This window comes from Oryzias latipes, chromosome 11, assembly GCF_002234675.1.
Source record: "Oryzias latipes chromosome 11, ASM223467v1".
Taxonomy (NCBI): domain Eukaryota; kingdom Metazoa; phylum Chordata; class Actinopteri; order Beloniformes; family Adrianichthyidae; genus Oryzias; species Oryzias latipes.
The window spans coordinates 25,201,286-25,269,050 of NC_019869.2; the positions used below are offsets into that span (position 1 = coordinate 25,201,286).

General features: G+C 41.0%; 2 protein-coding genes and 1 long non-coding RNA gene across 7 annotated transcripts; 2 read left to right on the plus strand and 1 right to left on the minus strand.

Moving 5' to 3' along the window:
* Nucleotides 1-5,060: 5,060 nt before the first annotated feature.
* pqlc1 (PQ loop repeat containing 1) lies at nt 5,061-40,802 on the minus strand. Of its 4 annotated transcripts, XM_020707368.2 has the most exons (6): nt 40,242-40,802; nt 39,515-39,648; nt 35,438-35,488; nt 20,865-21,081; nt 13,325-13,530; nt 6,931-7,029 (listed from the first exon to the last, which is right to left on the minus strand). In XM_020707368.2, exons 1-6 carry the CDS (start codon nt 40,442-40,444, stop codon nt 7,025-7,027), a joined length of 816 nt encoding a protein of 271 aa, XP_020563027.1. In that variant the 5' UTR covers nt 40,445-40,802; the 3' UTR covers nt 6,931-7,024. The 4 variants fall into 4 exon arrangements, with proteins under 4 accessions (XP_020563028.1, XP_004074441.1, XP_011479617.1 ...); XM_020707369.2 differs by lacking the exon at nt 13,325-13,530 and having other exon boundaries at nt 5,061-7,029; nt 35,438-35,482; nt 40,242-40,787; XM_004074393.4 differs by lacking the exon at nt 13,325-13,530 and having other exon boundaries at nt 5,061-7,029; nt 40,242-40,786.
* A 172-nt stretch (nt 40,803-40,974) lies between these two features.
* On the plus strand, nt 40,975-43,130 carry LOC105355151. Of its 2 annotated transcripts, XR_909636.3 has the most exons (4): nt 40,975-41,572; nt 41,722-41,795; nt 41,891-42,042; nt 42,236-43,130. It is a non-coding gene; the product is annotated as an uncharacterized LOC105355151 (long non-coding RNA). The 2 variants fall into 2 exon arrangements; XR_002291249.2 differs by having other exon boundaries at nt 41,891-43,130.
* An 865-nt stretch (nt 43,131-43,995) lies between these two features.
* LOC101172422 (heat shock factor-binding protein 1) lies at nt 43,996-45,288 on the plus strand. Its single transcript, XM_004074253.4, has 3 exons — nt 43,996-44,245; nt 44,400-44,466; nt 44,972-45,288. Exons 1-3 carry the CDS (start codon nt 44,177-44,179, stop codon nt 45,073-45,075), a joined length of 240 nt encoding a protein of 79 aa, XP_004074301.1. The 5' UTR covers nt 43,996-44,176; the 3' UTR covers nt 45,076-45,288.
* Nucleotides 45,289-67,765: the final 22,477 nt, after the last annotated feature.

Here is a 67,765-nt window from a genome sequence, read left to right on the forward strand (position 1 = left end):
TTTCACGCATGTACCATCAATATATAGGTTTTATATTGCGTGTATGGTGCACGTATTTTGTTAAAATTACGTAAATGACCCACAAATCACTAATGCATTACATATAAACAGTGGAATAACCATGCAGGGTTCATGTTCTACGTTGATGTACGTGTTCTTTGCGTGTTTATTTGTGCTCCGTCTGTGATTTATTATGTAGTTCATTTGTTATACATCTGAGAAAATTTCAATGAATGACCACAACTTTTTTCACTTTTTCTATGTATATTCACGTATGACCAATATTCATCCAGCAATATGCGCAAAATGTAAATATTGGCTGTTTGACACGGCCATAAGATGAGTTTTTTCCTTAAACTGTCCTTCAGCCACTTTCAGCAACTTCAGCAACTTTGACTCCCAAAAGATTTTGGGAGAAATTGTCATTTGGAAAGATAAATAGGTTTGAACAAGCTCCATCTATAAAAAAAACAGCAGAGATGTGGGACTGACAAACTTCTGCTTGTTTTGTTTAGTGGTTCATTTAAAAAAAATGATGTTTGAATGTGAGTTTAAAACATTCCTATAAACACTCAATACTAGATCTGCTTGGATTCCAGTCACCACAAAGTTTGGTTCTTCGGTCTGGTAGATGCAGTCTGATGCTAAATTCACACTAGGTTTGGAAACACGTGTTCAAGCAACCACTTCCATTAATAAATCAAAGTAAACGCAGTTTTACATTGATTCTTTTTTAGGAAGTTGTCATGTAAATGCGCATCTAGGGATTTCACTATCAAAACTCTCATATTCGGGCATTGCTACGCAAGTTAGGTTGTCACTTTAAGGGCTCTGATTGATAAACGGCGACCATTGACCGCCTGTTAAAAGTTAAACCAGTTGAACTTTGACCAATCAGGAACTCGGATTTGGTATTGATGTTTGGGTAGCACCCTTTTCAAAACACGGAGGTGCCAACCATTTAAAAACAGTGATCATGAAGGAGAACTTAATATTTGTGGTTTGAGCCTATATGACACCAAGTCTGTCATATCAGAATAGAGCTGTGAAAGAAAAATGCTGGAGCAAGATTTACCAGTTTTGCATCGCTTTGAAATTCCACACCAGGCCTCTTCCAACTGTGAGTACATGCGCTAGTATTGAGTAGCGACAGTCCAGTGTAAAAAACCGTGTGCTAAAAGCGCATTCAAGAACCTGTGTTCTGTGTGTCACATGCCTGGTGTGTAGGTAGCATAAGTCACCCTTTTAAAGCATCAGTAGAAGATTCAGCAGTGAATGTGCCAAAAATGATGAAAATCCCAGCAGAGACATAAAATTCACAACAAATATCATGGGGGTGGGAGGGCAGACGGCTTGCTGCGGTCTTTAGGTTGGCCCCCACTCAACAATTTGTATTGAGTTATGTCTACAATGTGAGGAAGCCTCAGCGTTCCAGCGAAGCATGACCTCTTTGTATACACCAGGGGTACCTAATCCTGGTCCTCCAGATCTGCCACCCCTTCTATTTTCTATTTACTCTGCACTGCTCTCTGCTGATTGGCTGACTCACACACACCTGATCCAGGTGTTCTGCTGCAAAAAATGCAGTCATGCATTAATCAGCAAGCAAAAATCCCAATATGAGCTATGCCACCCTAACCGACATGCAGAGTGATCAAGAGCTAAAGGACAAGAAAAAAAATAGTTAAAAAAAGCAAAATCTATACAAAAGTGAAGGTTTAGAAAAAAATGCCCAAAGAAGAGACGACAGGACCTGCAGGCTCCTCCTCCAGGTTGGACTAATGACCAAGAAAAAGGAAACGGAAGAGGAAAGTTAGAAGTTAAACTCAGTCAACAGAGCAACACGGTTTTCTCTCATATGCTTAACGGCCAAACTTTTGTACTTCTAGTTTCTAGTAGTTTTTAGTTTCTAGTAGTTTCTTCAGCTGAGTGCCCCTCCCATCACCATCCTTTTCTACTCCAGCTTTCAGTGGTGTCGGCCTTTTCCTGAGCACCTGCTTTAGGCTCCTCCCTTTAATATCCCTTTAATATCCAACTACCTTAGCAGAAAGAAAACTGATTAAAGCACAAAACTGCTGGATTCAGCCTCTCCAGCTCTCCATCCACACTCCTCTGCTTGCACACAGTTACTACTGAGGGATACAGACAGAAGACTCAGACCACCACTGCAGATCTGGCCTTAACCCTTGTGTCACTTTACCATTGGGAGTTGGGTCATCTAGACCCACTAGACAGAGCTCTGAACCTTTGTTCTTCAATGATTTGTGATCTTCACTGGTGTCCATGGATTACATGAAACCTTTCCACCTTTATCCACCTTTGTCATGGTAGGGAGAACACGTCAATGGTCATCTTGGCCCCATAGTAAATCAAAGTAAACGCATTACCTGATTACCACTCTGATCCATGACTGTCATTTCCATGCAGGACTGAAACCTTTCTTTGTCTGATCAGATTCTTAGCACATTACTCTTGTTTACGGTTGTTAGCATTGACTATTGAAGCAGAAAAGTGAAAGCCTCAAGTGTTAAACTCAAACCATACTTGAAGACTGATTCATTGACTGCATATTAGAACTGGACTGAGAGGTCCCTCCCCCATGGCGCTCCAAACAGGAAGTGCCCTTTGTCCCAAAAAAACCCCCTCCAAATCCCATAGACTTCTATAGAGGAACAAACAGCTGTTACTCAGTCATTCTATTGGTCAGAATAGCCATTCTTGCTCTGACACTGTTTACTTTTCTTTCTTTTTTTTGTTGTGCAAGTTATTCAAGTTATAAACTGACCAACCAGATGCCCCAGTTAAAACTAGGCGGTGTCTGCTGTGATGCAGTGTGTCGAAAGTTCAAAGTGGTTGACAAATTTTGTATAGCTTGCTTTAATGGTAGAGTTTTGGACTTCCAGCAAGCTCCCTCCTGATTGGTGAGAGTAGTTGTCATACAAAAACGTTGACTCAACCAACTCTGACCAATCACTGCCTACTGATCATTACTGGCTCCAACACAGCGACATCCGTACCACAAAAAATTGGCGACTGAATTGACTTCATTTGGTTCCAGCGGGTAGTAAACCATTTGCTTTGGATGATGTCACACTGACTGTCCAATTCTCAGAGGCAGTAAATTGAATGAATTGAATTAGAAATACTTTAATATCAACCTAGAAAAAGAAGCACTTGACATAAAATGCTGTTTTATTTATCAAAAAAGCTTCAGCCTTTGAACCAAGGGTGCTTAAAGGTGAAAAAAGGGCATAAAACTATGTTTTTTTTTTTAAAAAAAAGCTCCTTTTAACTTACCTGGTTTGGTTTAGAAGCAGAGCCGCCAAGTCCTGGTCCTCCAAATCCACCTCCAGCTTGCTGTCCACATTTTCCTGCCTTATTTGGGTCAGGTGTTTTCCTTCAACTTACCTTCTTGGTGTTAGAATGAGTCCTCAATTGATCTTTTTTGTTTTGTTTTTGCAGTTATGATTATATCAACATAAAAAGTGAGCCTGTATACCAGACAAGCGTTCCTTTAGCCAGCAGAGGATTTTTTTTAAATCAAGAATTCAAAACTCCCTTGGCACTGAAAGAGGCCTCAGAGAGCTGACGCGGACCGAGAGGTCTGGCTAAACAAACCCAACAGCTGTTTCCGTAACCCTAGTGCTATCCTAGGCTTTAACGTTGTGAGTTGGGTCATCTAGACCCACTAGACAGTGCTCTGAACCTTTTTTCTTCAATGATTTGTGATCTTTACTGGTGTCCATGGATTACATGAAATCTTTCCACCTTTGTCATGTTAGGGAGAACATGTCAAAGTAACGGTGGGGTCATGTGGACCCCATAGGATAGCACAAGGGGTTACAGCAGCCGGTGTGCATGCAGACATGGCTGTTTTTGTGCGCATGCATGTAGACGTGTGGTCACAGGAAGCAGGAGCAGACTCATGTTTGGTTCTTCTGTGGATCTGTAGATCTCCTGCTCAGACCGAAGAAACAATCCCAAATCAGATCCTGAGAAAAGTTCACACCTCGTCTCCGTCTTCATGTGATTCTGCCAACTTAGTGTGTCGTCACCACAGTGCAGCCCATTTTAAAGTGAACTATACTGGTTCTTGAGGTTTAATTGCAGTGTCTCCCTCCTCAGAAGGCAGACAGCCGCTGCCTTCAGGCCTGGAGAGCAGCATAGCGTCAAAGTTTGGGAGTCTTGCAGGAGTATTGCAGATCCTGTCTATGGTCTTGAGTGATTCTGACGCCTAATTCCAAATGCAGAGCTTCATTTTCTCCGACATGAGTGCCTTCTGCTTCAAAGTGTCACTTTCGGAAAAATGTTTCCCCTGGATAACGGCAGAGTTGGAGTCAGCCAGGTGTGTTGATGCAGCAAATCGGGCATTTTAATAAATCGTGCCGGTTGTAATTTCAGGACACAGAATTAACTGAATCAACAAAAAAAGGCACCTTAAAAAAATGATGTTTTGACGATGGAGCAAATTCCTTTTGTGTTCTGGGAAATAAAGGCTATATTGAACACTGATCTGTGTGGACTGGCTTTGATTTCAAACCGCTGCAGTCTGCCTAATCATGTGCTACAGGGAATGCATGTGACATTTGGTTTCTGTTTGTTGCTTTTCCTCAGGAAGGATAAGGGTGGAGCTGACCTACATGCTGAGGGAAGTGTGTGATATTAGTGATCATTATTGTGATGACGATATAACTTGCGATATTTGAACAAATAGCAAAACAACTAACAACATTTCCATTACACTTCAACATGTTAATTTAACCCTTGTGCTGTCCTAGGCACTTTAACACTGGGAGTTGGGTCATCTAGACCCACTAGACAGAGCTCTGAACCTTTTTTCTTCAATGATTTGTGATCTTCACTGGTGTCCATGGATTACATGAAATCTTTCCACCTTTATCCACCTTTGTCATGGTAGGGAGAACACGTCAATGGAAGGGGGGGTCATCTAAGATAGCACAAGGGTTAAACATCTCTGTTTCTACCAGCTTTTCTGCCAAATTTAAAAAATTCTCGCCTGCAGCATTGATGGAAAACACAAGTCCAGCCTGAACTACAAATCCCAGGAAAAATTCTTTAATAAGCCACAATGTTTGCAAAAATCAGAGAAACAGGCCATTTCTCACAAACCTGCTAAAGTTTAAACATCAAGAAAAAGAAACCTCAATTTGAAGAAATAATACAAAAAAGCCAAAGAGAAGAAATGATTCAAACAGAGTTAAAGGGGAACATATTACAAAAATAAGGAAAAAAATATGGATGTAAACAGTCACAAAATTGTAATTGTGTAACGTTCGTTTCAGTCCTTTTCTGCTGAATAAGCTGGTTTTAAGGAAGGAAACAAGTCTGCTCAGCTTTCTGGTTCCTCCTGACAGCAGAGAGGCTTCTGATCTGCTGCTGCATTTCTGCAGGAAACTCTCTTCTTGAAAGAAAACAGCGGAACCTGCTCTGAGCGACAGCTGCTCAGAAAATATATAAATAAACATTAAAAAAAATCTAACTGGCCAGTTGAACAGCTGATATGACCCAGGTAAAAGATCTCCATCTGTTTGATGGAACATAACATGAGCTTTGGCCATCGGTTCTTCATATGGACTCTCACCAATGAATGTAGAATATTATTATTGTTTCACCAGAGTTCATTGAAATACTCTTGCCATTTTTTTAAAACGTCTTATGTGAAAAGATGTGGGACATGATCTCCTAGTAGGAGTCGCAGGTAGATGATGAACCGGTATTGTTGTGATGGTCATAAAGTGTTTGTTTGTGGGCTGGACGAGGTTCAAATGTCCTCGCCGTCACTCCTTCTACTGTCACTGAGTCTTTTTAAGAGAACAGTCTTTCACTGAAACATCCTTTACCATAACGAGGAAGGATGCAGTTACTTTAGAATATTCTTTATAAACACGATTCTGCAAAAATGCAGCTTGTCTTAAAATAATTAAAGTTTATTATGACACAGTTTTTTTTTAATCTGTAGGGTCTTAACCACAGCTCTAAGGGAGATATTTTTATTTCTATAAGTTTGCAAATGTTAAGTGATGCTTCCAAACTCTGACCTCACTCAGCTGAGGCTTTTAAAACCCATCTGAAGTTTTTTCTACTGCAGTGTTTTCAGCTAAAAATGGGATTTTATCATTTAATGTTTCTTTTAATATCCTGCTTTTATGTGGCTCTGATCTGCATTATTAAACACTTTTGTGATTTTCTTTATTCAATGAAAAATGCCATTTAACAAACTTTACGCAGTGCAGACTTTGACTTGATTTGCCTGAGTGAAGTTCCTCCGTTAGGACAGAAGACACTGCAGGTGCATGAAGAACCAGAAACCCAGATCCACGTGAGACAAACACTAATGTGGTTCTTCCATTTACAGTTTTTGGTTTTATTAAGCTCTGGGAATGGGTCCATCACAAGGACTTTAAGATCTCCAGCTGCTGTCTGAGCCAACTGTGTTAAAGCAGAAGCTGCAGTTTCACAATGATGAAGAGGATGACTTCATCCAAAGCAATTGAGGGTTATTACCAAGTGCCTTTTCATGATGCTCATCAGCACACTTTCATGAGGTGTAAACATTTACAGTTAGACATTTACTGGACATTCAGGCACACGTGTGCATAATATTTGATTCCATAACCTTGATCTTCAGGCATCTCTTTGCATGGAAAAAGTCTGTAGGATCATGCAAGAAAAACGAGTATTTTAAATGTCCCTCCAGTTCACTGGCGCTTTGATGCTTTTCCTGGTGTAAAGAAGACTGAGGACCTCCCTGTGTCGTGTGATTGAAAAGGAGCTTCGTACATTCTTAAAGTGCATCCCTAGAGGGCTTTGGCGCTGGTGGTGTGGGACACCGTGTGGGGGGCTGGCTTCTGAGGGTACCGGCTGTAGTAGTATACCTGGAACAGGATGGCAAAGTCCACAAGAACCTGCAGCAAACCACAAGTCCAGAACTGGACCGGAGCCTGTGTAAGCAGGAAGTAGACGGTCTTAAAGGTGTCCCCGCTGGTCCACATCAGCACCATTTTCACACTGGAAGAGAAAAAGCCAAAGAACAGAGAGACGGGTTACGCTCAGCTCAAAATCTATCCAACTCATAGAAAATGTTTTGTGAGGAGAAAGTTTGTGAAACTGTTTTTTGGACAGAAAAACATAATAATCAACAGTGCACACTTTCGTGTGCATCTAACCCAAAGGTGGGACGTCCTGCTGATGCAGTGATCACATCACTATGGTCATGTGATCCACTAGTTTGTCTTGAACCAGTTTAAGGTGGTTTTTCTGGCTCGATGGTTGGTTCACAGCAGAATTTGTTGTATAGGACCCTGGCTTTTCCATGGTGGAACAGAAACCACCCGGATATCACAATCTAGAACTGGAGATTCATTTGTTACGTCTTTCAAAAGACGAAACCTCCATATGTGTTTAAATAAAAAATGTGGAAAATTGACATGATAAAAAAAGAGTAGGAAGCCGTCATACTAAACCCATTTCTGAAACAAAGTAAATGTGATAAACAGCACAAAATTACATGTGAAAGATCCAAAGATAAAACAAAAAAATATACAGTTTAGAATAATACTGAAAGGAGGTACATCTGTTATGTTTAAGGGTAATATCAACAACTAATAAAAAAATACCAGGAACACATCAAAGACTTTGATCAGGATATAGCAAACTCTCTATGTCATGGCAAAAACATCAGTTGAGTCATACCAAATATTCCAACTGGGTCACACTAAGTACTTCAATCGGGTCATAGCAAATACTAATTGGATCATAACAACGACTCCAATTTGGTCACACCGAAGACACTAATAAAGTCATACCAAAGACTGAAGACCTAAAGACTGGACCAGTGCAAAGGTACAGTGAATAACCTCTGATTGGAAGAATGCAGGTTCAGTTCCCACATTGCCCCTCATTGCGTCTGATGCTTGAGGTTGTGCCAGAGTTAGGCAGCAGAGCTGCCATCAGTGTGTGAATGTGTGCATGGGTGAGACTGTGACTGTAAAGCATTTTGGGCCTCAAAGCAATACAAATGAGTGCTATAGGCGCATATGCAATGTAAACATTTACTTATAGTCTCTATCAGCAACTAAATAGGGTAAAGCACAGATAATCAGGGAAAACACAAACCCTTTTGGGGACATATTAAAGACTTTATTCAGGTCATGTCAAAAACTAGTAAAGACTTTCACTGCACTAAAAGTTCTTAAGTGGAAACTTGGCGTTGGGTCACTGAAACAGAAACAATGATCCTCCGGGCTTCACATCCTGTGGGACATTTTTGTGGATGAACTCATCAGAGTGCTTCTACTTTGCACGGTTTCCAACTCAAGGCATGCATCTTTGATTCACAGATAAGTGGTATTGTTTCACATCCCACTGAACAGAAGCACGCATGGGAAATCAGAGAAAGAGAGTTCTTTGGAAAAAGTTCTTCATGTCAACACCAGGAAAACATGAAATACATTTTTGGAAATCCTTTTTATGGCAGACTTAACTTGAATTCTGCTGAGCTCAGAGGTGCTTGTCTTTTCTGTGGTATTTTTTGCTGGAAGCAGGGATGCATGAAGGCTTTGCTGACAAAGCTAGGCCTGAGCCAGCCGTGTGTCTGCACCCGCACACGCCGAAGCCCTATGATCTGCTTCATATGCTGACATCTTTCACTCATGTTTGCTGGTTCGGTCGGTCAGCATACGAGTAACAGACTTTTTCTGCTGAAATGAATTTACTGGGATATCTTAGCTTATTCAGACTATTTCAGCCATGAGACGCTGCGGCAGGTACGACTATTTCTGTTGCTCAAATGACTCCATCTTGACCTGAATGAGGCCTCTGATTAGGCTGTTTATCCTGACTTTCAACAGACTTGCCTGACTGCAGCAAATACAAGTGATTACTATTGAGCTAGTGCACAGTGTGACTCCTCCGTCAGTTTCACCTGCTGAGCTGAATCAGAGGCTGACATCTCGTTAACTGTGTTCCTACTGCACCAAGGTCTGAAAAAAAATACCGAGCTTAATCTAAAGGAAAATGGAAAAAGCAAAATGACCCCCAGATAGTTTCTTCTTATCCCCAACTATGCAATCATTTCCTGGTCGGTTCTGAAAACCCTGCAACAACATTACAGTGAAAAAAAGGCTTTGTGCCATAAGACCAGGGCAGCAGAATCTGATGACCCACTCCATCACGCTGGCTAGAACCACACTGCCAGGTCATCGCATCTGCTTATGAAGCTGCTGGGGTTAACTAAAGACGCTTCAAACTGAAAAGTTGAATAGTATGAGAAGAATAGTTTTATTTACAAAAAAAATAAAAGAAGAAAATAAAAAAAAACAATCCAGAAGAAAACTTCAAGTTATTGTAGATGATTTACAATGGGGCAAACGGAGGATTACAACTGACCACCTTTATATGTCGCAAAAGTAAAGTAAATGCACCCGCTGTTCAAACTCAAGTGAGCAATGATCAAAGGAAAGAAAATGCTGTGAGGCCCTCAAACTGGTCAGGAAAAAAGAAAAGCTGTTTCTGACCATGAGAACCTCCACTGAGGCTGCAAGGAGGAAAATACTCCAAAATACGCAAAGAGAGCAGGTGAGGAACTCATCTTTCAGATAAACAACTGCTAAAGAAATACATTTATTTAAAAGTGCTCGGCTAAAAGACAACCTGAAGACATCTTGTGGTGTGAAGATGGTTTAACACCAGCAGGAACTGCAGTGTTTGTCCTAAAATTAAAGTGGAGGTGACTCCACTTGTGTGTTTTTTCTCGATAGAGCAAATCAATTTGCTTCTATAAAGCTCCTCTTGTGTATATTTGTGGTAAACGCTGTCAAGCATCTGCATGCATCATTGTTGTGATGTAAACATGGCTGCGACTTCCTGTTAGCCACATACCTTCTTCCTGGCTGCACACAGAGGCTGTTATTTGTAAAATTCATAATAAGAAGTCCCTTTGTTGGTAAGGTGGAGTCGTGTGTCTGGACACAAGTCCTCAGTGTCTTTAGTAAAGTGGATGTTCTTTTTTACTAAGTGACCATGAAACGCTTGGGGCCACAGCCAGAGTCGGGTCCTTTACCAAGACACACACACACACACACACACACACGGATGGATATTATGGTCTGTCTTGTGCGTCAACAGTGTCTAAACAACAAAACTGTTAGAATCCAGAGCGGCATTAGGAAGTGCAGCTAAGTCTAATGTTTCTACAAAAAAAAAAGCCATCAGTGATGAACAATAAGACTTTTACCAAAGAAGGATCCTTTCAAAGTTGAAATGTGTGACAAAGTGAGGAATTTCATTTTCAACACAACAGTAAGAAAGAATTTTATCAGTAAAAAGTTCATCACATTGTAGATTTCAGATTCTTGTTGGCCTGATTGACTCTAATGGGGCCAAAATCCACCAGTCATCACCTGAAGAGTCGAAGTTTCTGGCACTTGAACCAGGAAGATTCGAGATCCGGCTGAGCTGAAGTTCTTGTGTTTTTCCATGTTTGTCTCTAACTGTTGTTGATAGATGGTCACCCATCTGTCACTGACTGGCACTGAAATACAGTTAAGACAATCTGGACGCGTTGTGATCTAGACTGAACTATAAACATTGTAATGTAGTCAGCTCTGTTTGAAGTTTTCTTGCCTTTTGTGCTGCATCTTGGGACATACTTGCTTGTAAACTTGCACTTTCTGAATACCTTGAATCTTATTTATTGACAAAAGCTATGCCTCCTAGGTAATAAAAGGACTGACGCAGTGGGCCAGAGTGAAGCTTTTATGAATTAATAGAAAGGCTGTGCATTAAAGGTGACGTGTGTTGTTTATTTGTGTGCCGTCTGGTCCCAAGAGGTCTGATGTGGTTTGTAATGACAGCAGTAGAGTGTCTCTAACCCCCTCTGAGGCTGTTTAACATGTCATTTACAGAAAAATCACTTTTAAAATCAACCTTTGATAGAACAACCCTTCTGTACACCTCTCTATCCCCTATCTAAACATCTCAGTCCAAAACTCTCCAGAACCACACACTTCCTGCACCCTGAACACAAAAATCCCTTCGCATGAACTTGCCTTTGTCCCGCCCCTCTGAGGCGTAACAGAGCAAATACTCCATATGGTCAGAAAGCAGCACAGAAGGGGACTGACAATAACCTTAATAAGAGCAAAAACCGGCAGACAAATTTTTGGCTTCATTCAGAGTGAATTTCGGACGCTCAAATCTTTTAGCATCTAAAGTTGTGTTATGAAAATTTGGGCATGTTTCTTATAATCCCCTCACAAATTCTGCCTTTGGTTTTGTCAAAAATGTTTGCCTTTTTAGCCTCATCCACAGCTACCGCTCCCCACCATCTCCTCGCCTCAAAACCGGCTTGTTTTCACCTCGTCCTGCCTCTCAGGGAGATGCTTGTTAACTCTGAGGACAGAGACCCTCCATCCTCAGGTATAACGGTGTTCACCTGCAGGATTTGTGTTTGATCAGCTCCTCTGCAGGTTCCTTAATAAGAGCAAGCCCAGAGGAGAACGGCTGAACAAGGTGCAAACATGTCTGCATACCTGTCACCTTCTCAGAGACAGGCAGGAGGGGCAGAAGTGATGCTGAGCCCCGAGGCACATTACTGTAAAACAACACTGGCTGTGTCTTCTGTTAGGACAAAAAAACAACCAGCCTCCAGCTGAAAAGCTCTTCAACTCTAAAAAAACAGCCAGAAATGCCTTGTTTTTGAAACCAATCGGTGCGCTTTTTGCATCATCAGTGAGGTCAGATAGGTGGTGTTATTAACAAATCCTGCCTTCAAATCTCTTTTGAGTTGAGAGATTTGAAAATAGACTTTCAGACATCTGTTTTTTCCTGAGCGGCAGCCTCTAGCGCTGAAATCGCACCAGCAAGTTCCTGATCCCTAAAGGTCAACTAGCACATATCAGCCTAAAGGATTTCAGGAGGCTTCATAGAGACCCACTCTGATGAAAACGGTGTCTCTGGTGTTTTTCACAAGTAGCATTTTTCACATGATGGAGGACATGCAGAAAGAAAAAGAAGTAATTCTTCTGTCAATCAGGAGCAGACGAAAAAGGCAGTTTGAAAAAGATCATATTAGTGATGTAGAAAAGACGCTGGGGGGGTCACAGTCGTCCTGCTCTGCTCCGTTCTGATGATCCACCGTCAGACAAATAAATCCATGAACGTCTTTGTTTTCCTGGTCTGAGCTGGAATCTGGATCAGAACTGGACGGATGGATTGCTCCAACATTGCCTAACATTTTTGTTGCACCACTAATGTTAAGTTGGGGGATGTGAGGGGCTAGCTGAAGAGCCTTTTAAACAGAGAGCTCACAGCAACTAGAAGAGTAGGGGTGAGTTGCTTCATATCAACAGTCCCGCCCACAACTCAGAGGTGAATTTTTGATGAACTCCTGCTGCTCTGCAGAAACTATGTCCTAAAAAATTGACAGTTTTTTTTTTTTTTTATCTTGGCTAAAAACGTTATAAACAAAATCACCACTGGAAACACTGAAAACAGATTCAAAGATGATCGGAGTGGGACCTAAATTAAAACACATGATCTGTTGTAAGATTGGGTTGTGATTTTACCTCTGTAGCGGATCTGAGACAGACTTTGCCAAACAATTATTTTGAAAAACAATTTCTGTATCGGCTTGCTCTTTTTTTTGTATGGAAACACATACTTTGTGTCATCAGAAAATAACACGCCTAGCTGCACGTGATTTGATCTTACTGGGAAGGAGATAAATGAGTGCAGATAGAAATTGCAGGGTGGAGACGGCTTGGACAGATGTTCGGCTGCTGCTCGGGTCCACAGCCCAGAGCTGGACCTGCTCTGCAGATCTGCTGCTCCTCAGCGTGAGAGGCGGAGCGTGTGCACGGCGGCAGACGGCGGGTCACCAGCCTTAAAAGGCTGGGCCAGGCTTCTCGGTTTGGTTTGCTGCTCATTGTGCTCCTCTGGCTCAGAAAACACCTCCCTCTGACATTTCCTCCAACACAGCAGAGATGGCTTTCATCGGTTTCTGGTTGGTGTCCCACGGGGGAGGAAGGGTTCCAGTGATCATCACGACACGGATGCTGCAGAAGGCAGAGCTGACAGAGGGCAGGACCTTCATCACAGTGCAGAAGCCTCTGGGATTATTAAAAACAAAAGCAACTGATGTCAAACTGCACCACTGAGAGAAAAAAAAAAACCCTGGGGGTGAATTAACACGAGCTTCAGCCCCGCTTCATGAATAAAAGCTGCTGTTCTGGTGCCTGTTTGACAGCAGGACTGTAGTGTTTGAACACGGCTGACACCCCAAATGTTTCATTCTAACTTTTACCTCCACCAAAGTCCTTCTTTTGCCTACTGGGGAGGGTGGACAGCTTCCTGCCGCGAGCTGGAAAACTGTCAAAGCCTTGAAGCCTTCCTGCAGCACAGAAGGATGCCGAGTGGGAGAGTCTTTCTGCAAACACGCAATCAGAAACTTTCCTCCTTTCTTCTCCTCCAGGCTGATTCAGAAAGCCGCTCTCTGCCGTCTCCTCACATCTGAAAAAATGCATCAAACATTCAACCTGATCTCAGCTTCTGCTGACCGACCAATCAAACTGTAAACAAAAAGTCCTCAAGATTGTTAAATTGCAAAGCGAACGCACGGTACACCCCCTCTGAGAGTTTCATGCTGCAGCCGTGCCGACTCACGTGCACGAGCGTGCACGCACAGACACCTTGAAGGAAGAGCGGAGGTAAAGTAACCTAGCAACAGCCTGTCAGACTCAACAGTTTGTGCACATCCGGAGGAGAGACGACAAACAGAAATGTCCTCCGTGTTCCTGTGAGGCTTGGCGTGTCAAACAGGATGACTTCAGATTTGGATCATTATCGTGAACAGTTCGATTCTACATAAATAATGAAGGAAGAAACAATCGCTGTCAAACTTCTTTAGAGCCTAATTTAGGGTGGAGGGAAGCTTTAATACAGCAGAGATTGGATCCAGGGGGAAAAGGCTGCGTCCTGAGTGTCGTGACACGGTCAGGTTGGTTTTCATCAACGACTTTAGATGCCAAACTCGGAGGAGAGAAAGAGAAAAAGCTGAAGCTTCCATCAAAACAGAATGACACCCAAAACTCCACAGGCCTTACTTGGCATGTGACCGGGAGGGGGGGCTTCACTCCGACGGGGATTTGACCTGTCCTCTGTTATTTGACCTCAAATCCAACCAATCTGATGTTGGGGGCCAACCAGGAGACCCACAGGCTCATTTTAGACTCATTCATATAGTAATTTGTTTGGGATTAATAATTAACAAAATAAATTAAAAACAAACAAACAGCATTTTAAGAAACAAAATCACAAAAAACAGCTCAATGTTCTAAAGCAAACTCATTTTGGTTCAGGGGCCACATTCAACCCGTCTGATCTCAGCTTTGTTTTGGTTTTTTTACTCAGTTGGAAAAAATGCCTCAACCAACATGGTACCTAGTCACTTATTATCACACATTCATTCACAGAGGCCAATAGATCTAAAATAAAATGAATTTCACTTGAAAAAAATAAATTAGTTTGTTCAATTTTATACAGACTTAATATTTTACATCTGACACTGAAGCAATCCTGATGGGCTGATGGGCTACAGAAAAAAGTAAACACCTGGCTAAAATGTAAATTTGCAGATTAATGAAAAATTAAACTAAGTTAAACTTGCAAAAATTTGTGAACATAAGAATTTGGAGTTAACCTCCCTTTCTCTACTGAATCCTCACCCGGCCATCAATATCAGGATTCAGATCCTGTGCAGAAACACATTTAGTGTCATTCAAGTGTGCAAAACGCAATTAAATGTCCAAGAGTCTTTTCCTGGTTGCTGCCTGAATTTTGTGGCAACACCTGCCTTCTTCCTGACCTTTAATGGGCGCCATCAGTGGCCAGACTGACATCAGTGACCAGTTCACTCCAACATCGTCCAGCACAGTGACTAGAGAGCTGACTATGTCATCAGCTGTTGTTGTGTCCATCAACTACAGAAACTCTGCTGTGACGGTCTCCTCAACGTCTCTGACAAATATGCACAGTTGTGCAATATCTGTGTCTGTGCTTTCATAAACAGTGACTGAAAATACAATAAATGACTGGATTCCTTCATATGGCTGCCCATGTTTCCTCAGAGATGTTGGATCTGATCGTAATTCTTGACAGACTCATGTTTAAGGTCGACTGCTTTTTGGGGCACAAGACTTCTGCAGCCTTCAGCATTTTTCAATAAGTTCACCATCAGAAAATGGATTGGATGTTTGCTCCAACTTGTTTGCAGCTAGCTGTCACTGCTCCATCACTGACCTCACGGCTGCAGAAAATGCAGACAGTTGTTCTTCAAGTTAGTAAATCTTCTCTTTTCCTAACTGCAAATGGTGAAACTTTTTTTTATGGCTAGTCTCATAGCATTGCTGAATGTTATATTCTTTGAGCACTGCGACCTGTTGATGTCATACCAAGCATGCAGGTTTTGCATTCAGCTCTGTGAACAAATAAAACTCTGCCCATTTCTCCTGGAAAGCTCAGGACTTCACTTGAACATGTTTTCTTTCTGACAACATGTTAGGGTGTCACTACTGATCATTCTTATAGCAACGTAACAGCAGTGAGGCTCACGGGGAACCAAACTACATCTTACTTAGAGGCAGAGCTGTTAGTTTTGCTTTTGACACGCGCAGAGTTATGCTGTTTCAACTGTTTTGCTTTTCCTTTGCTCCCCCTAGTGGCGGAATTGCGCATTTCGGTTATTTCTTTAAAAAATCATAACTCGCCACAGGAATGGACTAGAAACTTGCTTTGTTTTAAACATCCTTATAAGTTTTACTCTTCATGTGTGGGCCAGATTAAACCATCTGGCGTTGCGGGTGCAACACCCCTGTTCTATAGGGAAAACAAGTAAAAAAAATATTTTTCTTTCTTTCTTCCCCAATCATCTTTAGATCCACTGTCAAAGCATCCAAGTGCTCTATTAATTAAAATTTTACCATTTTTAACCAAAATCAAAACACCTGTATATTTTCCCTTCTGATCCCCCATAACTGAGAGCTCTCAGTTTACACTATTTCCTGCTGGCTTACAGCCTCTCAGACGAGGAAAACAAAGACGTTCATGGATTTATGTCAAACTGCATTTTTTTGTCTGCTCTCGATTCACATCGATTTGTTTAAACAAACTCAATCTCTTTTGCACTATAAACTGCACCAGAGTTTGTCACAGATGCAAAAAAAAAGCATAATAAAGGAGAAAAATGATATTTAAGGTGTACTTTTGGGATAAATTCATTTAACATAAAACGGAACCAAGAACAGACATTTCATCTTGAAAGGCAAATCCCAATAACGTATTGAATAGATAACAATAAAATGAATTGAATGAATCTTAAACCATCACCAAAAAAAATGTGAACAAAAATGGTTCCGAAAAGTCTTTATAAAATAATAAAACCTATAATAGGAATGCATCTTAAATCCAGATTACTTTCATTAATAATTCTCAACAATTTCTAATTTAGATGCTCTTTGCTTCTATGATTATTTGAGTCCACAAAAAGAATGTATTTAGACCTCTGAATAGAAACCATGAGCTCAATGCTGCAGATGTTCTGGCAAACATCTGCTTTGAATGCCTGATTCAGACCTGTCCTCCTTCTGGAACCTGAACACAGGAAGTGACTTTGGGCGCTGTGGCTCTGACCCCTGTGGTCGGGCTGGGATCCCCATAATACTGGTTATTTTTGCACAGCAGAACCAAGCCAGACTGTTTCCTTAGAACTGCAGTTCTTAAGTCTATTGGGGAGCTGGGTGGGTGGAGGGAGGAACCGGGAGAAGGAGGGGTGCTGGTTTGATCTAAATGTTTTTAATTCATTGATTTATTTTTAAAGCCCTTTGTGTTTTGAAGTACTAAAAGGGGCTAAACAAATAAAAAAGGTTTGAATAGATGGTTGTTAATGAAGTGAGGAGCTGAAATCCCTGGAGGATAACATCTGATGAACTAAAAGACCATCTTTGGTCAATGTTGGTTTGCCACAGAAATTTCATCATATTTCTTGATTCTTTTGCTGTAGGGTTTAGTGGAGGCTGGTGTGCCGCCTGTGGTTTCATATATACTCCCCCCCACAAAATTCTCTAAAATGATAACCGAGATTGAAAGGAGGGAAAAATGTTCCTCTGCTGCAGCAGAAGCATCCGTGACCAAACGCTGCCTTTAACCGTGCCAGCTTTACATGAGCCCCCCAGCCTCCTGCAGGTTTGCTGACATACTTTCTAAAGTCGTGTTTATTACTGCAGAGAGCCGACATGACGGAAAGTGGGACTCAATGAAAAGGAGCCACTGTTAGGAACGTGGGAGGCCGAGTCAAAGACTGAAAGTGGACAGACAGGACACAAAGAGCGGGGGAGGAAAGGAGGTCCAGAGGAAACCAGCAGTGGGCAGAGAGTCGGCAGAAAGGCTCAGCTTGGGGGCCGTCATGGCCGGGGAAGTGGACAGGCAGCCCTGCCGGAGCTCTGATTTCTGTCTGCTGCAGAAAGACCTGCAGCAGAGCGACTGTGAACGACCTGCGTGGTTTCAACACATTATTACTTCAATCATCTCGGGTATTTTCCCCACCTCCAGTATTTAATTAGCAGCCTGGAAGTGTTTTTTTATTCCATTGATGTCTGATTGACTGTTTCAAAGCAGCATTAGGTTACATGGACTCAGGGAAAGTTGCTTTCATTGTTCCCAAATCCCACCACTCAAAATAAACGTTGCATTCCAGCTTCTAATTGCAGCATGAAACGAGCTCAGACGAAAAGCTCATTAACATATTGACTTGTCAGGTGGTGTACGCTCATGTTCACCTAATAAACAGCTGTCAGGAGGCTCGACAGGTATCCCCATGCTAAACGGGCACATGTCAGGGTTAATGAGCAAATGTGAGAGGACAGGGTCATTACTGAGGCATTTTCAGTGTGACTGACGCAGCATCACCCTCAGAGCTGCCAGTGATGAAGAGCACATTGCTCATCGGGACCATGACTTTGCCATTAATCCAGGACAAAATGCACTAATTAGATTTCCATTAGGCTGTCTTGAAAAGGCTGAAAAGCTGAGAAACGAGAAAGATGGTCAATAATTATCTGCAAAGTGTATTTACGTCCCATCTGACAGCGACACGACAAGTGCTGCACTTTTACATTTTATCCTCACTGAGGAAAAACTAACTTGCAGTTATTCTCAGTGAAAACATCAGGAAATCCTTTTTTTCTTCTGACCATTTGTCTTGATACAAACCAAAAACAAGCAGTAAACGAAGTGTGTTTTAATGGATATCCACAAACAGCCTCTAGGTTTATATATGTGAACAGAGCTTTTTATCCGATATTCTGGTTTTGGATGAAACTGAACGCTGACTGAACGTTTGCGCTCAGTTGCATGTGTCCAGCTTTTTCTGCCGGTGTCTTGTCAGGGACACACCAGGCGTGCTTCAGTGATTGGTTTTTATCCAGGTTGAATAAACCGGCTCCAAAGGAGTCCGGACCAAACGGTTGGTCCCTCACACTTATGGAGAGCATAATTGCAGAAGTAGAGCGGTCAACCTCTGATCAGAGGTTTGAGGAGAGCTAAATGTATCAAAGTGTCCTTGGGTAAGTGAACTCCACGTTTCTCCTGGTGGCTATTGGTTGGCGCCAGTGTTAGGCACATCATTGTGTGAATGTGTGTGTGAATGGGACTGTGACTGTAAAGCGCTTAGGGCCTTAAATGTAGATAAGAGCTATATAGCTATACGCAGTATATCATTTTACCAACAAGCCCCTTGTTGTTGAGATCAGATGTGGGCCATTTTCAGTTTCCTCATATTTGGGGGGGGTTGTCTTTGCACAGGCCTCCTGATGTTTCCCAGCAGCATTTCAAACATGTAGGGGTGGGAGGTCTTTCTGATGAAAAACAGCAGGATTTTCTTTTTTTATACGATGCAGAGTTTCAGCAGAGGTTTTAAGCTACTGTTACAACACATGATAGAGAAACAAATCAGACAAATTGATCCACCAGAGAAAGCAAATGTTTAAATCGTTAGGGGCAACCATAGCAGGAGTTTGGAGGTTTGTTTAAAAGGGTGTATGAGCTGATACTGTTGAACGCTTTGGCTCCTGCTGCTGTGAGCCGGACGGATAAGGAGGATCTGGAAGAACCGGCAGGTACAGTGAAGGATGTAAAGCAGGGATGGCCACCTCCAGGCCTCAGTGGCTGCATTCATGCAAATTTTCCAACATACCCTCCTCTGGCATGTTCTAATTGGCTGGACACACCTGAACCAGGTAATCAGAGTAGGGCTTGGATATCTGGATTGACTAAATGCTTGTTTTCTGCTCTATTATAAGAATAAATGATGTAAAAACCAAAAAATGTGACTTCCTGGATTCTTTTTGTTTTTTTACAGTCTGTCTCTCACACCAGAAGTGTTTCTATCATGAACCAAACTCAGCTTTTTAAAGAAGGACAACTTGCAGAACTGGTGATGAAAATTACTTTTATGCCCCCACTGTATGCTAGACTGCAGTTATCAAAGTGGGATGATACATTTTAATCAACAGAAGACTTTCTGCTTCATCAACACAATTCTAAAAAAAAGGCATAAAAATCTTGTTTGTTGCAAAAAACGAATGAACACAAAATCCTGTGAGCCAATCAGATGTGACTGAAATGTGTCCTCATCAGAGTAGGGCTTGGATTTCTGGATATCATGCAGACACAGAGTTGCCCACCCCTGATAATAGCTCCCTCATGTGATTGGGAGCCAGTGGAGCTGCTTAAGAACAGGTGTAACGCGACAGGAGGATGGAGTTCATATTGTGATTAACATTGAAGTTGGGGGGGCAAACAGTGAAGAGTTGCTGAGGTGAAGTTGAGAGGTGGCTGAGAAGACTGAGAACCAGACTGGCAAAAGTGTGGGGAGGGGGTGAGAGAAGGATGCAGATGGTTGATGTTGCAGGGATGAAAGGAGGCTGACTGAGTGATGCTATTTATAAGTGAAGTGAAAGAAAGTGAGCTGTCAAGAACATTTAATGTCAGGCTGCTGTCAACAGCCCCACTGCTGTTGGAACCAAGGATCTGCATTGCATTGCACCTTACATTTAACCGGACATTAAGACAACCAAATTCCATGTTGACCCAGAACAAGCCTCAAACCTTTACCTTTCACACTGATGCTCTTTCAAAAACCAAATGGAGCAAGCTGCAGTTGGTCAACCAACCACTAGGGGGCATGCTACACCTAAACTGAAGATGAAAATGATGAAACTATACAATGAAAACATACATCCTGTTTTAAAAACCTGCATTGCATCTAAGTTTTTGGTTGACCTGATTTTTTTCTGTCCCGTCAAAGATGTATCGTGGATTTGGGGTTTGCCCGCCTGCTTCCTATTTGTTTTGTTTTTTTCTGTGTTGGAATATAGTCTAAATGAATCTATCTGGTTTTGCCTTTAGTCTTGAGACAACTCTGCTGTAAACTGGCACTTGATTAATAAAACAAACAGAATCTTATTTTGAACAGGAAGTCAAGTAAGCAAGAATGTTTTGCCAGCAGTTGATTCTCACCATCCTCCACAGCCTAACTAAAGCAACAGCAGATGCTGATGAGGCAGAATGCAGCACAATTCTTTTTTTTTAAGATAGCGACCTTTTATGCTCCAAAAGGACAAAGGCGGTGGGTATCACAGAGACCACAGCTTGGTGACATCAACTGCCAAGATGGCAGCAACCAAAGAGCTCAAAGACAGGCACAGAAACCGACAACATGACCAGAAACCTTAAAAAATTCCACTGTGGCCCCTGGAATGCGATTGCGATGTGACATGTGCTGTGCGTACCTCATGCCCTCTGTGGACTTGTTCTGATAGTTGCAGTAGAGTTGCGGCGTGCCGAGCATTGCCTCTGTGAAAACAGCCAGGAAGCCCAGGGTCTCCACAAAGAGCGTGGAGTCCAGGAGAAGGTAGGTCATGTAGGCCGCCACCAGGGTGAAGGCCAGCACGCACTGCATGTAGTCCATGAAACGACTCCACAGCCAGAAATAGTTCCACTCAAAGTCTAAAAATGAACAAAATTAGAAAATTCATCAATGAGACAAAAGAAAATAATTGGAACACTTAGAAAGACTTGACAAAGTGTTTCTAAAAACTATCAGTGCAGTTGAGTTCTGCATTATTGACAACACAATTCCCAAAGTTAGAGGATTCAAACAACTCAACTTCAAAACATGTGGAAAACACAACAGCTACAATTATGAACAAAAAAACGGGCTAAATACGTGTAGCTTTCCTAAGAAAGTGGAGTCAGTTGAATGAAACTCAGCTGGACTCCATTGAAGAAGCCGAATCATCTCAAGCAGGATCAGAAGAAATACACAGCATGTGAGTTCAATATGGGCGCCATAGCAAAGGCTCTGAATAGCATGGGATTTCTCTGTTTTCCCTGTTTGTAAATCTGCAGACATTTCTACACCTGCTTTTTCTGTCAAGATGGTTCACTCAGTGTACAAGCTAGAGGACGGAAATGAACTGTCCTGATTTTGGCAGATGGCTGCAATGGTACAAAGAGTGGACATTTTAAAGTGGTCTGAATACTTTCTGTACCCGCTGTAGATAATTGGATCATAGCATTAAAGTGTATGGCTGCTTCTGTGTAAATGCAGATGAAGTATTATGATAAATTTACATTCTGTTCGGGGAACAGAAGAGTTGTGTTAACTTCACAGGAATCTGAGCATTCAGATGCAGATGTTTCTTCCAAACTATCATTGAAGCCACATTACTGCTGCATCATCCTGCGACATCTTCAGAAACTGTAGCTATGCAGAAACAGCAGATAATATATGAAGTAGTTTATCACCTGTAAAGACACAATGGCAGAAGCTTAGCTAACTGAGTGATACCACTCATCAAAACTAATTCATCTCTTTCATTTCTTTCTCCACAATAACTCTTCTTTAATGTTGTTTTGCTCTACAAGCATCTGGATGCTTTGAGCAGCTCCATGAAGCTGCTTCCTCTCTGGTGGATTTGGTTGGAATGGGTAGCAAGGCTGCGACAGACTGGCGACCTGTCCAGGACGTCCCCTGCCTTTGCCCACGAGTGGCCGGGATAAGCTGTGGCAGCCACGTGACCCGGAAACGGACCAAACGGGTTTAGAAGATGAAAGGATGTAAGGGTAGCAATGCTGATGAAACTAGAAGGAGCTGTATCTCCAGAAGAACCTGCAGGGTTGAATGCTGAATTGCTGAATGAAAATGAAACTTACAGGGCAATGATTGGCAAAAATAAATAAATAAATGAATGAAAAAGTAAACAATCAAACTTTACCATAAATAAAGTGAAAACACCCCAGTTACAAAAAAGATATTTTTGTGAAAAATGCCAGCACCGGGAATCGAACCAGCGAGATTTGCACCAAGGACTCCCCATGTTTTTCAATGGAGGCAAAAATCCTGTAATTTCTTGAAAAGTTCAGGGATTTGAAATACCAAAAGTCATAGAAGGAAAAGGCTGAAAGAGCTGAACATTTGAATAGTTGAATGGTTAAAATAGAAAAATTGTAGGAGTTAAGGAGTTAGCGGCAAAAAATGGCAGAAGATACTATAAGAAAGAAGGAAATAAGGAGAAACAGGAAATCAATGGGTTGAATGATTTGTAACATTCAACCCATTATGCAGTTTAACACAGTGTTTTTCAACCTTTTCTGAGCCACGGCACACTTTAACCTTAAAAAAAATCCCGCGGCACACCAAGATCCAAAAATTAAAAAAAAACAAAAAAAAACGGAGAAACTCACTCTGTATTGATCTACAGCCCCTCCCTCCACAATATCACATGCATTTTTGAGATAATTGTGTCAGAAAAAGCTGGAAACTGCAGCTGTTTTTTTTCTAAAAGATGCAATAAAAGTTAAGTTAGAAGATGTAAAAACAGTTTGATGTGTGTTTGTTGATTTCAAGACGTTTAACAACAGATCTCCTTAAGCGCTGTCACTCTCACAACCCAATGCATCATGGGAGATGTAGTGCATTAAACGGCCGGCGGAGATCGCGTCTCTGAGCTTCCTTGTTTTGTTCACTTGTTCCACGTCTGACATCGGATTCTGTGGAAAGCTGCACCGATAAAGACGAGCTTTAGCTGGTATTTTTGTTAGAACTGAGCGACTTTACGAGCTAAATCGGGACAAGGAAGTGAAGACTTTAACCACTTCTGATTGGTCAGACCGATGACATGTGATTAAGCACCCCAAGAATGATTGGTGGAGACAGTTAAAAGGACGGGACTTTTCCAAAATACAGCGGGAGTTGCAGGTGAATCGCGGTACGTCATTCTTATCAAAATGTCTTTAATAAAATAAAATAAACGCAAAGAAAAAGTATTTTACAATCTTTTATATTCCTAACTCCTCAGTGTTTTATCAGGGCCTGTTTGGATGAACAGAGAGCTGAAATCCTGGAGATGGGAAATGTTTAATTTTTCAGTTAATGAGGGCAATTTACCACGGCACACTTGACCATCTCCCACGGCACACTAGTGTGCCGCGGCACACTGGTTGAAAAACACTGGTTTAACAGATGCTATTTTGGAGGCACTGGGGCTCAAAATGAACCCTGACAAGGATGAGCAAAAAAAGCAGGAAGTAGAATAGTGACTAGTTCCACTAGTCCTCTGACTATCATACATGAAATAAGTACCTACAGGGCTTCACTCCACCACGTTTACCCAGCAAATATTTCCACATTTCATGGTTCCTGCTTCTTCAGATTCTCCTCTAAAAACTTGCAGCATTTGCCCCGTTTGATTGTTTTTCTTCCTTTGGTCGGTGGAAAGTTGATTTCCATTCACAATAAACTGAACCACACCAGAGTTCATTTGCAATGGACATAGACTAGATAGCCTGAGAAACGGAGTTCAAACCAGTTTTAAAATAAGCTTTTAAACCTGCAGACCCAAGAGGATGATCAGGGAAACCAACACAAACTGCAACTGCCCAAAGCAGACATCAGCAATGTAATTAACTACAATATGTCAAATTGCAAAAGGCTTGAGGAGTAAATAAACGTTAATAGGTCTCCTTGTTGAGAAAACCAGGGTCTAATCCTTTGGCAGACAAACAGAGATGGAAATTTAATTGGAGCTTAGAGACACATTTGGCTTTTTCTTTCCCCGAGTACCAGAACCAGTGGAGAGACCCTTTTTCTCTCCACTGTCACCTTTTGCTTGCTCTGTAAGAGGAATAAGCTCAAAGATTTTCTATGTAATCTGTTGGTCACTTTCATAGGCTGTTCTTAAAACACGGTTCAGATAATCTGGTCTCATTGAAATGATCTGGCCCAGAATGGATTAAAACATTCACTTGATGTTTCCTGTTGCTCTTTGCGTAGCGTCATGAGATGCTAGTCAGACATGACTTGACATTTATCGAATCATTAGACAAGACTTGAAGTAAAGCTGTCAGTTAGATCTATGTAAGGTAATTAGTGTCAAATTTTCTGAAGTTGGTGAAAAAGCCCTCAGAGCCATCTAACAGTTCTCGTTCTTTCTAACTCATCAAAACCAAATTCCAAAGTAATAAAATAAATGTTAAAAGGTCCCACATGCAGCAGGAGGCTGAAATATTACTGAACAAGCTTTAGGGGATTGTTCATGCATCAGCAGTTCATGCATGATGGGAACTGAGCCACGGTGATGCTGAATTTTGCTAGGATGAGGACACGGTGTAGAAAGTGGTTAATACAAAAATCGGTTCTTTGCTGCATGCAAAAGTCTTGGACTTTTTACTCTGAAAACCATGGCAGGCTCAGGTACGATAGCCTGTAGCTCCTACATTCAAAGCACAGTTCTGAAAGTCATTTGAGCTTTTATACTTCACTCAGTCATTTTCTTAGGCATGTAAGAATGATGTGGAACGTAACGTGCTTCCGGTTGTTGTTGTTTTTGTAAAAAAAAAAAAAAAAAAACTATTAGGAATACTGAACAATTGTTAGTGGTCTTACAGAGTTATCTTGAACACAAAAATGCAAAAAAAAACACATCAAAATTGAAACAATGATGACAAAAGGACTAAGAGTACTATTATCTTTAAAGACAAAAGCCAACAATCTCATCTTAATTTCAGTGTGAAAGGGGCTCTGATTGTACGATTTAAAAAGCAATCATATTCAAGCATATTGTATTTTTTGGTCTTTGATTGATTTATTGAAGCAACAAACAAGTGTTAACCAGCTTCACACTTAAGCTGAGAGTTTTCACACCAATCCAACAATTTTTGAAAAAAAATCATCAGTGTGTGGTTTCTACATAAGAATTTCCATTAAGACTCTTCTGAAGCTGAAAGATTTGGCGTTAGACATGGTCACCTCTCAGAAGAATGAGGTGTAAGAAAGCCCTGAGGAAGAGCGACAGTCAGGTGAGGCTGTAGCCTTTCTAGGAAAGTGGGACTGACCAACAATGTTACCTTCTTATCTGTTATCCACTCACTCAAGGGATGACTCATTACAAATTCTGAGCTCAGACTTTGGGTTTTAAACCAAAAAGCAAATATAATTTGTTTGTGTCCCTTTGATAAGCATGTGAAGCAGCTGAAATAAGTTTGATTTTTTTCCCACCTTTTGGATTTGTGAATTTCACAGATGTGCTATTCTTTTCAATGACTTACTTTATATTCTACTTTTTTTCATATTTATAAACAAATGAATGAGAAACTTCATATCTGCTGGACGAAATGTCTTGATGACTTCAGGCTTCAGTTGAAGAAAGAAAAAAAAAGGAAAGTGCAACCCTGAGCAGGACAGCGTGTTTACCTGGATTAGCTGTGATTTTAAACACGGGTAACAAAGACCTCCGGTGCAAGCGGTGAAAACAAGGACATTGCTGCAGGCTTCATCAGATCTGCAGAGATGAGTCAACCATGTCTATATAATCCTGGCTGAAAGCAAATGAACAAAAATGTGTCGATGGTTTTAAAAGAGGATTTAAGACACAAATGCAACCAAGGATGGCATCTGAATCAGGTTTACCGTGTCTAGTACTGAGCAGGCTCAGTTTCTATCAGCATGGACCTCAGGAGAAGACAGTGAAAAGTAGGTTAAAGACAAAAACACTGCTGTTGCATGTGTTAATGTCTAATCCTGAGCAAACTGGTATTGTATGACTTCATGCCATCAGACATAGGAAGACAGCAGATGTTTATGACATTTAGGGACCGAAATGAATTTAATGTGTTTTCCTTCGAGAGATTACATTTCCTGATTCTGACATTTAGATGGCATTTAAACATGAATCTGCATGTAAACGCATGGTACCACTCCAATTGTTTCGTTGTAAAAGACAAAGTGAATAAATCTCAAACCAGGTCCCAGACTTCTGTCAGCGGGCCATAAGTCATTCCAGAGGAAGACCAGTCGTGATAAGACGACGAAACACAAAAAGCAGGCATTTCCAAAGGTCCAGTTGCGTTACTGTTCACATCACGGTGAAACCAAAGCTGTGATCTGTGTTTTAAAGGCGTGTTTATCCTGTCGCTGCAGATGAGAGACTGTGCAGTCATAATTGCAGAAGGCAGAAGATTGTGTGGGCCAGTGTAGCAGCATGCTGGTGCTGCCTGATAACAGTCCGACGCAGCAGGAAGCCATGAAGAGCTACAGTGCTGCATTTACTGCCAACGATACTGCTGAAAACGCTCAAAATGTTTCACTAAATCATTCAAGACAATACAGGACACACAATACACAACATTTACAGCTCTGGGCCATAAGATTACTATTGCATTATGTAATACAGACCTATTTGAAAAGTTAGCAATTCATTAAGTTATTTGGGTTTCTCAGAACCACAGCTTTTGCACTTTACTCCATCTTTTATTTTATTTCATACTTTATCCATTTAAAGACCTGAAAACAAAAATCATTGGCTTTACCAATTGGTAAGTCGCCTCTTGACTGCCATAGTTGTTCTAGTGAGTTAAAGGTGTTGATCTTAAAAGCAGTCAAAGCCCCTGTGGTCTCTTAATACTAAAACCTGTCTTTCCATTTTATCAATTTACTAAGAAACATGGTCTTAAATCTTTTTAATCTAGAAGATATTTACAAATATTTGTGTATCACTATGCATAACTGTCCTGTGTGGTCATAACACATGCACGGATTTTATAGCAAATCTCAAGTAGCAGATCACATGCATAAAGCATTTAGAAAGTGCACAGTAATTCTAAAAAAGTATTTAGCAGTCATCAAGTTGTAACATTCAAAAAGCTGAGCCTGCTCTGTAATGCTCATCATAGAAACGCCTCAACTGTGAGAAACAGCATGTAAAAAAGAAAATCTAGGAAAACTCAGATCTGTTTGATTTAAAATAATTTATAGGGATAATGGTATAGACCACAAGTATTTGGTTCCCTCAAAAACCAAGAATTATGTCCCACAGACCTGTTACCTGGTATTTAAAAGGCTCTTCCTCTACTTGTGACCTACTTGTTTGAACTGCTTATTTGAATAAAAGTCACAATAAACAGTCAGACTGCGACCTCTTCATCATGACCAAGACCAACGAGCTGTCAAAGTACACTAGAGAAGAGATTGTAGACCTGAACAAGACTGGGATTAACCAGTCTACTATAACAAAAAAACATCTTGGAGAGAACAGATCAATTGTTGGTGCAAATATTAAAAACCAGAAGAAATACAAGATCACTGACAAACTCCTTCCGCCTGGAGGTCCATGAAAGATCTCAGCTGGTGGAAAAAATCCTCCAGAGAACGGTGAGGAAACAGGCCAGAACTGTACGGAGGAACTAGTCAATGACCTGAAGAGAGCTGAGACCACATAACAAAGGTTACTATGGTAACACACGACGTGTTCATGGATTCAAAAACTGCAGAGCTCTAAAGATTCTCCAGCTTAAACCAGAACATGTCCAAACTAGGGCAGCAGGATATGAGAAAAACTCGCCATTTGCGATATTAGTGGTCAATATCGCAATGTAACTTGCGATATCTGAATAAATAGCAAAACAAACAAAAAAAAAAACAATATTTCCATTTCACTGCAACAGTTTAATTTAATTCAAACAAGAGTCCACATGACTTAAAATTATACTCCAAATGACCCTCGTCTTCATAGTAGGCGAACATCCAACATAAAAGGGATGGATCCACTTAGTCAACAACATGAAGGGGTCCATCCGATTGGTCGAATGCATACATTTATTTGATTCGTTAAATACGTCAAGCTGCCATAAGATTGTTTTGGCACATTTAAGGTAACCATTTATCTGAATTTTTGCTGTCTTTTGCGATAAGCATATCACACAGCTTGATATCACGACAACGATAAGTTTGGGATTTATTGTGCAGGCCTATTCCAGCCCCGGCTAAAGTTCTCCATTGAATGATCCGGAGGAGGACTGGATGTGATAGGATGACTGGTATGTATGAAGAAAAGGATGAAGGGACCCATGTACGGTGAGATTTTGGATAAAAACCGTCTTCCGTCAGTAAGACCATTAAAGATGAAACATGGCTGGATCTTCCAGCATGACAATGATCCAAACCCATCCCCATGGCAACCAAGGAGAGGCTAAGAGTTTCAAGGTTCTGAAGCTAGTCACTCTCTGGACCTCAAGCCAATAGAGAATATGCAGAGGCAGTTGAAAGTCTGTTTTCCACTAAGAGCCCTAGAACATTACAGCTTACAGGAACCAAAACTGGAGCTACAGTGTGTGAAAACCAGCTGAAGATCTACAAGAAAACATTTGACCTCTGTCATTGAACTTTTGTTATTGACTAAATGTTTGTTTTTTCTGCTCCATTTTAAGAATAAACTATGTAAAAAACAAACAATGTGATTTGGATCCTGGATCCTTTATTTTATTTTTTTGTTTCTGTCATGAACCAAACTCAGCTTTTTAAAGAAGAACAACTTGCAGAGTTAGTGATAAAAATTACTTTTATGCTCCACTGTGTGCTTTACTGCAGTTATCAAAATAGGTTGATACATTTTAATCAACGGAAGACTTTCTGCTTCATCAACACAATTCTAAAAAAAGGCATAAAACAAATGAACACAAAAATCTTGTGAGCCAATCCGCTGAAACTAAAAATGTTCCTGAGCACAGAGACGCTGATGGCAGCGATGGACTTCACACACTTTGTGGCAGCAGTGGTGGCAGTGTGTGGGAACACACTGAACTCTCCTTTTGATCGCCCAACTTCTCTGCTCAAACACTCACAGCAATGCAGTACATGTGTGGGAAGACAAGGGTCACAGTTGGAGATTTCAATTACTAGTTTTTCAACTCTTCTCTGACAACTTCAGCAAAGCCCTGGACAGATTCACTGGAAGTACTCCAGAAAATCTTTACCACCTCACAAAAAACATCCACCAGAAAAGCAACAACATTTTTATAAAAGACTGACAAAACAGAGCAGGAGGAAAGATCTTTATGCAGCTTTTCTGAAATGTTAGAGCTTCCCTCTTCTGGAAGGTAACTAATATTTGAACTGTCAAATCCAATGACAGTAGAAGAGGAAACCACTGCAGGACAGAAGTAAGGACTGACCAGAGAAACAGCACCTTCTCTTCTTTGCTTTCCACCATTATACTGATCCTCCAATCATTGCTTTAGTTATATAACTCAAGGTGATATTCATTATTTCATTGCATGAAGAAGCTGCCTGCAACACAATTAGTGTTTTATTTACTGATAAATTCAACCAACACATTGAACCAGCTTTAACTTACAGAGACGTGTGCTGTGAAACAGTTACCAAAAAGATTGTGATACGGGAATCCAGCCAACACTGAAACAGAATTCAACCATGACAAATGTTGGAAACCACCCATCACAGGGTTTCTTTACATAGCAGTTGTTCAAAACATCTTATTCCAGTCCTTAATCCATTTGTCCTTGGCTCTGGTATGTTTATTCTCATGTTGCACACAAAGTGACAGTAGTGTTGTCATATTTGTTTCCACCACCACTTCAGCCAATTTACTGCGTTTTTCTATTTTGAGTTGAATTTCAGGACAGAAGACAAGAACTGATTCGGTTGCATCATGAAGGTTACCCAAAGCCTTCACAAAAGCCTTAATGAGTTGTCTTTGTTGGTATTGCAACATGTATGACAACAATGAAGGAGAAAAATACACGAGGAGAACAGTGATGGCAAACAGACTTTTAGCTGCACTCTGCTCTTATTGGTGCAGAGTATGGCTGAAGAAAACAAGACCCCACTTATACAGAAAATCACAGTACAAAACAGATGCATGTGACATGGGGGGGCATGGTATTGGGGCCCCAGCATCATGCCGCAAGGTGCTACCAGCTCCAGCATTGGGGTGTTAGAAAACTGAAAGCAAGAGGAGCTGAGCATGTTCCTGCCTTCACATACAAAGTAAACATCACTCTCTAGAGCAGATAGTATTGAAAACCCAAGGGCAAAACACACTCCGCCAAGAAAAGTCAGATTAAATAGGAGTTCCTTGGTAGCAGCAGACTTATCTTTCTATCGGCCAGCTGTGCCCTTGACTGGTCTGACAGAGTCTTTGAGAAACTTCTTGGACAAAAAACTTGATTTGGTGAATTCAGTTTTCTTATGATCATTTTGCCTCTGATCAGTGGAGAAATTGTTTCCAAGATGTCATCCATTTTCCACACCCGCTCAGAGGCCGCGAGCACATGGCCCTGTTGAAGATTTTGGTCGGGTTGTGACTGTCTTAACCAAGATCTTAACTGCCCAATGTTTCTCTTGTTGCTTCAAAACTACTAGATAAATCAAAAGTCTTTCAGTGCCAGAAATCTTATTATCAAACATTCAAATAAGTTTTCATCTTCCAAGAACAACCGGGATGGACACGCTAACCTCCACTTGTCCCATCGATTGTTGGTGTGTCCAGTTCCACAAATTCCATGAGGGGAGGAAGTGGCCGCTTTCACGTCTCTTTGTGTAGAAAAAATGTTGTCGATCAAACTCAAAGACAAGCTTTTTAGCTCTATTTTTAGAGTGAGAATGAAAGAAGAATGTCAAAGAACGCAAAAGATTAAGGCTCAGAGGGAAAGACGGGGCAGACGACTTCGAAAGACCCAGGAGGAGGGAAAAAAGGGGGCCTGAATCTGGCAGAGCAGGAAGAGTAAAGGTACCTGAACGCTTTGAGATGGTAAACTCTTTATCAATAAACAATAGATAAACATTACTTGTTTGTACGTATCAAACAGTATAGTACGTTTTTAACCATTTTTAAACTTCATTGTCATTGAAGTTTCCTTGCAATGGACTGGCCAATTGTCAAGTAGGTACCACGCCTTTACCCTACAGTGACTGGGTAGGCTCCTGCATTCACGTCACCCCAAATGGGAATTCAGCAGATTTGGAAAATGAATGGATGTGATTGAAAGTTGACTAAATTGAACTGTAGAACCCCAAAAACTAACATCCCTAGCAAGCAAAGAAGAAAGAGGATATAGAAAGTTTTTAAAAATGGATATCTTTGCCAAAAGAGCATATATGTATAATATATATAATAATAATAATATATGCACGAATGTTTCCAGTCTGAACGGCTCCCTGTAGCATTTCCTTTTTAGATGCTGTGACTGGAACAGATGCTTCAAAAAAGTCTGTTCACTTGCTGGGATTTCCAGCTGCAGCAGAAGAACCTGAATAAAGCTGAAGAGGAAAAAAGTGGCTGTAAAGGCTGGAGCGGCTGCCTGCTGAGTGAGAACACAAAGGCTGTAACATTTCCATCCAGCTTTCCCATCATCCACTCGTGCTTTATGGTTTGCTGACACTAATTCGTTTTATACGGCCGGAGCTCCTGCAAAAATCCAATCACTTTTTACCTTTCGGTCCTGAAAATAAATATTTGACTCTAATAGACATTAAACATTGGAGAAACTTTCCTCTCAGCTGCTGTCAAAACTTTCCCCACAGATAAGTCATTTTTTTTCATTAATACTTTTATCTCCATCTGAGCGATTGCCAGAAGTCCGGATGGTGACACAACTGAATGATCTAATGTCCTTCTAAGGCTGCAGTAGGCTTTACAAGCTGCTGAACCATTCATCCTGTCCAAAAACTACGAGACACAAGGCCGTTCACAAGACAGAAACTAAGTTACAGCCCGCAATTGAACATTGACTCTGCAGAAAATGTTCATAGTCAACTATCAAGACTCATTATTAGGCTTTCCCAGGAAGTTTTCTTTAAAGTTTTTCATCTGGGCACAAACATCCAGCTGCTAGATGGAGCTGCCTGCAGGGATAATGTGGCTGCAATTATGAGAGCTTCTGAGAGCACATGTTGCTATAGAAACCAGAGTGGCCATGAAAACGGCTTCTGCCTTTTTGCCATTATTTATTATGGGTGAGCACAAATGACGTGAAAGCCAAACTATTTCCCAGAATGCATTAAAGTTATGACATATTAAGGACATTTGCAGTTTTCTTTAAGCTCTCTATTTACTATCCACTACTGCCACCTACTGTTAAGACTTAAGACAGCAGCTCAGCAGTTCACTTCATGAAGAAGAGTAAAAGAAATGTACAGATTTATTAGATTTTACAACATAAATTTTCCCAGTTTTGCTTTTTAGGACAAAAATCCATCTGACATTCTTTTTAACCAGCCATCAGAATGAAAGTTTTCATCTTGATACCTCATAAAGCTTCTTGTAATGAAACATTTCTTTTCATTCCATTAGACTTTTTAAGGTAAAAAACCCACAAACACCAAAAAAAGATGTAACTAGAGTGAAAAACCTGACCCCTGCAGTAGAGAAAAAGGTCAGCAGAGGACATGGGGGGGGAAAAATAAAACCATCCCAACCTGGTGCGTTCTGGAAAAGTGAGCAATATATGCCATTTAATGGACCGGTGTAATGCAGGTGTAAAGGATTACAGCATCAATAAAGCAATCTTTATAACAGCCTCACTCTCCTTAAGCCTTAGTCACCCGTACTGGTGCTGTGGGTTTTCGGGTTCTCTGGGCCCACGTAGGGTCGTAAACAGGATGGGCCGCATCTTAAGAGGAGCGGAGGTGTGTTCGGCAGTTCCCTTAAAGGACGTCATGAAAATGGAACATCTCAGTCATGAGTTTGGTAACTATATCGAGAAGAACTTTTTGTATTTTTCGCTCCCACAAAGAGCGCAAGATCACCGCTGGGGGTGTGACGATAACCGCATCACCGCACTTTTGGCTTTTTTTTTAAAGTTCTGCATATGGTGCGTGATTGGAACTATAATAAACGCATTAAACGCATTCATCTTTGCTGCTCATTCTACAACAGAATTTTCCGTCTCGCGAGGAAATTTATTGCGTTCTAATTACTAATTTCCATTGTTTTCATTTCCATTACAAGCTTACGTTCTTGAGTGCGCGAAACGGCCGCCCACCGGAGGATTTTGTGTTGGGGGGGTTTATTACTGTTCTCCTTCACTCTGTAACACCAAACATGCGCTGTTAGATTTCCATGAATATCACTACATGTTTTGTTTGGGAACTATTTTTTGCAGCGTAACGTTACGTGTCTGTAAGAACAAAGGCAGAGCCTCCTGCCCCGCGTTCTTCATGGGTGTCAGGCTTCATGGCTACAGGAAAGGTGACAAAGTGTCTGCAGTCTGTTTATTACTGGGCAATATAGAATATTCTGAGAAGATGTCTGTACCAGAGAGCAGCTAGAGAGCGGTCCACTGCAGAAGAATCAACACGCACCACCAACACACGTGTGCTCCTTCCTCCTACACACACAGCACGCTGACACACACACATAGTCATTTTACAACACCTTTATAGTTAGTTAATTAGTTAGATAGGTGGTAGTTAGTTGTTACTGTTATTTGTTAATAAAGAATACCGCGTTGTAATTGCATTCATTTTCGACGCAGCCGCCGGGGGATTTTGTGTTAGGATTGCAGTCGTGCAGTTGCAAAATGTGGGGTCGCTCGATTAGAATTGCGCCTACGCGGTTGTAAGGTTCCTCACTCAGTTCCTGAATACGCCCGCTCAGATGTCTTTACACCCTTTCACTTTGTGGCAGCGATGAAACGCCAAACATTGGGCGTGAAAAACACCGGCAAACCACCTGTGCGGATCAGTGAAAGCTAATTGTCAGTGGCGACCCCTGAAGGGATATGCTGAAAGGTGACCAACAAGTCTAAGCAACGGCATTTCCTGTTGGGTTAGGTGCAAGAAATGATAGATTGTTGTGTTTTTTCAAACAAAAAGAACTAGCATGTTGAAACCAAAGAAGCCTCTAAACTAGTAAAAATCTGAGAAGATTGAAGCACCGATAGAAGGTTCTCAGGATTAAGTTAATTTTGAGCCGAGTTTGTTGACAGCATGCTCACAAAAACGACAAAAGTTCTCATTTATCCGGGTCTTGAAGTTAAGTCATCGCATCTGGACTTAAACTGTCCTTTAGATCTTGAAATCTTCTTTCTAGAAATGTTTTAGAATTCATCAAAGCGGTTCCCCTTGGATGATATGAAAAATATTTCTAGAAAGAAGATTTCAACTCCAGATACCATGACTGTACTTCATGACAACCTCACCAGAGGTTAGAAAAGTCTACATGTGTTTCCAGCACGCAACAGCAAACCAACAACTTCTAAGGGCCATGTCACAAAGCTACCACGTCCATTTTACAAATTATTCAATTTCAGTTGTGTGCGCAGATGTCCATCGAGGGTTTCAGCTGATGGGTCTTCAAAATTTTTGGTGTGTTGGGAATAACACAGTTTACGTGTATTTTATGTAGTTTATACGCAATTATTACATCAAATCTTATGCAATTGTATATGACATTTGCGAAATCCTATTCCACGCATGTCTAACGGACTTTTCATGAATGTACCACCGATGTACAACCTTCGTATCGCATATACAGCACAATTGCACATTGAAATTACGTAACTGAGGCACAAATCACTAATTAATTGCATATAATCACTAACAGTTCATGTTCTACGTTGGTTTTAACTTGGTTCATTCGTGTTACATCTGTTAAAAGTTCACGTAAAGACCACAACGTTTTTCTTATTTATATTCATGTATGATCATATTCAATCTGTGCAATATGCGCAAAACGTTCGTAGTAGCTATGTGACACGGCCTGAAAATCCAAAACGACTCACATGCAAGTGAAGGCACAGGGCAAACATGCAAAGAAGCAGACATCCATGGACTCACACCAGGCGTATGTGGAGAAACGTGCACTCACAGCAGCGTGCACAGCGGACAGCCGGGGAGGAGGCCTCCACGTCAACGGCATGCTGCTGAGAGGCTCATGCTTAAATTAAACATGTGGAAAATGCAGTTAGTCCTGATCTGTTAGTGTCAGGGTGGAGGGATAATGAGGGTGGGGCAGATGAGCTACAACTGATGGTTCACGTCAGACACGGCAGGTTCTGTACATACCCAGAAAGAGCCTCTTAGGGACTCTGATCTCCTCGTCCTTACCATCTGTCACTACGACAAAGCACAAATAGGGGAGGAAAAAAAACAACAGCTGGTTTTCTTTATTTGCGTCATCGTAACCGAAGAACCCTGAAAATTCCAAATTCCTCGTTAACTCAGAAACTCTGAAGCTAAAAGCCAGAAGAAGATCCAACACTTTTCACTAGAACATCATTTTAAACTGGAATTCACTTTCTCAACATGAAAAGAAAAAGTGCAAACAACACTTAAATGAACAAAAACTGCAAAAATAAAAACATGTATTTTGATTGATTTAGCTTAATACACATTCTTTTCAAGAACTTTGAGATTGTAAAAGCAGAAGGTTTTGAACATATGTAGAAACCAATGACTGTATATGAGTACTGGACTGAGTGAGGTTCCGGTTCCATTGAAATTCAGTCGGCTTTTTTTGGCGATACAGACGTCACTGTGTTAAAACCCGAATTCCTCAGTAAGCAGTGATTGGTCTGAGTCGATCTCAGTCAATATTTTATGACAACCACCCAGGCCAATCATCAGTGACCTTGTTGGGCGTCCATCCCCTACAACCTGAAGGTAGGCTCATCTGGTTGTGTCCAAATTCCCTCAATACTCACTACTTTGTGCGCTATAAAGGGCATTTAGCATTATTTTAGGGTGCTCTAGACATTTTCCAGCAGTTTCTGTGAAAAGTGTGCATCGATACTCACAAGATTGTCAAATATAGACCACAATGCATCTAGTTTGAAGGATTTTTTATTTGAAAAGAATTGCATTTAAATATATTTTTTATAAACCATCTACATTTTCAACATGAGAACACAGTGGATTAATAAATATTCTTTATAAAATATTCATATTTATTGGGTTTTTACTTTGGGAAATTAGTGACGTCATATTTGACATTAAAAAAAAAAGGTAGTGAGCATGGTGTCCGAATTGCTGTTAAAATCCAGGCCACTACATGGTCCTGCACTATATACGTAGTTTTTTAGTAGTTAGAAAGTAGTGGGGTAATTCTGAAATAGCCTTTGTCAAACGTTTTGAACGCTCGACGCAATACCACATGCTTTTATTGAGGGATCTGAATGGTCAGTTTATAATTTGAGTAACTTGGTTAATGGTTAAAACTGGGGTTGTGTATCTTTCCCTCTCACACGATTGGATACACATCCCAATACATGGTTGACCTACCGACGTGTAGAGGATTCAACTAGCTTTGTGGCGATTTGATAAGGTCTGACTTTTTCCTAAAATTGATACAATCTAGATACTTGTCTTGTCTTGTTCATACACAATATTACCAAAAGTATTGGCTCACCTGCTTTGACTCACACATGAACTGAAGTGCCGTCACATCTCTAACCCATAGAGTTCAATATGATGTGGGTCCACCTTTTGCAGCTTTTACAGATTCAACTCTTCTGTTAAGGCTGTCCACAACATTGAGGAGAGTTTCTAGGAGTTTTGGAGCATTCTTCCAGAAGGTCATTGGTGAGGTCACACACTGATGTTGGTGGAGAAGGCCTGGATCTCAGTCTCTGCTCTAACTCATCCTAAAGGTGTTCTATGGGGTCAGGACTCTGTGCAGGCCAGTCAAGTTCATCGACACCAGTTATGTCTTTTTGTGCTAGTATGAAGCTTACCTATGACCTTAAACTCTTTATGTTTTAGAAGGTGAAATTGAAATTCATGAATTATACATGTAAGATTTCAATATGTGTAAATGCACCATACATGATGCAAACCTCCACAGACTGAACACCAGCACTATCACCTTTGGTTAAGAAAAGAAAAGATTGAACAACACTTTATGTAAACAATAATTCATGACTACTAAAATAATCGTTAGTGACAGCCCTAATAGTGTATCTGTGGGTTTCACGCTGCTTTTACTCTCACTAATGGATCCATTTATCAATATCTGTTTTAAAAACTAAAGATCCCTAAAGACAAATGGAGCAAATTGAGTTTAATCTTTGTTTTGTTTTTAAAAACGGTTCAAATTGTGTTTTAATTACATTTCAAAGCTTGTTTTTACCTGAGTCAGCGGATTTCAAACTTTTAAAAGTTATAAATGTTGTGAACTATTAAAGTGTAACAAGATCAGAGACATAAACCGCATAATTTCACCACAAAATGCAAAGAAATTCCTAAAACTTTATTCTAACAAAGAAAAGCCTTACTACTCAGATTGTTAGATAAATATACGGTAACCAGGTCAGGTTCAACAGTAAAAGGGAAATAAGAGAAAACTGAGTACTAACTTACTGCTGTCTCTGCCTGAACAAAGATTTTATGATTTGTTTAAGTATTCTGGTATAAAAATAACCTTATTTTTTGAAGCACGTTGCATTATCAAGACAGTTTACCAGTGGATAAAAGACAAGAATCTGGAAACCAAGACATCCATAGAGGTCTTACAGACTCAAACAGAAACTGTACAGCAGAACTAGAGTTAACCAGCAGTTAGCTGTTTGTATTAACTAACCTAAGCTTTTAGTTTTTCTCCACTTTTATGAAGTTTGTCTGAAATGACACCAGTGTCACAAAAAGCTGCATCTGAGATCCGATGTGCTCATTAGAGTCTCTGTTTTACAACCTTCTTTGATAATAAAGCATTATGCCAAGACCCTGAGTCATTCCTTTACCAGCTGTGTTTATTTTGGGATGCAGAATTTCCTCTGTGTAAACTTTTCCTCCATCTTTTCTTCCTTCTTATCAACATAAATGTCATCCTGTCAGAATGGCTCTGGAAACGGTTGGCCCGGGGCCAGAGACACAAATTGAGTTTTATCCTTGTGTTGAAATGACAACAGAGATATCCTGAATCCTGGATCCTGAATCGTCACAGGCGCTGCCCGTTCTGTCTGTTTGTGTTGGCCTCCCTCCTGTTGGATTACATGTTCCAGTGCCTCGTTCCTGTCTTCTCACACTCCAGTGGGTCACAGCAGAGGTTCCCCCAAACCGATGCCGGTTCTGATGGAGTCTAAATTTGAATCTTCCATTCGTAGGAAACTTTCTGTCCAACTGCCTTTTGCTTAGTTGGTGTGGACATTAATCTATAAAAAAACTCCTTCATGTAAAGCTTTGGTCACTTATATAAGATGGAAAACCAGAATGAAGAAAATCAGATCATAAACATAAAATAATGTCCGTTTTTTCTTGTTCTTTGTGAAGCATTTTGAGTGTTTTTGTGAACCGGAGCTTAATTATCAAAAGGAATTTTAAAGACAGATCCTACTTTTTAATAGATTTCCTTTCGTTATTTTCTCAGAAAATCACAAAGGTTTGACCCTGATCCCCTTGAAAGGATATCTGATGGTTAAATTCCAGTGCTGAATAGAATAAAATAGAATAGAACTTTATTGATCCCACAAAGGGAAAACTACATTCACTATTTGACAATGAACGTTATGACTCAATCATCTTTTCCATTGTTTTAACCATTAAATGTCATCATAACAAAGTCCATCAAAAGCCTTTTGTGTTTTAAATTAAAGCAGCAAAACTGTGAGGAACTTAAGAGATGAAGAGATGCTACAAACAAAGCCTTCTTTAGTTTGTCGTTTTATACACATCTGGACTGAAATTATTCTTTCTGTTAGGCTTCATAGACTCAGATACTTTTTCTTTCATTTTTTTCGTTCCTAACAGACGTCTTGTTTTGATTTTCTTGACAGAGCTGATATCTGTCCTGTTGTTGCAGGTAAAATGAAAAAAAAGTTCTTCTCAAAAGGAATCAGGTTCTATTTTTTCTGAAGAGAAAAACTGTACTTTTATTTTGAAGGACTGATCAGACTTTAGTTGAAGGTTGCTCCTGCAGTAGTACTTTGTGTGCTTTCACTTTACCAAAAAGAAAATATATCATAATCAGCTGTGATTACATGAAAATGTCAGATACTTTTTGGTACATCTGTTCCTTTATACTGCTATGTTTTACTTCAGTGAGTATTTCCAGGAAAGTAACTATGAACCTCTGAACTGAAGTTTGGAAGGAGCTGGCACCCCACCCACCGCACTCATCCTCTCACATTCACACAGAACGTCTCTGACCTATGAAGGAGCGCCGCTTGGTGCTGAGCTCGGACGCCATGCGGACGTTGGTGCACAGGTTCAGCATGACCAGCATGGTGCAGATCATGACGATGCTCTGCCACAGCAGCACCGTCTCGAAGTAACGTCCAAACCTGAAGGAGGGAGGAGAGAGGTGAAGGTCTGAATCCCAGAATGTCCAGGTGTCAGTGAAAGCACCACAGTAAAAAAAGAAAAGAAAAAAGTCATTTCTGGAGTTCCTCACAGGATCAAAGGTGATGGGAGGTATTGGACACTATTTTTAAAGTCTCTGATACGACCCAACTATGTAAAACCCTCAATCCCCCATAGGCTCAGGGCAGACGCTGTACCACTGATCGGTATTCGGAAACCATTTCAGGATAAAACTCTTTAAAAAAATGTTTTTTTTTTAAAGAAAGTAACTCAAATAGGTGTGACATCATGGATGAGAGTGGATCCCTGTGTCAGGACACACAAAGGTCTAGAGCACATCAGTGTGAGTTCTCCTGGTTCTGAACAAAACTGGTCCAAACCCAGAAGTAAACGCCACGCTGGTTCAGATGAACATCTTCAGAATTCAACATGGAATTGTAAACTCCTGATGTTTGTTTGAGGACCTGAGATGTTCATAGCCTTGATGGATGATCTGCTGAAGTTCAGAGCAAGAGATTCATGATTCCTGATCATTTGGGATCAAAAACGGATTCCTGATCTGGGAGCTACTGACCGGAAGAGGATCCTCAGGATGTTTGCCACCAGCAGAACCAGACACACGTAGGTGGAGAAGCCCTCAGCATTCTGGGAGCGCCGGATGTGTCTGTACTGGGGGACGTAGGGAACGACGCCCCCAAAAACCATGGCACCAGCTGCAACCCAGGTCACCAGGATCCCGAACCCGGAAACCAGCTGATCCAGCAGTTCCTCCTCCATCTTCAGTAGCAGCTGTTTGTCACCGGATCCTCCCGGTTCCTCGTGGTTCCTCTGCGGTCATCCGTGAGCCGCAGCTGCCGGTGTTTACAGGAAGAGCTGCTGCCACACCTTCATCATGGTCGGTTACGGCGGAGATGATGATCAACTTTAGAGCGATTGATTGAGTTTCTTAGTTTTCCGGGTCCGCTCAGAACCGCTTCGGTTCGATCCGCAGAAATGTCAACAACTGTATAAAACGACGTACATTCATAAATCTACAAGAAGAACCGTTTAAATCTACAATGAAATAACTCAGTTTCTCGATACTTGCACTGAGCGACTGCCACTCAGCCGTGCTTTCTTCTACACTTCCGTAAACGTCATACGTCATGAGTCTAGCCAAAGATCACTAGTGAGATTGAGATGACTCGCATCGCTCCGAAAAAAAACCGAACATCACATTCTAAGAAGAAGAAGAAAAATCGTTGTTTACTTTTTTATGTATGCCACTTTTTTCTAGGTTGATGGTAATCATGAATACATTTAGGGGTGTATGAATGTAAATGATAAGTGTAAAGATTTTTTAAGGACGTAGAGTTCTTCGGGTTAACATTTCGATACGAAAAAGTGTAAAGTGGACATTTGTCATGATTTTGGTTCGATTTCACACCTTTGTGAAAGGTACGAGATAGATAATGTCTCCAAAACCACCCCATAAACATTGACGACACTTGATCTACTATGGATTGGATTTATCTGCGCTTTTCCAGACGCTCAAGGCGCTTCCATTGTGTCCATTACTCATTCACACCACCACGCTGAAGTTGGCTTCCGATTCACAGCTACCGATTCGCGAGTGCACTAAGATCACCTAGAAGCGGGTCCTGTTCAAAAACCGCTGAACCTGGACTGCTCAAACCTGGATTAAATTACAACCTTTTGAAGAATGAGGAGTGGGCACAGGGAAAAGCATTGTGGCTAAATGAAATCGGAAGATTCACAGGATCAACCTGGGATGCTTCTGGGGCAGAGGAGAACATGGTCACATGTAGATTTGAATTCCTTCACAGTGAGTACAGAAGTTGTACAAACATGTCATAATCCAGCCTGTCCAACTGCAAAAAGAAGATACAACTCAATATATATTGTGTAAGTACATTGTATTTATTGATAAAACTTTTACATACACTTATTTAGCAAACTGTTTGCTTGTTTTTACTGTTATTGTAACAGAAACAATCGTTTATTTAGCATGTAACCATACATGTTATATATTTATTTTAAATTTTTGTTGCAAGGTGTGAGGACCTAAGTTACAGGCTGATGTTGACAAGTGGTCCAATGACATTATCGTACTACTTCCATGCAAAAGGTATGTATAAAGTAGCATATGTATGAGAATCAAACAAAGAAAAGTCTAAATATTTGAAACAAATGTTGGACTTTCTCACTTTTTAATATTTTCAGAGGTGCTGGGCCATGCACAGAACAAAAAAGAACATGAAAACGTACTTTTGTGCATGGGTTGCCATGTCTTCTACTGGTATCAATCCTTCACAAAAACACTTTGACAAAGAACCAACAGCGTTGCCACATCTGATCGAACTTCTTGGTGGAAAGTAAGGCGTAAAATGCAGCACTAATGTGGAGATTTACAGCATTGGGTTTTAATCGGCTTTATTTTTAATTTAATTAGCATCATATGTTTTTTCCCTAATATTGAATTTTGGAAGGAAATGTAATGTTTAAATAATTGGCATTTTTCTATTTGTATTTTTATACTGGATTGTACTATTGTATTTGTTTACACAGGTTGAGCCGGTGGCCATAACACCTGGGTGCGCCAAATCATTTTGTTGCATTCCACAGACTGGGCACAGACAAAAGCTGGTACTTTTATGATGGTCTACAGGAATCCAAGAAGGCTGGACGAGGCGACATAAAAATGTCAGCCATCAACATACAAAAGAAACTGGGAAACAGAAGTCAGATTAGACACACAGTTATGGTCAGGGTTAGCATGAGCCCCTGACTTAAGTTTGAGTTTTCTGTTCAATATTTCTTGGTTTGTTTCCTAATTTACTTTAAAGTTCCTGTTTTGGTGTTTTGCTTTAGGTTGTCCTTCCCTTGTCCCTATTACCCTTAAATTGCATAAAATCAGAACCTGTGTTAAACGTATTCTTCAGTATCACAATTTAATCCAGGTTTGAGCAGTCCAGGTTCAGCGGTTTTTGAACAGAAGCCGGTTCTAGGTGATCTTAGTGCACTCATGAATCAGTAGCTGTGAATCGGAAGCCAACTTCAGCGTTGTATTCACTCTTCATTCATGCTTGGTGATGGAAGAGGCGTGGCTGCCAGTGCGTGCCTATGGTCTGTCTGACCATCACCGGGATCTTTCACGCACACGCTGGTAGGCAGTAGCGTTAAGGTCTTGCCCAAGGGCCCTCAATGGGTGATGTTAATAGCTCGCCATTGTATGGTAACTGCACCCAGTACCATTGTTTATTCCCATCCGGGAATCGAACCCTGATTCCTCCGATCTAAGACGCGACATTCGTCATTGAGTAATTGCAGACTTGCCTCCTACACATCATATCATGACGAATCATGTGAATAAAGGCCTGTTCACACCGGGACGAATTTCGCCGGCGATTTTCGCCGACGTTTAACGCCTCGTGACTAAACAAAGGGCACCAATGTGAGTGTGCACACCGACGCGAAAAAACGCCACGCGACAAAGCGTCAAAAAAAAAAACGCCTCGGGTTCGTTTTTTTTTTTGACGCGTCGCGTCGAAATCTATTCGACCAATGAGAATGGCGCTTTTGCACACGTGTCTGTAGCTTCTGAAGTTACAGTAAAACACAACTTGGGGGCGCTCAAACACAAAACTGCCTTGCTGAGCACACATACCAGCGAAGAAGTTAGACGCCAAGTAGCGTCTACACTGCCGCGAAGAAATAATGACGGACATTCTTAAATATCCCCGAACCAAGTACCAGTTGGAGCTACTGATGCTTGAAATATTCATGTTTTCTTTGTATTATTCTGACAAGCGCGTAAATACTTGCTATCTTCTTCTGAGTAAAAAGCGACTTTAAGAAGCGTAAAGTTGTGCAGCGCCACCTTGTGTACAGGAGTATTTCTGTTTACATTAAGCGCCATCTAATGTCAGGGAAGGAAATTGCATGTTCGCTCGGCTCACCGTCAGCGAAAATCGCCTGGGTGTGAACACAAAAAACGTGGCGAAAAACGCTGGCGAATAACGCCTGGCGAATATTCGTCCCGGTGTGTACGGGCCTTAAGAGCGGTAAGAGCGATCACAGGTTCAGGCCTTTATTACAGCATAATAAACTGCACTCGGAGGTTGTGAAACATGCAATAAGAGTGTATGTGTGTGTGTGTGTGTGTGTGTATGTGTGTGTGAAAAATAGTTGTGTTTTCTTTGTCTTGCGTTTTTATTTTGTTTCCTTGTTACACTGGAAAACTTACCCAACGACAGTCTGAGCTGCTCAAAGATTGATGTTCATTCGCTGCGGGCCTAAATTAAATAATTAAATACTCTCCTCTGTTTGAATGGTGGCAGAAATCAAAAACTCAGCAAAGCAAGACTGGAGTAGTAACTATAATGTTAGTACTAAAATCTGACCCCTATACAATTCTCATCATTACGAAAGAAATTGGTTCATTCGTTGGACCGGTGAGCATTATTTTGAAGGACTCGGGCGGAAGTGTCTGTCTCTGACAAATGTGACATGCGCACATTGCGCAGTGCAAGTATGTCTGAAGCAGACGGCGGAGCTGCTGCAGAGCTGAAAGAAATAGTGAGTTACTCAATATAGAACTTTTTCTTTTAACAATAAACAAAGCCGTTTTTCTACTTCGACACATCTTTTGTTTTCTTAGATGGCGAGTTAGAGGACGTTTTGTTTGCGGGCGGAAAACAAAGTTTTAACCCAAAGTTTTCCGTCGTTGTAGATGGAAACCACTATGCGAAGGCTGCAGGACAGATTTAAGAAGACGTCTGAACAGCTGGAGTCAAACAATATCCTTCATGTTTACATTAAACTCCTGTTTGTTTCAGTATAGAAATTTTGTATTCAAGTTTCTGGAAAAGTTTGTCCTTTTGACCGCTAGAGGGCGATCAAACAGGAAGTGCACAGATTGGTTTCAGGCAGTTATGCTTATATTTTTCAAAATAAGAAAACGACTTTTTTTTTTAAATTTGTTTGTCTTTACCACTGATCTGTTAGTTGGTCCAGTTTAATCTTGGTTGTTTGTTGTCAGCTTAAGCTTATTTACTTGTTTTACTTTTGTGTACATCAAGTTGGGACTCAATATTTTATTTTATATTTTTTTATTTAAAGAAAATAACTTATACCTTATTTTTACCTGTGGGCTAACGCTCGCACCTTCAAAGTAAAAGAGCAGTTGCTGTTTTTCAAAGTAAAATACTTTTTCTTTTTGTGACTGTGAAAATCAAACGAACATCAGTTTGACTGGAGCCAAACCACTGAAGTATCAAGCCGAACTTTTCCTATCCGGGACACTTGATCAGATGGGCCGCCGCATAAAAGATTTGGAGAAGAACGTAGCGGAGCTCATGTCCCAGGCTGGCATGGAGGCGTCCTCAGATGTCAGTGAATCTATCTGATGGTATCTGACAGTCCAGATCATTATTGCAGAAAAGCCTGAGATGTTCCAGATGTTTGTGCCAAAGAAAACCAGCCAAAACTTGAATGCCAGTGTAAATCTGTTATTTTTTTTTACCTTTCATAACTTCATTTTATTGTTAAATTTCCCTCAATTGTAAATAAAGAAGGATGCAAACACGCACACAATAAAACTTAAAATGTTTATTGTGAAACCTTTGTGTCTTGGCTGAATAGGTGTCGCCTCAGAACTTCATTTCCGTTCCCACTTGACCTGTTCAGCTGAAACAAACTCACTTAAGTTTGAAAAACATCCCAAGTTTTCCTGTTTTATCACCCAGAAATGATGCAGTTCAGCTCTAAAGATGACTAATGCAACAAAAGTATAAGGTTTCCCAAATCCAAATAAGTATTTACACTTGGAAATGGCAGACAAACGCCTTTCCAGGTCCAAAATGAAAGACAATTTCTGATTCTGAACAGAGTTTCTGAGCGCAGCACGGCGTTCATGCGGCGCATTCTGGACCTTCTGAAGGCCTCATGAAGATCTGCAGCGACATTTAGGGAATCTCTGACCTGCTCTGTCTGTTTTTCACACTTCACTGATGTCCCTCCACACCTCCTCCTGCATGACAGCTGATGGTTATAGTAGGAACCTGTGGACGCAGAAGAAACTCAAACGGAGGAAACACTTTCAGAAATTTAGTGCAGTTGCCAACAGCATTTTCACAAGTTTTATTCATTGTTTAATCAGATTTGTACTTAAACTTCAGCATCTAACAGCTCTATATGAATGCAATCGTGGAAGTTTGGGCGTTTTAAAACTTCAGATGCTCCTCAGAAATGGCAAAACTGAGCTGCTGTTCTCGACTCCATTGATGTCAAACAGACATTCCTGTTAAATCTGCTGTAGACCTCCATAATGCATCTAAATGTTTTACTCAAGGAAGAGGAGCTTTCCCCAAAAAAGTATTGCCTCACGTTATGACTCCAGGAACTGGTAAATATAGTACTTAAAAATCTACTAAAGTTCTGAGTAACAGTTTTAACTTCTTATGTAATCAGACCAAAAACTGCAGCTTTTTTCAAACAGGTGCTCACTGATTACATCAACGGTTCTGGAGAATTACAGCTTTTTCTTTGTTAAAGACACAAAGTCTTTCCTGCTTTGGGTTAATAATGGGTTGTGTGTTTTACCTCACAGCACTGATCAAGTTCATCTTCTGTTACTGATGCGTTCTTCATGGTGTCAGACATAAAGCTGAAGTACGCACAGAAATCCTCACACTGATGCCAAACATGACCCACCATGAGTTCTAATGTTGTCCCCAGAACAAATATACAAACCAAGAATGAACTACTAGACTAATGTGGTCACTGTAGCTCCGTAAAAATACTGATTTCCCTTTATTAGATATACTCAAGTAAAACAATTCTGTAAGAAAACTACTCTAAGAATAGGTACAGTAGTATGTCTTATTGCATTTTATTTTCTTTGTATCATGTTTTCTGTGGTTAAAGAATTAATTGTGAGAGAAAAATCAACAAACCACACCTATTCAAATGTAATTTTTATTTTCATAATAATAGTCTGTTCCTGATGAATGAGTGCTTTTTTCTGCTGTGTTTTAGGTCACATGAATGCACAAAGACAAAAAAGAAACAAAAAATTAAAGCTCGGATACCAAATTATAGAACAATTTTTTATTTTATTTCTGTTAAATCTTTTAAAAATAAAAGTCTGGAGAATGTTTTATGTAACTAAACTTGTATTAAAACCTGTGACTGAATTCAGAGAACCTATGATTGTTTATTAGAAATGAATGTTAAGTGTAACTCTGCTGAGAGCTGAACAGTTTCTCTTATCCTTTCTAACAAACCAGATGAATACTTAAAAAAATATACTCTCTTTTATACTTAAGGAACCTTAATTCTTAATGAACCACTCATTCTTTGGCATTTAATTTTTGCGATTGTTGGAGAAATTAATTAGTTTTGTAATTGATTTTGAGAAAAACTTCACAACAGGAATGTTAGGTTTTCTAAACTGAGGCAATACTACCCTCTAGTGGTTAGTTGGTGTTACTACACCGCTAGAGCTTGTTGCTGTCCATGGTGCTGAATTCTGCCTCGGAAGTGGGATGTGTATTTAACAACAGTAACGGGTTAAAACAGATTACGGTATTGTTAATAATACCAATATATGACAAATACGAGATGAAACGTTTTTCTGTGTCATTTTGTTCAGAGAGTTCAGCTGCTGAGCAGGGACTTTTAGGATTTGTCAGATGTTATCAGACTCCCGGTCATGAGGGAGGAACACCCCCACCCTCCCGTCACAACAGACGGTTGCCAGACACATCCTTTGGTCAGATGTGACTCATGCACACTGTGTGGTTTGCATGTCCAGCTGCTGTACCAGCAGTGTCTGTGCTGTAGGGGGCGCTGTTGATAAAAGCTGGGGTGGACAGCTACTGTCTTGATGGTTGTTTCAGTCTGAAGGTCTTGGAGCGAATCACAGCAACAGTTTGTGTGTCTCATGCTTCATTGGGATGCAGATCTTCTCAGTGTGATCAGGCACGTGTCCGCATGGTTTCACCTCAGATATGAACTGCTCTCACAGCGATGCTTAGCTAAAGACAAAGAGCAGCTTCTTGCAGTGTTGCCACGGCAACTGGCACTGAATTCCATGCGTGCATGTGCGTTTACTTGTGAGTGACCGCTTGTGTTTGGAGGGCAGCCATGAAACGCCGGTAAACAGGGAAGAAGTTTCCCGGCATTTGGACCGTAGGGACGTCATGGAGGTCCGGGTGCTGGCTGGTTGAGAGGCGAGTGGGTGCGTGAAGAGCTGTGGTCAGCAGCAGTGGGAGGCTGAGAGGCTTGCGTGCCTGCGTGTCCTACACTGCATGGTCACAGCTTTTCACTGGATGGTGGGGGAAGCTCTTTGAAGTGTGCTTGTTACAATTATCCACCACATTTCCCTCCATCATCCTACTGTTGCACACTTCAGTCACAAGTAAAATGTCAATAATCTAAACTGTGCTCGCGTCTTCTCTCTGTGTGGATCTGGAAATCAGAAACACTCCTGTCTGTTGTTGATTTTTTTCCACATGCAGTATGACAAGTGTTTTCTGGCACCAAAGTGTTAACTTTGTCCATGGAGTCACGTCTGTTCTTTGGCTTCCTTCACTCTTTGTCTCACACTTTATTTTTACTCTTAATGTTCTGCTGCCCCTGAGTCCCATTATTGGGTGAAGCAGCTTGGATCCCAGAGCTCTTAGATAAGAAACACTGAATCCCACGTTACTCCTCAATGTGGATGTAATCTGTAAGTACCTATGGTAAATGTTACATCTATGGACCTTTCCACTATGTTAAAACTTTGAGAAGATTTGATGTGACCGGTAACCAGATGGAAGGTGTTTTCAAAGGAGTGTCGTGCACAATGTTATGATGATTTAAGCCTAATCAGTACTGTGTGGGAAATGTTTTATACAGTACATGCAAACAGCAAATCTTTGCTTAATCTACAGTAAATTTGTCCTATTTATGGTCTAAATTTAGATAAAACGTATATTGTCAAAGTGTTCCCAGTGGTCTTTTAATTTTGATTACGCCAATTTTGGCCAAAAAGACGTGTCGTTTATAGGACGTAATTTCTTCAGGGCACCAGGAATTATGTGGGTTGGACCTTTGGTGCAGAGAAACCCCATCCCCCTTTCCCCTCCCCATTGCTGAGAGCTCTCTGTTTACACTCTCTCCCACTAGCTTACAGCGACTCACAACCCCAAGTTAACATTAGCGGTGCAACAAAAATCGTAATCAATATCAGATCTATCCAGCCGTACAGTTTAGATCCAGATTCCAGATTCTAAGACGTTCATGGATCCATTTGTCTGCAGGTCGATGCATCAGAATGGAGCAGAGCAGGAAGACTATGACCTGCCGTAAGTTCTACCTCACATCTGCACATCTGGTCTGCCTCGACCTCTAATTCACGAGGATTCACAGGATATATACTGCTGGATCAAAAGGTTCTCAGTACACCTGACGCAGATGTACTGAGGAACTTTTTCTTTGTTCATCAGAGGCTTGTGCAATCATTTATTGTTGATATAAATGAAGAGTCAGCAGAAACTCCTCCCACCCATCCTTCCATAGCTGTGGACGATGGCGAGCCCGCTCTGTTTTCCCTACAGGCAGCAGCGTATCCGAGATGACGTCAGTGTTAGACTCTCACCCGCTGAACAAGCTGCAGGGGCCTTGAGCTAAAGTACCACTCTGTCACACTGTTGTACCTCTTTCACCATCACCCACCACTTACACTCTAAGATGGCAGCCACTTAGCACCGTGCAAACACTTCAGGCAGTAAATGTTGTTTGTTCCCTTGTTATTTCATCCTCTGTGTTACAAAACACTGCCTCTTTAGTGGGAATGTTTGACATTCTTCAAGTTTTACCAGAACCCAACAAATCATAAAACATGGCTCATGTTTTATCCTCTGAAATCCATGGGGGAGTTTGGCGGTGCAGAATCAGCGGAGTGTGAAAGAGAGCCACAGTTTGAAGCCTCTGAGCTTTTAGCCTTCTGCTGTCCTGCTCTTTTGGTTCCATAAAAGTTTAGTTGATTCAGGGTTGAGTTGGTTCCAGCATCAATTGTGCGACATTGCAGGATTGCATGGCGTGTCCATTTGAAGATGATTTAGTGGATGAAGAAGCTCAGATAATACTTTTTCCACCGTGAGAGGGTGATAAGACAAATCTAGCCACAGGGGTTGGAAGCCAGTTACTTCTGTGCCGGTCCCAAGCCCGGATAAATAGAGAGGGTTGCGTCAGGAAGGGCATCCGGCGTAAAAATTGCCAAAATAACCATGCGAATCATTCACAACACTTTAGACATACCGGATCGGTCGAGGCCCGGGTTAACAACGACCGCCACCGATGCTGTTAACCTACAGGGTGTCGGTGGAAATTTGACTACTGTTGGTGGAAGAAAGAGGGGAGGCAGAAGGGTCCGTGGCCAGAGAGAGAAGGGAAAAGGCAGGAACATAGGTTTGAGAATAGTTACTCTTAACGTTGGTACAATGACAGGGAAAGGCAGAGAGCTGGCAGACATGATGGAGAGAAGGAAGGTAGATGTACTGTGTGTACAGGAGACAAGGTGGAAGGGCAGCAAGGCACGTACTATTGGAGGAGGACACAAACTGTTCTATCATGGTGTTGATAGGAAGAGAAACGGGGTAGGAGTGATTCTGAAGTCTTCTAGAGGTCTTCTAGAGGTGAAAAGTGTCTCAGACAGGATGATGAGCCTAAAGTTGGAAATTGAAGGGGTGATGGTGAATGTAGTCAGTGGGTATGCGCCACAGGTTGGCTGTGAGTTAGAAGTGAAGGAGAGATTCTGGAGTGAGTTGGATGAGGTCATCGAGAGTATCCCCAGAGGAGAGAGAGTTGTTATTGGAGCAGACTTTAATGGACATGTTGGTGAGGGCAACAGAGGTGATGAGGAGGTGATGGGCAGGTTTGGTGTGAAGGACAGGAATCTGGAGGGACAGATGGTGGTGGACTTTGCGAAGAGGATGGAAATGGCTGTAGTCAACACTTACTTCCAGAAGAGAGAGGAACATAGAGTGACATACAGAAGTGGAGGTAGGAGTACTCAGGTGGACTACATCCTATGCAGACGAGGTCATTTGAGAGAGGTTAATGACTGCAAAGTGGTGGTAGGAGAGAGTGTAGCCAGACAGCACCGCATGGTGGTGTGTAAGATGACTCTGGAGGTCAGGAAGAAGAAGAGAGGGAAAACAGAAAAGAAGACCAAGTGGTGGAAGCTGCAGAATGAAGAAACTTGTGAGGAATTTAGGCAGAAGTTGAGACAGGTGCTGGGTGGTCAGGATGAGCTTCCAGAGGACTGGGAAACTACAGCAGAGATTATCAGGGAAACAGGTAGGAAGGTGCTAGGTGTGTCATCTGGAAAGAGGAAAGACGGTAAAGACACTTGGTGGTGGAATGAGGAAGTACAGGAATGCGTCCAGAGGAAGAGGTTGGCTAAAAGGAAGTGGGATGTAGAAAGGACTGAGGAAGGTAGACAGGAGTACAAGGAAGCGCAGCGTAGAGTGAAGAGAGAGGTGGCAAAGGCCAAACAGAAAGCTTATGATGAGCTATATGACAGGTTAGACACAAAGGAAGGAGAGAAGGACTTGTACAGGCTAGCCAGACAGAGAGACAGAGATGGGAAGGACGTGCAACAGATAAGGGTGATTAAGGACAGAGATGGAAAGGTGCTAACAACCCAAGAGAGTGTACAGAAAAGATGGAAGGAGTATTTTGAGGAGCTGATGAAGGAGGAAAATGACAGGGAAAGAAGGGAGGAAGATGTGGTTGTTGTGGAGCAGGAAGTAGCAGAGATTGGAAAGGATGAGGTTAGGAAGGCTCTGAAAAGGATGAAGAGCGGAAAGGCTGTTGGTCCTGATGACCTACCTGTGGAGGTATGGAAGTGCTTAGGAGAGACAGCAGTGGAATTTCTAACGAGGTTGTTCAATAGGATTTTAGAGAGTGAGAAGATGCCTGAGGAATGGAGGAGAAGCGTTCTGGTCCCGATCTTTAAGAACAAGGGTGACATGCAGAACTGCAGCAACTATAGAGGAATAAAGTTGATGAGCCACACAATGAAGCTGTGGGAAAGAGTAGTGGAAGCCAGGCTTAGGAAGAAGGTGGAGATTTGTGAGCAGCAGTGTGGTTTCATGCCCCGTAAGAGCACCACTGATGCCATTTTTGCTTTGAGAATGTTGATGGAAAAGTACAGAGAAGGTCAGAAGGAGCTGCATTGTGTGTTCGTAGATTTAGAGAAGGCGTATGACAGGGTGCCGAGGGAGGAGCTGTGGTACTGTATGAGATTGTCTGGAGTGGCAGAGAAGTATGTCAGAGTAGTTCAGGACATGTATGAGAGAAGTATGACGGTGGTGAGATGTGCTGTAGGTCAGACAGAGGAGTTCAAGGTGGAGGTGGGACTACACCAAGGATCAGCTTTGAGTCCTTTTTTGTTTGCTATGCTGATGGACAGGCTGACAGACGAGGTAAGACAGGAATCTCCCTGGACAATGATGTTTGCGGATGACATTGTAATTTGCAGTGAGAGTAGAGAGCAGGTGGAGGAACAGCTAGAGAGGTGGAGGTTTGCTCTGGAAAGAAGAGGCATGAAGGTCAGTCGTAGTAAGACAGAATACATGTGTCTGAACGAGAGGGATCAAGGTAGAAGCGTTAGGTTACAGGGGGCTGAGGTGAAGAAGGTGCAGGAGTTTAAGTACTTGGGGTCAACAGTTCAGTGTGATGGGGGGTGTGGAAAAGAGGTGAAGAGGCGAGTGCAGGCAGGTTGGAGCGGGTGGAGGAAAGTGTCAGGAGTGTTGTGTGACAGAAAAGTGTCAGCAAGACTCAAAGGAAAGGTGTACAAGACAGTGGTGAGACCAGCTCTGCTCTATGGGTTAGAGACGGTAGCAGTGAGACAGAGACAAGAGGCTGAGATGGAGGTAGCGGAGATGAAGATGTTGAGGTTCTCCTTAGGAGTGACCAGGTTAGACAGGATAAGGAACGAGTACATCAGAGGGACGGCTCATGTTGCCTGTGTTAGCGACAAAGTCAGAGAAGCCAGACTGAGATGGTTTGGACATGTTCAGAGGAGGGATAGTGGATATATTGGTAGAAGGATGTTGGAGATGGAGCTGCCTGGCAGGAGGGCAAGAGGACGGCCAAAGAGGAGATATATGGATGTCTTGACAGAGGACATGAAGTTGGCTAACGTTAGGGTAGAAGATGTTCATGATAGAGTGAGGTGGAAAAGGATGATTCGCTGTGGCGACCCCTGATGGGAAAAGCCGAAAGAGAAAGAAGAAAAAAAGGAGAGGATGATAAGACCACGTATGGATGTTGGAAAGATGAACTTTTTACATTGTTTCAACTTAATCATTTGCTTCAGTTAACAAAAATCATTTTTTTGAGTTCAGTCAACTTAAAAATAACCGTATTACTTTTTTGATGGACGTATAATCGGACACAGTATATCCGAGCACAATCAAAGCTGTAAAACACAAAGTGGGAAGTTATTAAGTGATAGGTGGTGGAGTTGTATGTTATGATGATAATAACTGCATAGTCACTCCCCACCAAGGTTTTCTTCTGGTTTTGTCATGGTCAGTGCTTTTCTTAAGAAAAACAAAAAGCAGTTCATGACACCAAAAATAGTTTTTAGCAAGACTGGCATTTGAAATACAAACCAAACCAAATCCAGACATCGGGATTTTTCTCATGGGATGTCAGGATTGTGTTTGTCAATCCTCTTTTTGAGTAACAGGAGTCCTGTTCTAATCCTTTAGAAGACTTTAAACAATGACTGCTTTGAAATGTGTATGTCAGATTAAAGGGATTTTCCCTGAAACCCTTCCTCCATGTCATTAACGAATCAGTTCACATCGGCAGAACTTGTTAAAAATGCAAATATGAAAGGAAAAATGTGTTTTTTGGGGAGCTGCAGGAGATCCAATTCATCAATGACAACAGCGTGGCTGAAAGAGAGCAAGAACCCAGAAAGGTCTCCTGAGAGAAAGGAGGTAAAAATAGACGTAAGACCCCTCTGCTGCAACACAACAAATGTGCAGCCACTCAAACACACATGGAGGGGGGACACCTGTGCGCTGCCGGTTGCCCCGAGCTCTTTGATACCTGGTGCGCTTTAATCTGTGCAGTGCTCTCATGCGCCTTTGAAGTGAAAATCCATGTCACCTTGGCTTCTCCATCACACTCATTAACTCTACACACAGGCACGACAAACACAACACAACCGTCGCTTCCAATCTGTGCAGAAACTGCAAACCAAAACTCCTCCAGACTGCCTTCAGCAGCCACGGCTCAGCCAGCAGCGAGTCCAGCCTAAAATTATCCCAGCAGTTATATTAGGCTCTTTGTAACATAGATCACCGTCTGTCTGCTCTGATACATCTGCATCTACAGAAATAGAAACCACCTTTGGTCAGCCGCAGGAGTCAGCGCATGTCTGGAAGAGAAAAAACAGATGGTGGTTGGTAACAGAGAAGTTTTTGTGATGCTGCACGTTCTCTGCCTTGTGCTCTGCAGGTACCGTCTCCCCATGTTAGGATTACAATCACAGAAGGTATTCATGGCATGTAATAGGAGGTTACATCAGAAACTCCAAGGTTTTTAGAAACAAACTCAAAACCAGACCAGATCACATAGAAGAGGACTCATAATCCTTGATTTTCTAGCAGCAAAATAACTATAAATTTGAGATTTTTTTCTGCCCTTTTCTTGGTATAACTCATCTCATGGGTAAGGCTGTTGTGATGTGTCAGCTCAATCTTTACAAATCCATCCAGTCAACATTGAACCAGACATACCTCACATTATCATATAAGGTATTTGTGGCCCAACCAAGACAACCCAGTCTCAGAGCAGACACTTTACCACTGGATTACTAAACTGAGGGTAGGGCTTTAGTCACTAAAATATTCAGCAGTATTTGTTTCTCGTCTGTACTGGTTGAAAATGTCTATAGGAGAATGCCATAGACTTTAAGTAATCAAAAATGATGATGTTCTATGATGTTCTAAGCCCCCTCTGTGTCTCACAGCAGGACCAGTTTTCTTGGTGCTTCATTTCTCCATCTGTAAGCAAAAAAAAAATATCACAAGAGTCTCGGATTGATCTCCTGCCCAATGGAAGTTCTCCTTGGAGCTTTGAGGATTTTTCATGATCTCAGTAGAGGTCTCTACATTCATATGAATCTAAATGATCTGGGTAGACTGACGTAGTCACTGCAAAATCAGCTTTCCAGGAGATGCTTTTTCATCCTTTTCTTCAACCCTTGTGCTATCTGACATTCTGACACAAGTATAAACACTTTCTGACACTTAGATGATTTTCTTAATAATGTGTACAGTGGTCTCTTTGAAGAGTTGGTGGGGAAAGTATGTGTCCTAAACTTTAAATACTAATATTTATCAAATAGGGTGTGAAATGTAAACATAAACTCAACAGCCACTTTATGAGGTCCACCTTGGTAGTGCTGCATTGGACTCCCCTTTTGCCTTCAGAACTGCCTTAACCCTTGTGCTATCTTAGATGACCCCACCCTTACATTGACGTGTTCTCCCTACCATGACAAAGGTGGATAAAGGTGGAAAGATTTCATGTAATCCATGGACACCAGTGAAGATCACAAATCATTGAAGAAAAAAGGTCCAGAGCACTGTCTAGTGGGTCTAGATGACCCAACTCCCAATGGTAAAGTGCCTAGGATAGCACAAGGGTTCCACGGGCTGGGATTTTTTATTCTGATCCCTGGAAAAATCTTTCCTTTTATTGTCTTGGGTCCATGTGAACACATTATTTTACCAAACAGCACAGAGATTAAACATGGACTAAACAAGGACAATCACAGGTTTGTGAGAAGTGACACTGATCAGAGAACACGACTGAGTTGCATGTGTTTCTGTAAAAGCAAAAGTTTTCAAGTCCCACTCTGATCATCTTTTCGTCCATTGCATGGATCTATCTGTCTACAGGCGGATGCTTCAGAATGCAGCAGAGCAGGGAGCCTGTGGCCTGTGCTGTAAGTTCTACGTCACATCTGCAAGCTTTTTCCAAAAGCATTTTTATTTCATCTGCTCCTGATTCACAACGATTTGAATAAAGAAATACTAAGGAATGGGGTTTTAATCTTAATTTTCTCCTCCTCTTGTCCTCTGTCAGGAGAAAAATGCCACAAGAACACGTTAAAACACCAAAAGAACAATTTTGATTGGAGTGGGCCTTTAAGTGTATTTTCTAGGAGGAAGATTGATTTATTAAGATTTATTTCTGCAGTCTTAAGTGGGTTTTTTTTTCAAAATAAATGTCTGACAAATAGATTTCAGTAAATTACTTTTTTTCAGTTTCAGGTTATTTCTGTGGTTATTGCTGCTGTTAATTTCATCAACATCTGTATGAAGATGACACTCATCTGTACAGAGCTCTGTATCCAAACCTTTATAGTCCATTAGACTAGTATTATTAAAGGTCCTCATTTATCCAGGTGATGTCTGGAGTCAGAGCATTTGGACTCAGGTCAACCTTCTTGAATTCAAGTGGCTTCAGCCAGATCCATGACTCAACTTCTAGACATGTGACCAGTGCTTTCAGGTACCTCCATCCAACATGTTCCTTTTAGGCCTCATTTAATCTGCCTAATTCTGCTCTGCAGAGACTGGAGAACAGGTCCCAGTTTTTTGAATTTGGTGTGTTGGAAAACAACATGAAAGGGAGCTTGAAGACCAGGGCTGGAGATCCGTGCATCAGACTTTCTGCAGATGCTCAGAGTAGATCAGTCTCTGGATGCTTCCTTCACTTTAACAATGACAACACAGAAATAAGAACAGGAAAGAGTGAAGGAAATTAAAACCTGATTGGAAGTCATGGTGACCAAGCCAAGCTGACCTCAGGGCCACATCAGAGTGTGAGGCAGACTGCTTTTTTAACAACATGGACGTATTCAGTCAGCCCACCAGGTTCAAGTGCTGAGACTTTACAGCGAAGAAAAGCCGAGGCAGAATTCGCTCAGATAAACAGACAGCTGTGAAAGCAGTCTGCATGGTAAAAGCATTCTGATGCCACTTAAGAATAATTCATGGTTAACCGACACGATCTGATGTAAAATGTCACAGTAACACCAGGGCTTTGAAAGGGTTTCAACTGATTTTCTTAACTGGGTTTGTCTTTCTCGTCGTCTCCCTGAGGTTCTGTCATGCCTCCTATGTCACTCAGACATGGGTGTGTTCAGGGAATTAAGAGAGCAACAAACCTGGCCTGTTGCCATGGAAACTGCTTGATGGTAGCCATGGCAGTGAAATGTGTGTGTTCTCCAGAGTTAAGTGTGGAAGCTTTAGTGTCTGAATATGAAGCTGGTGTAGGTGAGTGTGACTCAGACAGGTTAGAAGGTAGAGAAATGAAAATAACTGGGCTCCTGAGCGTCTGTGTTTTTTGGATCATCCAAAAGCTTTAAAATTCCAGTTTTTCTTAAGCATCTGTTCAAATATTTCTCTCTGTGGAGGCTGGATAGGTTTTTGTATGTGGGGTGATGTAACTTTTCTCTCTAAATTGAACTCAAAACCAGGAAACTTAGATTGTTTGAAGATGAGGCAGCTGTCACTCAGCTGATTCCTATGCTCGCTTAGTGAATGTTTGTGCAACACCCCAGAACCATCCCAAAAGAGTTTTTGTGGGTTTGTGGAGGTTTTAGTTTTGTAAAAATCCACTTAGTTGAGAGGTGTCAAAAGGGAAAAAAAAGAGTCAAATGTTGCTTAATTCAGAATAACCATCTCGCTAACAGGAACATGTTATTCATAAAAAACAGAAAAATTGCTAAATTTCCCTTTTGTCACATTAACTTGTATTGTATTTTCATGCCTTATAAACCTAAATATGTTTAAAGGTCTTAATCAGGCAAATCTTTTTCTGTATGAGCAAAACTATCTTGATCCACTGTAGGCTATTTTCAGCACTATTAGACGCATTTAAAAGCCGTAATGTTTTTCAAAAAACAACTTATAGGATGGGATGTATGGATTAGTTCTGATTGTCATTTTGAGAGGTACACGGCGCTCTGTCTAAATTGGGTGTTATTGGGAATAACGTGTGGAGGTGAAGTACTGCGCTTTTTTCATGTGTGACTAATTTTGGTGATGTCAGGCTGTTCTTTTGAGTATTGCAAACAAGGTTGGGAGTTACAGGTTTTGTGAACGCTAATGCGGTCAACACTTCTAAAGCAGCTATCACTTCTAAAGGGGCTAACGTGTAGCGTGTTACAAACAAGTTCTAGAATAACTGTGAACTCAGTTAACAAAGTCAGACTGACTGATAGACTCATGATAGACTCATCTTCCACACTAAGACACCTCATAGTTCAGTGCACCCTATATACTGTATTACATACGTTTGAAAAAGGACCGTTCATAAATAATACGCCTAACCTGCTCCCGACCAGGTTAGGTTCAGAGCGTAAGTAACCATGGACACTGACTCCGAGTATAAGTTACCTCTCTTTCAGAAACGGGTTTGACTTACTCTGCTTTCTCTGGTTTAACAAACCTCCCATTCTGAAACGGAAAACACAGAGTTTCCCTGATTTCAGAGTTAACGCACTCAGAGTTTACACTTAACCTCCTTTCTGAAACAGGCCCCTGGAGACCATACAAATAAACACACTGAGGATGATTGACGTAAATGAAAACAGCTGTGGATGATTAGCAACCTGGATTCAGTGACGGAGGAAAACATGTGAAAAGAACCAAGAAGGCATAACTGAAAACAAACCCAAAAAAATAAAGAGCATCAGCCTCACTGTGGACATTTAAAATCATTGTCATTTGGTTTCAAACATGAAACATCTTTATTAGAACATTTTCTCCTTAGTTGTGTGTTAAATCAACACATGAATGGTTTCTGTTAAATTACAAGTGTTTTTTTTTGTCATGTGAACAGCATGTGCGTGTTTGTATTTTAGCAGATGACATCCAACTTACTTTTATGGAGAAAAAGAAGAAACCTCATCTTTAAAGTCAGTCTGTTCTTGAATGTAATGATGTTGAGTTGATGAACAGGCAGCAGAGACTGTGTGGTGAAGACAGCTGACTGAACACAGTAGATAATTCAGTCATCACAGAGATCCTGTTCAAACAACTCTCACCTCCACCTGCATCCACACTGCCTTTCATCAGAACTCTGTGGATATCATGACCATGACCAGGCTGATCTTAAGGTGGTATAGAAAATTCCATAAATATATGTTTTTATTTCAGCTTTTAATTTCAGTTCAAGGGGAAAAGTATAAACACTTTCTGACACTTAGATGATTTTCTTAATAATGTGTACAGTGGTCTCTTTGAAGAGTTGGTGGGGCAAGTATGTGTCCTAAACTTTAAATACTAATATTTATCAAATAGGGTGTGAAATGTAAACATAAACTCAACAGCCACTTTATGAGGTCCACCTTGGTAGTGCTGCATTGGACTCCTCTTTTGCCTTCAGAACTGCCTTAACCCTTGTGTTATCTTAGATGACCCCACCCTTCCACTGACGTGTTCTCCCTACCATGACAAAGGTGGATAAAGGTGGGAAGATTTCATGTAATCCATGGACACCAGTGAAGATCACAAATCATTGAAGAAAAAAGGTTCAGAGCACTGTCTAGTGCAGGGGTGTCAAACTCATTTTCATTGAGGGCCACATCAGCATAGTGGCTGTCCTCAAAGGGCCGGATATACCTTATACATGTAACTATTTGACATTAAGGATTAGTTACGTTTATTTTTCATTACATTAACTTATACACGTAACTTAAAGTAATGAAAAATAAACTAATTAACTAATCCTTAATGTTAAATAACTCATTATTTATTTATTATAACTTTTTAAAGTGACAATTACAGTTGCATAAAAAACATATGTTTGCTTGTTACTCTAGCATGAATCCTTTCAAATTTGATTCTGACAGGTTATTGACAGTGAATAAGTCCTAATGTATAGTTGCCCAATCCGATATTTCAAGTCCGATTCCCCCAGATATGAATAAATACACACCATTTTTTTTATTTCATTTTAAGAAATTAAAAACTTTGATGCTCTCGCGGGCCACAGAAAATGACATTGAGGGCCACATTTGGCCCGAGGGCCTTGAGTTTGACACATATGGTCTAGTGGGTCTAGATGACCCAACTCCCAATGGTAAAGTGCCTAGGATAGCACAAGGGTTAATCTTTGGTGGCATAGACACAACAAGGTTCTGGAAACATTCCTCAGAGTTTGGTCCATATTGCCATGACAGCATCACACAGTTTCTGCAGATTTGTCTGCTACACATCCATGATGTCAATCTCCCGTTCCACCACATCCAAAAGTGATCTATTGGGTTGAGATCTGGTGACTGTGGAGGCCGTTTGAGTCCAGAGAACTCATTGTCATGTTCTAGAAACCAGTCTGAGATGATTCCAGCTTTATGACATGGAGCCTCATCCTGCTGGAAGTAGCCATCAGAAGATGGTCCACTGTGGTCAGAAAGGGATGGACATGGTCAGCAACAAAACTCAGGTAGACTGTGGGGTTGGAACCATGCTCAACTGGTACTAAGGGGTGCAAAGAGTACCAAGAAAATATCCCTCACACCATTACACCACCACCACCATCCTGAACCATTAATACAAGGCAGGATGGATCCATGCTTTCCTGTTGTTGATGCCAAATTCTGACCCTACCATCAGAATGTATCAGCAGAAATGGAGACTCATCTGACCAGAAAACGTTTTTCTAATCTTCTATTGTCCAGTTTTGGTGATTCTGTGTCAATTGTAGCCTCAGTTTCAAACTTCAAACTTCAAACTTTATTGATTTGTATAGCGCCTTTCATTTTCGTTAAAAACACAAAATGCTCAACGTTAAAGCAGATAAAATAGTCATATAATATGAAAATTATTAAAAACAGAGAACGCAGGACAGTATCACACAGATGGGACCCCTACCTCACCAGATTCCTCCCTCTACCCACCCAGTTCCCCCAGTAGAACCCTGAACAAAAACAAAGAACTGCAGCATAAAGAAAAGGTCTGGCTTGGTTCTGCTGCACAGGAACAATATAATGGGGGTTCATTCATTCAAAGGCACGGGGATCACGGGGGTCATTACCACAGCGCCCGTCCAACACAGAGCAGCCTAGGGCCCACTCTACAGCCATTAGACCACAGAGCGGGACCCCAGCCGGCCCATTAAGAACGAGCACCGCAGCAACAGCGCCCCCTACAGGCGGAGCCGGTAGTACCCCAGAACAATGGATCCCAAGAGGAAACACTGAATTATGAAAAATGAAAAAATTTTAATAAAATAACAATAACAAATATAATATAAGATATATCAATATAATTAATTTAAATAAATAAATAAATAAAAAAGGAGAAAAAAAGAAAAATAATAAAAGAAACAATACGTAAAATGATTAAAATGTAACCTTAAATATCATAAATATAATAACAATAAAAAGGGTAGTATATTAAACATTCAAAGACACTTCAATCACTTTCCTTCTGCGTTCTGATGCTCAGTTTAAACTGCAGCAGATCGTCTCTAGACCATGTCTACATGACTAAATGCTTTAAGTTGCTGTCATGCGATTGGCTGATTAGACATTTTAGTTAACGTGCAGTTTGTCACGTGTGCCCAATAAAGTGACCATGGAGACCATATTTAAGAATGTATTCTTATGTTCTCTGCATTATGTTTTGATGTCCCCCCCTCCCTTTAATTCACTTCTGGTTCTTTCCCGTCTCCGCATGATGAAGCACCTCAGAGCCTGAGGGTGTAAAGAAAGAGTCATTGTAGAAATCACATTAATCAAATTAACGTAATGGGAAGAAATCTTTTAAAGAGGATTTCAAACTACTTTCATACTTTAGGACTAATGATGGATCTGTCTGATTTCAGTTCAGGTCGTGAACCCTGGAGCCACGAGCAAAGAAAGATTTTTTTTTTAGAAAAATTCACATCAGGCTGAAACACGAAAGGAATTTTTCTGACATTGTTTGTGAAGTAAAGATTGTTTTTCTGAGAAAAGTTTGATTGATTCTGATAAGAAGGTGAAAGGATGAAAGCTGCTTTTCCACACCGGAATGTTCAGGTTATTTGGGTCAGAGCCGTGTGTGAACTTTCCCCACAGACGTGTTGCAGCAGACATGTAAAGGAGAAGATGCAGAGCATGCTGAGGTCCACCTGAGCCAATGCAGAAACGGGAGCAAATGTGAGAAATGGACCAATCGTTACCATTCAATATCCAAAAACAGTTTTTAGAAAATGAAAGGGGATCAAACTGAGGGGATGTAGGAACTGGTCAAATCCACAAAGAAAAGTTTCTGTGTGTCGGTGTGTGGCCCTAAACTTTGGAACGGGTTCAGTAATGAGCTCAAACAATGTTCAAATATCCAAATATTCAAGAAAATGTATAAAGAAACTCTGATTTCAGATGAAGATAAGAGGATTTAAGGATCAACAGGTGATTGAGTAATTCCAAATCCATGTGTGAACTTGATTGTGGTGAAATAATCAAAGCTCTTTTAATTACAATCAATGAGTGTTACATTGTAATGTGCAATAATAATTACTGAAAGGTTTTAATTACAATCAATAACTATTGATTTTGTTTACTTGATCTGCAATGTGTAGCAATAATTACTGGTTTATTGTGATCATGTGTTCTAATGAGAATCAATTATTATTACATATCTGTATCGTTACTGTTTACTGAAATCATGAATGAATGTTTTCTGAAGTTCATCAATCATTTCTAGGCACTGGATTTTGTTATTTCAAGAGAATCTATCTGATCAGAACCGGATTACAAAAACTGTTAAACTATCAAATGAATGAACTCAGTAGGGGGGGGATTATATAAGCTTTCTCCTTCCCACTCCTTTTCAAGCAATAAATCAAACTCTATTATACTTTAGTTAATGATCACTGTATTTATTTAGGCAAATGTGATTCAAGTGAGGTTTTTGTTTTGTTTTATTTTATTTCTTTTTAATCTATGCATTTCATCATTTCTGTAATGAATTTGATAAATATATGTAAATTCTTTATTGTTTTGACTACAATGCTTGAAATAAATCAATAAATCAAATCAAAATCAAAAATAGTGTAAATTCCCCTTTTTTGAAAGTCAGGCTGAACACAGAAAGTGTGCCATTATTTGCAAAAATAGATTCTTAAGAAAGTAAAAAGACATTGTTTCGAGAAAATGTGTCTTATTTCCTGTCTTGCAAGAAAAATAAACATGTCAAGGAAGTATCTTAACAGCAAAATAATCTCAGTTTCAGAAAGCGTGCAAAATGACTACAATATATTTCTAAAATAAGGATTCTTTAGACCATTTTTCTTACAAAATTGACAGAATTTATTGCTTATTTTTAGTTTATTTTCTTCAAACGTTAAGAATTCTTGACATACTTTTATTGGGGCTGTTTTTGCAGTGCATGTGAAAAACACCAACAGGCTCCTTGCAGTCCACAGGATTTGTGAGGGTTGAAAAAAAGACAAATCTGTATGACACGCCTGCATCTCCCCTTCATCACCCTTATTTACCCTTACATGTGGTTTAAGTGTTCACCATGACCTTTTGCCCGCAGCATGCCCTTAGAAAAAATGTGCATGTCAATTTTTTGAGCTCATCCACCTTGATCCGACTTCTGCTGACCACATGTGTGTCCTGTACAGGTTTGTCACCCTCAGACAGCCTGTATCCACTTATAAGTACAGTTGTGACTGAGACTTAGTATGCTGGTGCCTGTGCACCGATGCCCTGAAGGACCATGAAGAGAATCACATGGACATAATCTGCTTTAGAGAGACAAAAGCAAGTGGTGCTCCAATAGATAAGTTACCTTTTTCTTCTGCCTCCAGTTGAAAAGGGTTTTCTTCTCCCCTCCTTGCTTGTTGTGTATGACAGGAGGGAATTACGCCAAAACAACACATCCTCCTCCATAAACCATTGACTTCATTGGAGCTGCAAGGTTTCCTGTCTGCAGTTTGTTCCTGCTGATCTGATGCTCACAGGCAGTCTGAGTCTGGGTTCTGAAGCATAATGGCACATCTTGACCTTCATAGACTGAGTCATTTAGAGACATGTAATCTCTTCCCATGACTGTGGATGGAGAGAAGGGAAAGCAAAGGAAGAAGAAAGAAGAGGTGAGCCTGTGAAACCAAAGAGAAAACAAGTCTTTTTTAAAGGTCAGACCTGTGTAGTGCACATACAACATGTTTGCTTTGTTACTAAATGATTTTAAATACTGTGTTCTGTAGTTCTGAGTTCACGAATATGAGAACACAGAAGAATCTTCTTCACACTCATTCATTTGTCCCGCTCATCGTTGTCACCATTGACTAAGTGAGAGTGGAATAAAAATGTGACTCTTTAAAGGAGGAGGACTGGAAAAAAACTGGATCTGGAATAATGCGCCATGAAAAAGGGATAGACTCCATCCTCAAATGTGTCAGGAGGTCAATCTATCAATCAATCAGACATTAAAACATAACCCAGTACACCCCTTACACCCCCCCCCCCCCTCTGGTCTTCACTCATAGTCAGGCGACGGAGACCCCGGCTAATCTTCACCTTTAAGGCGTTTCTTAAACTGCCTCAATACCTGTTCTATCTCCTGCTAACTGCATGGACTAATATTCAAAACTCTCTGCATCTATGTGACCTAATGCCTTTGAAATGGTTTAAAACAAAGTTTTTTGGGCTTTTAGAAGAAATATGCACATGTCACTCTTGACCTGGCTGAATAATTCATGACTGAACCAAATTGTTGTATTTTAATTTGAAAAAGAGATCTAATCTCAATGGGACTTCCAGGTAAAATAAAGGTCAAATGAAAAATATCAATAAAAAATTCCCCGTTAACACATACAGCCCATAACCTCACACACAATGAATACTTATCATCAAAGCAACTTCAGGCTTGTCTCTGCTTTGAGGAAACAATAAATTGTGAATCCATTCGTACCAGGAGCAGCTCAGCCACAGGAACAGCGTCACAGAGCCCACCTGGACTGGGACAGCATCAGGGTCCACTCCACAATGCTGCACAGTTCAAATGAAATACACAAGAATATAAAATAAATACAGTGAAATACATGAAATAATGTATAGTAAAACCACTAAAAAATAAATCAGCTGGTAGAATGATCTAAAAGTAAAATTTTGAAAGCTCCTCCTGTAAGTCCCTCCTGAAAGACTGAAAGCGTTTTTGAGGACTCATGTGCATCAAAGGCGTGGTCTGTCCTGCCTTTGGCTGCTATGCAAGCCAGAACATGGGGGAGCAGCAGCCTGGCTCTAAATCAACCAGAGCTCTCCCTGCAAAGCCCTGGTTCTGACTGCGCTCTGTCTGAGCTGCAGGTGCAGGTGAGGAGTTCCTGCTACTCCAACAGTTCAGACGATCATCGTGGAAGCTGCTTTTTTCAGGCAACACCAGCCTCATGGACGTCCACCATTTGAGGTTCATCTGAGCCCAAAACATTAATGAAAATTCACAGGAAAGCAAACATTTCCTTACAAAATTTTATTAAATCCCTTTACAGTTATTTACTGAAAATGACAATAGAATTTAAAACTTAAAAAGATCTGAATGTGACATTGATCATTGAAATAAAGGACAAGGAGAGGGAAAGCTTTAGGACGCCAGAGAAGAAGGAATGGAAAGAGAGATGATGGTAGAAAGAGAAGAAGACAGGGAATTGTGGGTAGACGGGGGTGAAAGGAGAGGCCGTCCTTTGCAGAGTGTGTAAAGGTCAATTAGACAGTTCCCGGGCTGCTGTCCAACAGAGTTACACGGCATATGGATGCATCTTCAATCCCAGGCAGAGATATGAACACAGGCCAGACCATCAGCAGGAGCTCCAAGTCATCTGATGACAGCCTGCAGCAAAAATGCCCATTTTGATTCCTTCAGCGTTTTGCAAACCTGTACGGACCGTACCAACGTGAAGGATAACCAGTGGGAGGGGAGAGGGGGAACAGCTCAGATGAAAGAGGGATGAGAGGACGAGGACACACTCAAGGGGTCGTCTCCCATGGCAACCGTCTTTTTCTGATGGAAACACACACACCTACCAGTCATGAATATTCATAGAAGCAAAGGCAGGGAGCTTCATACTGTATTCATGCAATTTTCAATAAAGCATATTTCAATTAGGGGGAGAGAGAGAGATTCATTAATTAATGATTTTTCAATTATCAAAGATGTCTTTGTAAAAGATGGGATCTTATCCCACAATCCTTTGCAGCCACAACATGTAAAGCAAGAATTGATGGTTATGACAAAGAATGTCTCTGGACACATTGGTCCAAGTAACTTTAGTCCGTTAATTTTTAATTTTTTTCCTTGTTTCATTTGATCCTCCATAATTCACAGCATCAAAGTTTTTATATTGCCAAGAGATAATTTGGGGACATATGCAAAATATGGCTTCATTTTAAAAATAATAACCATCAATAACCCTCCCAAAGACTTTGGAAGCTTCACCTGAAATTACTTCAGTTCAGTTTCTAAATTTGGTGATTTCTGGATTCAGGTTTAACCAAGAGGTGAGAAAGACTAAACTCAGCTTTAACCCAAGCAGGTCCAGATCTTACCTCAATATCCAGTTTATGTAACTTTATATTTAATAAATTACGTTTTTATTAACTAAAATGATATCTAACGCAGTCAAACTTGTATGATTGTCTAAACAATAAGAATCAACACTATTAAGCAATCAGAAGGAGACAGGAGCGTTTGTGACCCTTGTGCTGTCCTAGGCACTTCACCATTGGGAGTTGGGTCATCTAGACCCACTAGACAGAGCTCTGAACCTTTTTTCTTCAATGATTTGTGATCTTCACTGGTGTCCATGGATTACATGAAATCTTTCCACCTTTATCCACCTTTGTCATGGTAGGGAGAACACGTCAATGGAAGGGGGGGGGGGGGGGGGGTCATCTAAGACAGCACAAGGGGTAAATGCATCTTAGGGAGCCACTCCTTCATTACCCGGGCAGTGTGTTTGGGATGGTTATCATGCTGAAAGACCCAGCCATGTTTCATCCTTAATGCTGATGGAAGGAGGTTTTGACTCTAAATCTGACCAGACATGGTCGCATTCATTCTTTCCTTTACACAGATCAGTCCAGTGTCAATCAATCAAGTGATCCAGTGTCATGGATGATTTTTGCTGAGTTTTTTTCTCTTTTGTTTCTAACTAAATCTGTATCGCACAGTGTTTTCTTTCTGTCATTTGGATTTGTTTCAATCATGATCCTAGAAAATGTGTTTCAGTGGTCGTGCTTAAACAACCAAGTGAAGAATAAGGAAGAATAAGTAAGTTTGTATCTCTGCAGGACCAAACTACTCACTCCGACTGTTTTATTTTTGTATCTTTGTTTTATTTAGAGGTTTGCCTTGGAATGAAGGACACACACACAACCACACACACACACACACACACTAACACTCTTGCAGATGAAACTTGAAAGTGTGTTCGGAGTCTGCTGACGGTTAAAATTGCTGCTCTGTCTCTGAACCTGAAACATGTCTTCAGAAAGGACTCAATGAGACCATAAATCCAGCAGCAGATGTCGACCTTCACACACTGCCACAACTTTCACAGCTTCACCTAAGATTACTTCACTTTATGCAAGGTTCAGATTTGGAAATGACAGAAAAACAGGAATTTTCACCGTTAACTTTATCCTGACCTTGATCAGTGACCCTGTAGCCTCCAGTGATCTAAACTGGTCCTCATTTTCTGCACCATGCAGGCAAACCAGCTGTCCTGCTGGACGCAGAAAACATCTCATCTGCAAATCCAACAAAAATGAGAGAGTTTAGATTTCAGGGTTAAAGATTTTTGAATTGATTTAAACTCCCAAAGTATTACTTTAACATGTTCAGACTTAATATTAGTCTCTTTGGAATTGAGGGGGAAAGGGTTCAAATACTCCACCAGAGACATGAATTATTTCCACCTCAAGTCTTTAGAGTCTTGTTGGTGTTGGGGTAAACCAAACAGAATTGATTGTGCATGAGTTAATTAAAATCTTTATGGACACAATTAAACTCCACCCACTAA

Excerpts from the sequence above, each read along its gene's own strand:
- pqlc1 (XM_004074393.4), bottom strand. The coding sequence starts at position 40,444 with ATGGAGGAGGAACTGCTGGATCAGCTGGTTTCCGGGTTCGGGATCCTG. Across the intron at positions 21,082-35,437 it reads CCCTAAGAGGCTCTTTCTGG|ACTTTGAGTGGAACTATTTC; the intron begins GTATGTACAGAA and ends GTTCATTTTTAG. Across the intron at positions 7,030-20,864 it reads AAGTCCACAGAGGGCATGAG|TGTGAAAATGGTGCTGATGT; the intron begins GTACGCACAGCA and ends TTTCTCTTCCAG.
- LOC101172422 (XM_004074253.4), top strand. The coding sequence starts at position 44,177 with ATGCGCACATTGCGCAGTGCAAGTATGTCTGAAGCAGACGGCGGAGCT. Across the intron at positions 44,246-44,399 it reads CTGCAGAGCTGAAAGAAATA|ATGGAAACCACTATGCGAAG; the intron begins GTGAGTTACTCA and ends CCGTCGTTGTAG. Across the intron at positions 44,467-44,971 it reads TGAACAGCTGGAGTCAAACA|TTGATCAGATGGGCCGCCGC; the intron begins ATATCCTTCATG and ends TATCCGGGACAC.